The sequence below is a fragment of the Esox lucius genome, chromosome 25 (genome assembly GCF_011004845.1).
Source record: "Esox lucius isolate fEsoLuc1 chromosome 25, fEsoLuc1.pri, whole genome shotgun sequence".
Taxonomy (NCBI): Eukaryota; Metazoa; Chordata; class Actinopteri; order Esociformes; family Esocidae; genus Esox; species Esox lucius.
Window position 1 is genome coordinate 6,985,582 of NC_047593.1, and position 72,089 is coordinate 7,057,670.

The 72,089-nt window shown below is 42.2% G+C and overlaps 4 protein-coding genes across 6 annotated transcripts in view; all 4 read left to right on the plus strand.

The window, feature by feature from the left end:
- Positions 1 to 9,433: 9,433 nt before the first annotated feature.
- Positions 9,434 to 15,534, plus strand: LOC117594122 (butyrophilin subfamily 3 member A2-like; the record flags this gene model as incomplete). The annotated part of the gene is made up of 7 exons (XM_034291120.1): positions 9,434 to 9,483; positions 9,615 to 9,712; positions 9,980 to 10,333; positions 14,366 to 14,530; positions 14,795 to 14,926; positions 15,246 to 15,362; positions 15,500 to 15,534. Coding segments are annotated over exons 1-7 (912 nt in total), but the record flags the coding sequence as incomplete, so codon positions are not given.
- A 1-nt stretch (position 15,535) lies between these two features.
- On the plus strand, positions 15,536 to 30,214 carry LOC105029799. Its single transcript, XM_034291122.1, has 18 exons — positions 15,536 to 15,541; positions 15,647 to 15,676; positions 15,834 to 15,854; positions 15,954 to 16,001; positions 19,356 to 19,436; positions 19,912 to 19,962; positions 21,614 to 21,679; positions 21,883 to 21,912; positions 22,296 to 22,368; positions 22,578 to 22,645; positions 23,596 to 23,655; positions 23,909 to 23,983; positions 24,317 to 24,397; positions 24,598 to 24,663; positions 25,563 to 25,622; positions 26,462 to 26,760; positions 27,291 to 27,403; positions 29,347 to 30,214. Exons 7-16 carry the CDS (start codon positions 21,649 to 21,651, stop codon positions 26,644 to 26,646), a joined length of 729 nt encoding a protein of 242 aa, XP_034147013.1. The 5' UTR covers positions 15,536 to 15,541; positions 15,647 to 15,676; positions 15,834 to 15,854; positions 15,954 to 16,001; positions 19,356 to 19,436; positions 19,912 to 19,962; positions 21,614 to 21,648; the 3' UTR covers positions 26,647 to 26,760; positions 27,291 to 27,403; positions 29,347 to 30,214.
- An 8,968-nt stretch (positions 30,215 to 39,182) lies between these two features.
- LOC105029791 (myelin-oligodendrocyte glycoprotein-like) lies at positions 39,183 to 49,142 on the plus strand. 3 transcript variants are annotated; one of them, XM_020043652.3, is made up of 9 exons: positions 39,183 to 39,367; positions 40,325 to 40,384; positions 40,641 to 40,994; positions 42,021 to 42,125; positions 42,251 to 42,292; positions 42,378 to 42,407; positions 46,834 to 46,899; positions 47,824 to 47,850; positions 47,970 to 49,142. In XM_020043652.3, exons 1-9 carry the CDS (start codon positions 39,358 to 39,360, stop codon positions 48,215 to 48,217), a joined length of 942 nt encoding a protein of 313 aa, XP_019899211.2. In that variant the 5' UTR covers positions 39,183 to 39,357; the 3' UTR covers positions 48,218 to 49,142. The 3 variants fall into 3 exon arrangements, with proteins under 3 accessions (XP_019899211.2, XP_010901620.2, XP_019899212.2); XM_010903318.4 differs by lacking the exon at positions 42,378 to 42,407; XM_020043653.3 differs by lacking the exons at positions 42,021 to 42,125; positions 42,251 to 42,292; positions 42,378 to 42,407.
- A 16,541-nt stretch (positions 49,143 to 65,683) lies between these two features.
- Positions 65,684 to 72,089, plus strand: part of LOC105029801 (butyrophilin subfamily 3 member A1-like) — a 9,030-nt gene continuing 2,624 nt past the window's right edge. Inside the window, exons 1-5 of the mRNA XM_034290895.1 lie at positions 65,684 to 65,836; positions 68,505 to 68,567; positions 68,742 to 69,089; positions 71,011 to 71,139; positions 71,280 to 71,411. Coding sequence (XP_034146786.1) covers positions 65,800 to 65,836; positions 68,505 to 68,567; positions 68,742 to 69,089; positions 71,011 to 71,139; positions 71,280 to 71,411 — 709 coding nt within the window. The 5' untranslated portion in view covers positions 65,684 to 65,799. The remainder of the gene's footprint in view (positions 65,837 to 68,504; positions 68,568 to 68,741; positions 69,090 to 71,010; positions 71,140 to 71,279; positions 71,412 to 72,089) is intronic.

The following is a 72,089-nucleotide window of genomic DNA, read 5'->3' on the forward strand; positions in this document are numbered from 1 at the left end:
CATGTATGTGTCCTGCTGTATTGCTTTAATATTCTCTGCTGGCTGGTCTATGTTTTTATCATGTATGCCCGGTGGTCATGCTCTGTTGTCCTTCATAATTCAGTGGTATCTCCCTATTGGCTTGGTTTTAATATAGTTTAGCAGTGTCTCTCTATGTGCATGGATTTAATGTAGTTTAATGGTCCCTCTCTGTGTGGTTGACTGTAATGTAGTTTTGTGATGTCTCTATTTGCTTGATTTTAATGTAGTTTAGTCATGTCTCTCTATGTGGTTGGTTGTAATGTAGTTTAGTGGAGCCTCCCTATGTGGTTAGTTGTTATGTATCTTTGATTCTACTGTGAATGTGTCTTCTGTCTGTGTTGTCTCCCCCTGCAGCGACTTCGTTTCCTGCTCCTCATTACTTCATAGCCTGACAGACTATCACTGTTATAACTAATTTAGTGTGGTGCGCTCCCGGGCAGAGGTCAGGGAGCACAGGTGTGGGGTGGCCCTAAAAATAGACAAGGCCGTTCCGCTGCACCACAATGCACCTCCTCCTCCTAGTCGAGAGGCGACAGGCATGGCACTTCTGGGTCACCCCAGGTAGCTCATGCCCATTCACCCCTTGCCTCTCCCCTCTCTTTATCCACCGTTCCTGTTGAGTTCCCCGGACATTCAGCAAGCGTTGTGCAGCGATCCTGGGCCACCTCAGTGTCCCGCCGAGCGTCAGTTCGTCCCGCTGGATGTTCGTGACCGTCTCATCTACTGGGCCCACACGTCCCCTTCCACGGGTCACCCGGGCATAGACCGTACTGTGCGCTGCCTTACCGATAAGTACTGGTGGCCTGGTATGGCCAAGGATGTGAGAGTGTATGTGTCCTCCTGTTCGGAATGCGCCCAGTGTAAGGCACCTAGACACCTTCCGGCAGGTAAGTTTCTCCCTTTTCCTGTTCCACAACGACCATGGTCTCACTTGTCTGTTGATTTTTCTCCCGCCCTCACTAGGCAACACCACGATCCTGGTTATTGTGGATCGGTTTTCAAAGGCCTGCCGGTTCCTTCCCCTCCCCGGTCTCCCGACGGCTCTGCAGACCGCAGAGGCTCTATTCACCCATGTTTTCCGGCACTACGGGGTGCCGGAGGACATTGTTTCTGACCGGGGCCCTCAGTTCACGTCTCGGGTCTGGAAGGCCTTTATGGGCCGATTGGAGGTCTCGGTCAGCCTCACCTCCGGGTTCCACCCCGAAGCCAATGGGAAGGTGGAGCGTGTGAACCAAGACCTGGGGAGGTTCCTGCGGTCTTACTGCCAAGACCGGTCGGGGGAGTAGTCGGAGTTCCTGCCCTGGGCAGAGTATTCCCAGAATTCACTCCATCACTCCTCCACTTCCTGCCACGGTCTTGGTACCGTGGCAGAGCCAGTCCGAGACCGGGGCTCCAGCGGTGGACGACTGGTTCCGGTGCGCCGAGGACACCTGGTCCTTAGCGCATCGGCACATCTGGCACGCCGGGGACCGCCAGAAGTCCACTGCTGACCGCCGGCGTAGCGATGCCCTGGTCTACGCTGTGGGCGACCGGGTCTGGCTCTCGACCCGGAACCTCCCTCTTCGCCTGCCCTGCCGGAAGCTGGGCCCGCGGTTTGTGGAGCAGTTCAAAGCCATGGGGAGAGTGAACGAGGTAACCTATAGATTACAACTTCCCCCTGATTACAGGATTAATGCCTCGTTCCATGTGTCTCTCCTCAGGCCGGTGGTGGCTGGTCCCCTCCAGCAACCTGAGGTGCGGGAGGTCCCTCCGCCCCCTCTGGACATCGAGGGGGGCCCGGCGTACTCTGTCCGTTCCATCCTCGATTCGAGGCGGTGGGGGGTCTGCAGTACCTGGTGGAGTGGGAGGGGTACGGCCCGTAGGAGCATTGCTGGGTGCCGGCGGTGGATGTTCTTTGTCCGGAGCTCCTCGCCGACTTCCATCGTACTGCGCGGCGTCCTCAGGGTCAGCCTCCGTGCCGGCGGGGGCACGCTGCCGGAGCCGCGCGTCGGGGGGAATTTCTGTAACAAGGACATGCGTGGAAGACGCGTGCGTCATCGCCGGCCTTCTAGTCACGCCGCTCTTCCTCCCACGGCACTGTCATGTCTTGTTATTGCACACACCTGGTGTCCATTCCCTCATTAGGTTGCCTATATTAGTTCCTGTGTTTCTGGGTGTCTTTGTGTGGTATTGTTCTATGTTGGATGTAGTGTAGAGTGCTTTACAGAACACGTAATCCGTTTGTCTGTGCTTTGACGCTTCTCTTATTTTGGGGATTTTGTTCAGATTGTGTTCAGTTATGTCCCCTTTAGATTTTTGGAAAATTACTTTGAATTACTTGGATAAAGTAATACTCGAAAACTCCTGCATTTGGCTCCCTTTCCTGCACACCAGCACACTGTGACATAAATATTAGAAATCATGACCACTTTTTTTTCTCTTCCTCTGTATCAGTGGTTGATGAGTGTCAATATCTGGTTGCAGGCAAGTAATGCTTACTGTGATGTTAATTCCATTGATAGGAACTATTAAAGGAGTAAGTAAATAGACAAACTTCTCTTGGCACAATAAACAGTTTATTTGCAAATAGAGAGACGTGTCAAACGCTTACAGAATAATCCTCATCCACATGAACAGTCAGTATTTATTACGGTTAAAAGGGGTGTTGTAAGATACTGCCCAGCTGTCTTATGTCACATGGGTTTTACATTGCCTTAGTTCTATCAATACCTAGGTTTTAACCAAGGGCCAGGCTGTCCTCCCCCACATTAAATAAAGGCCCTTGTGGGTAACATTTTCAACTCTGAAAGGACACACAGCATCAGGACACAGAACAGATAATCTGATGGTTTAAACAGATAGACAGATTGATGGATAACCCAATCTGACACCATTCAATGATGACCATAAACAAAGACCAGAGTTACATACCTGATAATAGAAAAGCAGACACTTCTCAAATGTACATTAGTTCAAAAATTTCCATAACAATCCATTCTCTTGATGCAGGATCAACCCTCTGTATCAATCCTTAAACAATTTACTCAGTAGCAACAAAACAGTACTCTTTAACACCATGACCTTGTTGATATAATTACCCTAATATTAAGAGAATGGAACATATCTATGGCCGGATCCTCATTTACGTGTTTCTGGACCATTATCTGCATTGTAACTCCAAGACCACACATTTTCATTACACATAACTATAACATAGTACAGCAAAAGCTTTTATGATGAAAACAATGCCAAAGTAGGTAATTTCAGTTGACTAATATATGCAGACAGTGTGGGGTTAGTTGCATCGACACATGGGTGTGTAAACACCAATCAATGAATACATCCTTCAATTTGTTACTGGTACAAAGTCCTTTTATGCCAATTGCTTGATTCACTGAAAAGTCCTCTCGTGGTTCTAATGAGAAGTACTAACAAAGTCATCACAAATGTTCAAACGTCAGACAATCAATTATGAACCATTTCTTGGCAGACTGATGTAACAGACTGTAAAAGTCAGACGTGGGGAGAACAAGTATTTGAAACACTGCCGATTTTGCAGGTTTACAAAGCATGTAGAGGTCTGTCATTTTTATCATAGGTACACTTCAACTTTGAGAGACGGAATCTAAAACAAAAATCCAGAAAATCACATTGCATGATTTTTTTATAATGAATTTGCATTTTATTGCATGACATAAGTATTTGATCACCTACCAACCAGTAAGAATTCCGGCTCTCACAGACCTGTTAGTTTTTCTTTAAGAAGCCCTCCTGTTCTCCATTTATTACCTGTATTAACTGCACCTGTTTGAACTCGTTAACTGTATAAAAGACACCTCTCAACAATGGCCAAGACCAGAGAGCTGTGTATGGATATCATGGATAAGATTGTAGACCTGCACAAGACTGGGATGGGCTACAGAACAATAGGCAAGCAGCCGGTCTGGGGCACCATGCAAGATCTCACCTCGTGGGGCATCAATGATCATCAATGACGATGAACAAATGTCTGACGACCCAATGGATCATTTAGCCACTCCCCCAGCAACTGGTTTTTAACCAATCAAAGTTATCTTTGTACCCCCTTCCACGGACCCCACAAAATGGCTTCCATTTTTGTGTTTTTATTTCATGCTTTTTCATCATTTGTGATGTTTTACCTTGAATAATTGTTGTATGAAAAATATTATGTAAGCATTGATGTGGTTTTACAAATGGTTTTATTTTTGAATAATAAAGTTGACATACACATGATTTGCTTTTCTATTTCTTCAACAACCATGGCACAAATTAAACGATTCACAAGACTGAGCATGTTGTATGCAATTAAACATTTGCTTATCACGCTTTCTCTGGTTCATCTTAGCTACAAACGTAGAGACTAGGGCATAATTTTCTTGTAAATCATCAACATAAAAAGACATAGCATCTTTATAACTCAGACCTTTTGTCATTATATAGAGAAAGAACACACAATGTTGTCCACACGTGGTTGAAACCATGTCCTCGTACTTGTTTTGATCTGTATTCCACATTCTCACAGGTTTGCAGAAAGGCACTGATTGACTTGGGAAAATGTGTAAAATCTGGGGGGTTTCCAAAACTGTCATAAAACCTTCCAATGCCATCGTCCGTTATGTAAATAGCCAGCCAATGCTCCCTGGGGTGATTGCTTTGATGTGTATTAACAATCATCATTGATGCAACATCTCGGACTAGTCCGCTAGGTATTTGGTTGCTTGCCAGCACACCATAGAAATGGGTCTTAGATGAAAATTGGTTCACCACACTGGTCAACTCTGCTGTATTCATTTCCATACCGTTTTCCTAATAGTAGTCAACCACGTCGTCGGTTTGACACATTGATAATGGAGTCAAAGATTTAATAAACAACCAATTTAAATTGTGTGGGGTTGTGGTTGTCTGAACCTCATCTCAAGTCATACAATCCCTGACTTGATCAAGAATAGGTGCTGACCACATTCCTCATCTGGCGCGCATTTGAATGCATAAAGGGCATAGCCGTGTAAGAAGTCAGACCTGTCACTAGCCAAGGCTTGGTCCTTTAGGTGTTTTCCTGAAGCTAAGGCCAATTGGTAAAATTCACACACTGCTGACCCCGTTGTGTAATTTGGTTGGAATGGTTTGCTAGGAAATTGGTGACCATCTACATACATAGCCATAAACACCAAATTATAATGTTTGAAATTAAATAGATTTTTTGTGTAACTTCCTGTAAAACTGTGATTGTCCACCAATCCGATGACAATACATTTTGGCAGAGGGCCTAAAAATAGGTTTTCCTGGGTGCAAACTCGACCCCCAGCCGGTAAACTAAATGTCTTCATATACACTCTTTCAATTGGGTACTTGGCAATGGTTGAGAGTAGCTCTTGAGCGTGTCCAAGTTTTATGGCTGGCGAAACAGACATTTTCTGCTAATATATGCAAACGATAACGCACATCCCCTGACCCCATAAGACAGAATCCGTCTTTACCGCGGACCAACCAACTTTGTTCAACTACGTTTAACATGAGTTTCTCTTGAAAGAAGATATCGCTATGAACAGGGCCAATAATTTCAAATGTTTTACTATCCGCTGAATGGGCAGCCCTTTTCGTGAGTCCATCGTTCTCGCCTGCAGGGTCCGTAACATCCATGTGACCTGCAGCATCCTTGTAAAACAAACCAGCTGAAAACTGTGTCTTTTATGTATCATATCCATAATTCAGAATGCTCTCTATAACGGCTCTGTAGAGGAATGTGTTGCTACTCTGACTAATTAAACGATCACCCAATAAAATATCCACTTTTGAAAATGGGGTTTCTATCGGGTAGTTGATAACCCCAACACGGGCTCCGGCATCAATATTAGTCCCGTCCGGTTTAGTGACTTTTACACGTAGGTACAACAAAGTATTGTTTAGATCAACGTAGTCTTCGCCATTCCTGGCAATAAAGAACTCCAGAGGGGCTGCGTCTGATATTGCTGATGGGGTCAGTATTTCAATGTATGTATTTCTCTCAATAGATGTCTGTGTGAAGGGAACTGTGAATAAATCCAAGTCCATTCACCAGACATATGGTGTAGGAGTGCCATCTTTCTAAAATATATTCTTAATCAACTTTGCGGTGTTCCCTTGGAGTGTCTTCTTTTAACCGTGGCTCTTGTTTTTGTCTCATTCTTGCGTTTTTTACTCTTTGGTTGGCTCCTCCTACCAGGTGGTCTCTTTCTAACACCTCAAGTCATAACCATCCATCCTGAACCGTCCTGTTGTTTTGTTCACTGTTGACAACATCGCCAACTATATTCCTAGCCGTATTCTTCAGATGTGGTTTTGCTATTGAGAACCCGTGCTTCAACAAAGGTATTGCCATCCGGAAAAGCCCTCGGAAAAGCCCCCCTAGACCAGCCCCATACATTGCAGCGCTACCATGATACCCTGGTAAACCGTTACCGGCCTGTGTTGTGTAGTACTCAACATACCTTTGAGGATCATCGTAGAGTTTCTGTGGCTGCAGCTTATAATCTAATAGATTGTTTAACGGGTCTGAAGTGTAATTTTGCAATCACCTACCCCACTACGAATGAAACCAGCTGGTTTTGATCACATTTTACTTCAATACTGATCTCATCAAACTGGCTCTTACTAAGAGGTACGTAGTGTGGCTTGTCGTACGTCACTATGACAACTTCATTCTTTTTCCCTGCAATATGTACAGTTCGCAGCAGTGGGACATGACTGTCACCAACATGTTGATAATCAATTATTATCAACATAAGCAAAGAAATATAGATATATTTAAGGACATTGATCATACAAAGCCATTTATTATCACATAGTTGTTTGGTTTCTTTATAAATCATAATGATAACAGAAGTCACCCAAATGACCCTGATAAAAATGTTACATACCTTTGAATGTTTGGCCTGGTTACAAACACAAAAGGTGACACACACAGGTGAAAATTGCAATTAAAGGTGAATTTCCCACACCTGCAACTTTTTTAATTGCTATTAGTGTCTGTGTATAAATAGTCAATGAGTTTGTTAGCTCTAACATTGATGTTTATTATGCCAATGCGACAAAAAAGCCTGGTTACAATATGCCTGACCACACCTCAGCTTCTGGCACACTGTAATTTGGAGTGACAAGACCAAAATAGAGCTTCATGGTCGCAACCATAAGCGTTATGTTTTGAGAGGTGTCAACGTGTCCTATATTGAACAGAATACCATTCCCACTGTGAAGCCTTGCATGGGACACTTTTGGACTTTCCAATATGACAATGACCGTAAGCACAAGGTCAAGTTGACCCTCCAATGGTTACAGCAGAAAAAGGTGAAGGTTCTGGAGTGGCCATCACAGTCTCCTGACCTTAATATCATCGAGCCACTCTGGGGAGATATCAAACGTGCAGTTCATGTAAGACGACCAAAGACTTTGCATGGCCTGGAGACATTTTGCCAAGATGAATGGGCAGCTATACCACCTGCAAGAATTCGGGGATTCACAGACAACTATTACAATAGACTGAATGCTGTATTTGATGCTAAAGGGGGCAATATACAGTATTAAGAACTAAGGGTATGCAGACTCTTGAACAGGGGTCAGTTCATTCTTTCCTTTGTTTCCTTTTGTTAGAACCTACATTTGAATGTGAATCCCATAAGAAATAAAAGACGTGTTTTGCCTGCTCACTCATGTTTTCTTTACAAATGGTACATACATTACCAATTCTCCATGGGTATGCAAACTTTTGAGCACAACTGTATATACACTCACCTAAAGGATTATTAGGAACACCTGTCCAATTTCTCATTAATACAATTATCTAATCAACCAATCACATGGCAGTTGCTTCAATGCATTTAGAGGTGTGGTCCAGGTCAAGACAATCTCCTGATCTCCAAACTGAATGTCAGAATGGGAAAGTTTAAGCAATTTTGAGCATGGCATGGTTGTTGGTGGCAGACCGGCCGGTCTGAGTATTTCACAATCTGCTCAGTTATTGGGGTTTTCATGCACAACCATTTCTAGGGTTTACAAAGAATGGTGTGAAAAGGGAAAAACATCCAGTATGCGGCAGTCCTGTGGGCAAAAATGCCTTGTTGATGCTAGAGGTCAGAGGAGAATGGGCGACTGATTCAAGCTGATAGAAAAGCAACTGACTGAAATAACCACTCGTTACAACCGAGGTATGCAGCAAAGCATTTGTGAAGCCACAACACGCACAACCTTGAGGCAGATGGGCTACAACAGCAGAAGACCCCACCGGGAACCACTCATCTCCACTACAAATAGGAAAAAGAGGCTACAATTTGCACAAGCTCACCAAAATTGGACAGTTGAAGACTGGAAGAATGTTGCCTGGTCTGATGAGTCTCGATTTCTGTTGAGACATTCAGATGGTAGAGTCAGAATTTGGCGTAAACAGAATGAGAACATGGATCCATCATGCCTTGTTACCACTGTGCAGGCTGGTGGTGGTGGTGTAATAGTGTGGGGGATGTTTTCTTGGCACACTTTAGGCCCCTTAGTGCCAATTGGGCATCGTTTAAATGCCACGGCCTACCTGAGCATTGTTTCTGACCAAGTCCATCCCTTTATGACCACCATGTACCCATCCTCTGATGGCTACTTCCAGCAGGACAATGCACCATGTCACAAAGCTTGAATAATTTCAAATGGGTTTCTTGAACATGACAATGAGTTCACTGTATTGAAATGGCCCCCACAGTCACCAGATCTCAACCCAATAGAGCATCTTTGGGATGTGGTGGAACGGGAGCTTCGTGCCCTGGATGTGCATCCCACAAATCTCCATCAACTGCAAGATGCTATCCTATCAATATGGGCCAACATTTCTAAAGAATGCTTTCAGCACCTTGTTGAATCAATGCCACGTAGAATTAAGGCAGTTCTGAAGGCGAAAGGGGGTCAAACACAGTATTAGTATGGTGTTCCTAATAATCACAGGGAAATTATATATATATTCTGGACTGCATGTCAACATCTCAATAGAATTATTGACAGAGACAATTTATTCCTGAAAATAGATAGATCATTGTCTATTTTTGTCCAAGTCCATTTCCTATCTAATCCTTGTCTTGTTATCAACAGTTCTAAGATCCAGGAAGTTCAAAGATCAATCTAGGTGCAAAGTCCTAGTTTCACTTGCGATAAATAGGTCCATTGCATCTATCAAATGTTATATTGACCCTTAAGGAATTGTTATATTTGTTGTTTTTATTGCAGTCAAAAGAGTTTTTTTTCAAAATATTTTTCATTTTGTAAACATGCTTATTTTGTGTAGGCATGTATTTTCTTTTCTTCTCCTGAATCTGTGAAAATGACTCCTGATTGGAAACTTTTCAGTTGTAGTAAAAGTGTAAAACCAATGTCTAAGCTTTTCAAAGTTCATATTTCACCTGTTAATGTGTTTCATTAGGTTAACAGGTGACATAACATGGATTGTAGGTAACTACCCTAATTTAAATAATCAGATCTTAGAGAAAAAGCATTTTTACAGCAAATTGACTTAACTGTCAATTCAGTTCATTATATCTGTACAGCCAAAATTCATACATGCACTCCCTCATATTTTACAGGCTTAGAAATACCATGGTGATGTTGATCTTTTATGCGGGGCTGTGTATTACTCTCCTGTCAGTGGCTGTCCTCACTGTTCCCATCCCAGCTCAACCAGGTGAGAATGTTAACACTAAATAAATTACAACAATAGTGTTCCTCCACATTTTACCTTTATAAAGTGAAATTACACACTAGGCAACAGTTTTCCAGACCCAGATTTAGGCTAGTCTGGGACACTGGAGGCAGACACTTAATGAGGGCGTGGGGGACTTAACTTAATTTTTTTGTCCTAGACTGGGCTTAACCTGTGTCTGTGAAACGGGCCATTATAAATATGTTGCTCTCTCTTCCTCTGTATTTTTCTACATCTTTCCTTCCATAGTCCCGGAGACATTCAACCTAACTGTCCCTGATGGCCCGATCTCGTCCCAGTCAGGTTCCTCCGTCTCTCTACTCTGTCAAGTCTCACCTATATTCAACATCAAACCATTTGAGGTGCAGTGGTATCGGTCTGATGACGTTAACAAACCCACCTTGTTGTACAAGGATCACAAGATCCAGGAGGCCCTCATGGACCCGCGGTTCAGGGGCAGAGTGTCTCTAACTGGGGAACTGGAGAGGGGGGACGCGTCCCTGAGACTGGAGAGGGTCACTCTGGAAGATAGTGGGGAGTTTGTGTGCTACATTAACAGTAAAAAGTGGTATGAAAAGGCCCGTGTGGTACTGGCAGTGAGTGGTAAGTGGCCTCCAATAATAGTTTAGTGAAGTACAACAGTTTTTCCAAAATAAAAGCATAATGCAATGATGTGTAAATAATTGTATCCCTATATTGAATAAACAATAGTACAAAGACAATATATCAAATGTTGGACAAATATATGCCCATTTTAAATTTGATGCCAGCAACATGTTTAAAAGAAGTTTTAATGTGTACTATATTCTAATGAATATTAGGTTTAAATTATTTGCATATTATTGCATTCTATTTTGATTTTGATTTATGCAGCTTCCCAAATTTTTTGTGAACACTTGTACTTCACGAAACAATTTTTTTTAATTTACATTTTACACCGTGCAAAGTTTTTTGTTAACATTGTTGTAACTGTTATCTCAAAGTCTTTGTATGGCGGGTGATTATCACAGAATTCAAAAGTCTCTGTTACATTTGCAATACAACTATCATTATTTCTGGACGTCCTGTCAGGTTAAATGACAATAATGCACCAATGACAATGGGGCTTGAAAATATGGTTGCTCAAAAAAAGTGATCCATTGGGTTAAATTGCCTCTGGGTAGGGATTAGTTGATACTAGTGAAGGGGTATGTTGAGCCATCAGGGGGTAAATTCACCAATCCTATTTTGACCAATCACTGCTAAAAAGTACAAGTACAGTACAACGAAATACAGTTTGCATCTAACCAGAAGTGCAAATAAAATAGGGCAGAAAATGTACAAGTATTATGTATATGTACAGTTGGGCAAAAAAGTATTTAGTCAGCCACCAATTGTGCAAGTTCAACCACTTAAAAAGATGAGAGAGGCCTGTAATTTTCATCATAGGCACACTTCAACTATGAGAGAAATTTTAGAAAAAAATTGCAGGATTTATAATAAATTTATTGGTAAATGATGGTGGCAATGACAGAGGTCAAACGTTCTCTTTAAGTCTTCACAAGGTTTTCCTCCATGCAGATCTCCTCTAGAGCAGTGACGTTTTGTGGCTGTCGCTGAGCAACACAGAATTTCAACTCCCTCTAAAGATTTTCTATGGGGTTGAGATCTGGTGACTGGCTAGGCCACTCCAAGACCTTGAAATGTTTCTTACGAAGCAACTCCTTCGTTCCCCGGGTGGTGTGTTTGGGATCATTGTCATGCTGAAAGACCCAGCCACGTTTCATCTTCAATGCCCTTGCTGATGGAAGGAGGTTTTCACACAAAATCTCACGATACATGGCCCCATTCATTTTTTCCTTTACACGTCCCGGTCCCTTTGCAGAAAAACTGCCCCAAAGCATGATGTTTCCACCCCCATGCAACACAGTAGTTATGGTGTTCTTTGGATGCAACTCAGCATTCTTTCTCCTCCCAACGTGACGAGTTGAGTTTTTACCAAAAAGTTATATTTTGGTTTCATCTGACCATATGATATTCTCCCAATCCTCTTTTGGATCTTTCAAATGCTCTCTAGCAAACCTCAGACGGGCCTGGACATGTACTGGCTAAAGCAGGGGGACACACCTGGCACTGCAGGATTTGAGTCCATGGTGGCGTAGTGTGTTACTGATGGTAGCCATTGTAACTTTGGTCCCAGCTCTCTGCAGGGCATTCACTAGGTCCCCTCGTGTGGTTCTGGGATTTTTGCTCACTGTTCTTATAATAATTTTGACCTCACAGGGTGAGATCTTGCGTGGAGCCCCGGATCGAGGGAGATTATCAGTGGTCTTGTATGTCTTCCATTTTCTTATAATTGCTCCCAAAGTTGATTTCTTCACACCAAGCTGCTTACCTATTGCAGATTCAGTCTTCCCAGCCTGGTGCAGGTCTACAATTTTGTTTCTGTCCTTTGACAGCTCTTTGGTCTTGGCCGTAGTGGAGTTTGCAGTGTGACTGTTTGAGGTTGTGGACAGGTGTCTTTTATACTGATAACAAGTTCAAACAGGTGCCATTAATACAGGTAACGAGTGGAGGACAGAGGAGCCTCTTAAAGAAGAAGTTACAGGTCTGTGAGAGCCAGAAATATTGAGTTTACCAATAAATTCATAAAAAATCCTACAATTAGATTTTCTGGAATTTTTGTTGAAGTGTACCTATGATGAAAATTATAGACCTCTCTAATTTTTTTAAGTGGGTGAACTTGCACAATTGGTGGCTGACTAAATACTTTTTTGCCCCACTGTATCTCCAAGTGGAATGTATAGATGTGTAATTAATGCAAATGCATTACATATTGTGATGTTGCGAGTGTAACAAGTGTGTAATTGTGAGGCAAGAAACAAAATGGACGATAGAAATCAATTAGCCTTGCTTTATAGTCTTGTTTGAAATGAGTAAACAAAATGCACCAACATGGCCATGGCACACAAATAATAATCTGTGAGGTGGGGTGAGTGAACAACAGAATATAAACACAAGTAAACAGTGATTGGAAACAGGTGCATCCTCGGGTTGCGCCGCTGCCATCACTCTCCTGTCAATGGTTGGTACACCGTGAGGAAGGGGAGCCGCTGTTACACATGGCATTTCTAAATGTGCAATGGAAGTATTAAGTATAATGTACAGTATGTACATGTGGAATAAATAGTTGTACAGGTACAAGTGACAATTCTCAGTTGCTTTCTGAATTTGCAATCGAGGCATCGAGAAAATCGAGAAATGTAGGGATGGCAGCAATGTAGTTCCCGAGGTTGACATGTGCATGTAACAATTGAAAATACAAGTACAGTGGCAGTTCTAAATGTGCAATTAAGGTGCAAGTCAGCATGTGCAAATGAAATACAGGAAAAGCAGCAATGACACGTACCTGTAGACAATTCAAAACGTCCTTATCCGACTTGTAAGGCAGTGACGGAGTCCAGTGTTACAAAGGGTGGACATGATGTTAATGATGGGTCACATAGTTCAGCAGGGTTACAGTAGATGGGAAGAAACTGTTCCTGAGCCTGTTGGTGTTAGAACAAAGAGACCTGTAACGCTTGCCTGATGGTACGAGGGCAAACAGTTTGTGGCATGGACGTGAAGTGTCCTTGGTGATGCCGCACATCCTGCACAGACAACACTTGCAACGGAGGTCTACGATGGCTGGGAGCTGGGTACCCGTGATGTGGTGGGTGGTTTTCACCACCTGTTGCAGGGCCTTCCGGTTGGCTACACGGCAACCACCAAACCTCACTGTGGCACAGTTAGTCAAAATGCTCTCGATTGTCCAGCAGTAGAAGTTCACAAGGATCTTGGAAGACAGGCCTTCTTCAGCCTCCTGAAAAAGTACAGGTGCTGCCATGCGTTTTCGACCAGGGCTGAGGTGTTGACCAGGAGAGGTCCTCGGAGATGTGCCACACGCTCCACCTCAGTGTCCTTGATGGGAACTGGGGCATGACTGTAGCCTTTAGATTTCTTGTAATCCAGAATGAGATCGTTGGTTTTCTTTGCATTGAGGGCCAGGTTGATAAAATTTATTTATAAAGCCCTTTTTACAACAGCAGTTGTCACAAAGTGCTTTACAGAGACACCGGCCTTAAACCCCAAGGAGTAAACAACAGTATTTTTGAATTTCAGTGGCTAGGAAAAACTTCAGCGCACCATGCCGCCAGGCACTTGACCTCCTCCCTGTAGGCTGACTCGTCATTGTCACTGATCAGGCCTACCACTGTGGTGTCGTCTGCGAACTTGACGATGGTGTTGGAACTGTGTACAGGAACGCAGTCGTGGGTGAAGAGAGAGTACAGGAGGGGGCCCAGCACACAGCCTTGTGAAAAAAAGTGCCTAGCTTAGCAATAAAGGTCTAATCTTTTGCAAAACAATGTATGTCTTTATACAGTGGAAATTCACTAAAAGGTATAATATATTTTTTTATATCTGGATACATTTGCTTTGATTTCACAGTAATTAACCCTGACACGAAAAAGTTACTTTGACAATCAAAAACATTTACCCCACTCCCCGACGGTTTGTTTCACCTAAATGTTCTAATAGTAATAGTTAGTCAAATCAAATGTATGTAATTAATTGGTGTCCTAATGAGGGATTGGTTTCACCTGCACTTTCCAATAGTAATAGGAAGTCAACCAGTAATCTCTGTAGCTGAAGCAAGAGGAGGAGGAGGTCAGGGGAATGTTACCTGTTCTTCAGAGGGCTGGACACCACAACCTAAAATCACCTGGAGAAACAAAGAGGGGACAGAGATCACTAATGGACAAGAAGTACAAAACACCACTGGTAATCACATCTAACGTCTCACTACTGATAAAGGATACCTATTGTATGAACATGCATACACAGGAGATTGTATTTTAATCAAAAATATTAGATCAATTTTAATAATTACATTATTTTCCCTACATTTCTTTTTAAAGATTTCATGCAATACTTTATTTGGCTTTTTGTATCCAAAAATTAATGGAAATAGGAAAAATCTGCCAAATCTCCTTATGAGTGGTTGTCTTTGAGGATTCCTATGCACCTTCTCTCTCTCTGTATCAGATTCTCAGGGGTTGGTGAGTGTCAGTAGTTGGTTGCTGTATTCTCCCTCTGGATCTGATTGGCTCTCCTGTATTGTCTCTCTGTCTGATGAGTGGAAGACAGAGGGCAGGATTCTGCCAGTTTTACCTGGTGGTGAGTGTGATGGTTTTTCTACCAATTGAATTTCAGTGATTTCACAACTACAGCTCTGGAAATAATTAAGAGACCACTGCACCTTTTTCTTTCCTTTCCAAAAAAGTAAAAGAGGAAGGTTTTGAGTGAGGAACAGAAGGGTTCACTTCCGTGAAGGGTTCACCTAATTGAACACTTCCGTTCCTCACTCAAAACTTTCCTTTTCAACTTTTCAAAAAGGTGCAGTGGTCTCTTAATGTTTTCCACAGATGTATGTTGTAGTCATGTGTCTTATAAAAGCATTAGTGTCATGTGACCAATGTTTACTGTCTGTTTGCAGGACATTCCAAAGAAGGATTCACTGTGAATCAGGTGCTGTTGGTAATCATGTCAGTATTGTCTCTGGTCATCATCATCTGTGCTCTGGGGTTCATGTGGTTCATGTTCAAACGAAAAGGTATTTGGAACTCACAAACTGTATTTTATGATGAATCATAACATCAATATAATGTAGTATGAAAAATAATAACCTTTTAGAGAAATTGGTCCAAAAAATATATATAGTTTAAAACATGTTCAACTAATATATTTTAGGGTTCAAGTGCTGTTCATTAAAAAAAATCAGAAAACACAAAGGTAATCTATTCATTCTGATCTATGTGATAAAATAATTACAAGAGAATTGACATGAGTTAAAACATTACAGAGTGCATGACTATTTTGTTGTGATTTTTATTTCAGATCAAATAGAACTAGGACAGAATCTAACAGGTAATTGTTTATTTTGATCAAATATGAGATATATATAATTTACTTATTATTTCATTGTCTCTAAGCATGATATGACCAAACAGTATTCAAGTTTAAGAGGTTCTCCTTATTCCTCAAGACTCCTTTTATACTAGTATTCATCTATTTCATTCAACAGAGGCAAAAAGACTAATAGAAGGTAATGTTTGCACTAATTACAAAAGGCAATCTTAACACCTTACTTTGATGATAATAATGCTTCAGTAATACATAATATATTCAAATCTAATTCCCACAGACATCACAGAGCAGACTACAACCAAACAGACAGTAACTGTTATAGAAGATAATCTGGAATGTAGTCATAGTTGGAAAACATACATACATCTTCTTCCGCTTCATCCGGGGCCGGGTCGCGGGGGCAGCAGTCTAAGCAGGGATGCCCTGACTTCCCTCTCCCCAGACACTTCCTCCAGCTCTTCCGGGGGGACACCGAGGCGTTCCCAGGCCAGCCGGGAGACATAGTCCCTCCAGCGTGTCCTAGGTCTTCCCCGGGGTCTCCTCCCGGTGGGACGGGACCGGAACACCTTCCCAGGAAGGCGTTCCGGAGGCATCCGAAACAGATGCCCAAGCCACCTCAGCTGACCCCTCTCGATGTGGAGGAGCAGCGGCTCTACTCTGAGCTCCTCCCGGGTGACCGAGCTTCTCACCCTATCTCTAAGGGAACGCCCAGCCACCCTGCGGAGAAAGCTCATTTCGGCCGCCTGTATCCGGGATCTTGTCCTTTCGGTCATGACCCAAAGCTCATGACCATATGGTGAGAGTAGGAACGTAGATTGACCGGTAAATCGAGAGCTTCGCCTTGCGGCTCAGCTCTTTCTTCACAACGACAGACCGATACATCGACCGCATTACTGCAGAAGCTGCACCGATCCGTCTGTCAATCTCCCGTTCCATCCTTCCCTCACTCGTGAACAAGACCCCTAGATACTTAAACTCGTCCACTTGAGGCAGGCACTCTCCACCAACCTGAAGTGAGCAGGCCACCCTTTTCCGACTGAGGACCATGGCCTCGGATTTGGAGGTACTGATTCTCATCCCCACCGCTTCACACTCGGCTGCAAACCGTCCCAGCGCAGGCTGAAGGTCCTGGTTTGAAGAAGCCAACATGACAACATCATCCGCAAAGAGCAGAGACGAAATCGTGTGGTCACCGAACCTGACACCCTCCGGCCCCTGGCTGCGCCTAGAAATTCTGTCCATAAAAATTATGAACAGAACCGGTGACAAAGGGCAGCCCTGCCGGAGTCCAACATGCACTGGGAACAAGTCTGACTTACTGCCGGCAATGCGGACCAAGCTCCTGCATCGGTCGTACAGGGACCTGACAGCCCTTAGCAAAGGACCCAGGACCCCATATTCCAGAAGCACTCTCCACAGGATGCCGCGAGGGACACAGTCGAATGCCTTCTCCAAATCCACAAAACACATGTGGATTGGTTGGGCAAACTCCCATGAACCCTCCAACACCCCGTAGAGGGTATAGAGCTGGTCCAGTGTTCCACGGCCCGGACGAAAACCAGACTGTTCCTCCTGAATCCGAGGTTCTACTATCGGCCGTATTCTTCTCTCCAGAACCCTGGCATAGACTTTCCCGGGGAGGCTGAGAAGTGTGATCCCCCTGTAGTTGGAACACACCCTCCGGTCCCCCTTCTTAAAAAGAGGGACCACCACCCCGGTCTGCCATCCCAAAGGCACTGTCCCCGACCGCCACGCGATGTTGCACAGGCGTGTCAACCAAGACAGCCCCACAACATCCAGAGACTTGAGGTACTCAGGGCAGATCTCATCCACCCCCGGTGCCTTGCCACAGAGGAGTTTCTTGACCACCTCAGTGACTTCAGCCCGGGTGATGGACGAGTCCACCTCTGAGCCCTCATCCTCTGCTTCCTCAATGGAAGATGTGACGGCGGGATTGAGGAGATCCTCGAAGTACTCCTTCCACCGCCCGACGACATCCCCAGTTGAGGTCAACAGCTGCCCACCTCTACTGTAAACAGCGTTGGTAGGGCACTGTTTCCCTCTCCTGAGGCGCCGGACGGTTTGCCAGAATCTCTTCGAGGCCAGCCGATAGTCCTTCTCCATGGCCTCACCGAACTCCTCCCAGGCCCGAGTTTTTGCCTCCACAACCACCCGGGCTGCAGTCCGCTTGGCCAGTCGGTACCCGTCAGCTGCCTCAGGAGTCCCACAAGCCAACCATGCCTGATAGGACTCCTTCTTCAGCTTGACGGCATCCCTTACTTCCGGTGTCCACCACCGGGTTCGGGGATTGCCGCCTCGACAGGCACCGGAGACCTTACGTCCACAGCTCCGAACGGCCGCTTCGACAATGGCGGTGGAGAACATGGTCCACTCGGACTCAATATATCCAGCCTCCCTCGGGATCCAGTCGAAGCTCTGTCGGAGGTGGGAGTTAAAGATCTCTCTGACAGGAGACTCGGCCAGACGTTCCCAGCAGACCCTTACAGTACGCTTGGGCCTGCCGAGTCTGTCCAGCTTCCTCCCCCGCCATCGGATCCAACTCACCACCAGGTGGTGATCAGTTGACAGCTCCGCCCCTCTCTTCACCCGAGTGTCCAAGACATACGGCCGCAGGTCAGATGAAACGACAACAAAGTCGATCATCGACCTGCGGCCTAGGGTGTCCTGGTGCCATGTGCACTGATGGACACCTTTATGCTTGAACATGGTGTTCGTTATGGACAAACTGTGACTAGCACAGAAGTCCAATAACTGAACACCACTCGGGTTCAGATCAGGGGGGCCGTTCCTCCCAATCACACCCCTCCAGGTGTCACTGTCGTTGCCCACGTGGGCGTTGAAGTCCCCCAGTAGAACGATAGAGTCCCCATTTGGAGCACTTTCCAGCACCCCTCCCAGAGACTCCAAGAAGGTCAGGTACTCTGCACTGCCGTTCGGCCCATAGGCACAAACAACAGTGAGAGCCCTATCCCCGACCTGAAGGCGCAGGGAAACGACCCTCTCGTTCACCGGGGTAAACTCCAACACATGGCGGCAGAGCTGGGGAGCTATAAGCAAACCCACACCAGCCCGCCGCCTCTCACCATGGGCAACTCCAGAGTGGTGAAGAGTCCATCCTCTCTCAAGGAGTGTGGTTCCAGAGCCCAAGCCGTGTGTAGAGGTGATTCCGACTACCTCCAGTCGGAACCTCTCGACCTCACGCACTATCTCAGGCTCCTTCCCCGCCAGCGAGGTGACGTTCCACGTCCCTAGAGCTAGTTTCCGTGTCCAGGGATCGAGTTGCCTAGGCCCCTGCCTTCGACTGCCGCCCGATCCTCTACGCACCGACCCCTTATGGTCCCTCCTGTGGGTGGTGGGCCCACGGGAAGGCGGCCCCACGTCGCTCCTTCGGGCTATGCCCGGCCGGGCCCCATGGGGAAAGGCCCGGCCACCAGGCGCTCGCGTGCGAGCCCCAACCCCGGGCCTGGCTCCAGGGTGGGGCCCTGGCTGCGCCATACCGGGCGCCATACCGGGCAACTGACTTATGTGATGAATATACACAAATGTTGACATAAGATATGGCACTGCATAACACAATTAATTAACATTTGTAATGATTATTTCCATCTATTTCAGAATTTCATATTTTACAAGAACTTTAACCTTTTCTGTTCAACAGAGACAAAAAGTTTAACAGAAGAAATCACAGTGCAGATATATACTAAACAGACAGCATCTGGTAGAGAAGTTGATCTGGAAGGTAAATTTAGAAGGAAAATGTACCTAACCTTTTTATTTAGTTTTATTTACAGCTATTTAGCTTAATTTAAATAAACAGGATTAATTATTATAACAATGCATTCTAAAGGCGTTCATTTGATAAGCATACTTCAGTAAAAAATAAAATAATAATCCCAATCAATTGTATATAATGACATAATTGTGATCTGTTAGACCCAGAAAATAAAATGCAGACACAGGCCAATCAAATGACAGCTGATAATAAATTTGATCTGGAAGGTAAGGTGATTAATGGAAAAAATTTACTAATCCTTAGAACATTATTATTTACAGGTAGTGCATTTAACTTTGTGATACCTAAAACGGATGGTAATGTTCAATAAAAAAATAAGGAAACTTTGAATACTTACTTTAAAAATTCCTAATTAATTAATCAATGAATTGCAATATATTTATACATACAGTATGTGATGTTTTATGTCCAAAAAATACAGTACAGACATTTACTGAAAAAACAGCATCTGGTGAAGAAGCTAATCTGAAAGGTAAAGTGAAATAGGGAAAACATGTACAACCTCATTTCCAAATAAGTTGAGACGATGGAAATAAAAACAGAATGCAATGATGTGCATATCATTTAAATTGTATTCAATGGATAATAGTACAAAGACAACGTGCCAGCAACACGTTTCAAAAACGCTGGGACAGGGGCAAAGAAAAGTGGAAAAGTTGTGTAACACCAAAAAAGTACCTGGTGGAACAACTAATTAAGTTAACAGGTCAGGTCAGTAACATGATTGGGTATAAAAAAAGCATCCCAGAGATGAAGAGTCATATAGAAATAAAGATGTGGAGGGGTTCACCACTACGTGGAAGACTGCAGGCAAATAGCGCAACAATTTAAGAATGTTTCTCAATGTAAAATTGCAAATAATTTGGGGATCTCATCATCTATGGTACATAATATCATTAAAAGATTCTGAGAATCCGGTGAAACCTCAAATGGACAAGATTAAAAACCAATATTGGATGGCCATGATTTTTGGGCCCTCAGGTGGCACTGCATTAAAAACAGACACAATTCTGTAGTGGGAATCACTGCATGGGCTCAGGAACACATCCGAAAACCATAGTCAGTGAACACAGTACTGTACATCACTGCATCCACAAATGCAATTCAAAACTCTATCATGCAAAGACGAAACTAGATAAAAACAAGATCCAGAAACACTGACGCATTCTCTGGGCCCGAGCTCATTTAAGATGGACTGAGTCGAAGTAGAAAACTGTCCTGTGGTCTAAGTTTTGTGAATCATGGAAGATGCATCATCTGGGCTAAAAATAAAAGGGACCAACTGGCTTGTTATTGGTGCACAGTTCAAAAGCTAACATCCGTGATGGAATGGTTGTGCATTAGTGCACATGGCATGGGTGACTTGCGCATCTGTGAAGAGACCATTAATGCTGAACAATATATGCAGGTTTTGGAGAACTATATGTGGCCATCCAGACAACAGCTTTTTTCAGGGAAGGCCTTGCTTATTTCAGCATGACAATGCCAAATCACATTCTGCACAAATCACAACAGCATGTCTTCATAGTAAAAGAGTCCGGGTGCTAAAGTGGCCTGCCTGCAGTCCAGACCTGTCACCCATTGAAAACATTTGGCACATTATGAAATAATAGATACGACAATGTCACCCAATGAAAACATTTCAATTTCTTAACTAACGAATTTGCTCTCATCAGTTTACAAAACGCTTATAAATTGTGCTTAAAATAAGAGGAGATGCAACATAATAAAAAACGTGGCCCTGACCAACATTTTTGAAATATGTTGCTGGCATATTCAAAATGGGCATATCTTTTTTCAAAAACAAGAACTTTTCTTTCTTTCTTTGTACTATTTTCAATGAAATATAAGGATGCAATGAATTCCACATTTAGGCATTCTATTTCTATTTGCATTTTTTGCAGCGTCACAACTTTTTTGCAAACGGGTTTGTAATTTTATTTGAAAGATTATAATTTACAGGTAAATTACAGTATTTAAACTAATGTTTAATACATGCACAGCATAGCAATGTTGAATATAATTACATATAAAGCTTTCATTTGATTATAATTTTTCAGTAAAATAAACATATATTCCTGACAGTCAAATTGCTAAATAATGACATTATTGCCATCTTTTAGGACCAGAAGACACTGTGAAGACACCTGTCATTCAGATGACACCTGACAGTAAAGTTGATCTTGAGGGTAATATAGTAAATGGAAAACATATTCTTATCCTTACAAGATTATCAGATAGATGTATTGTTATTAACCTAATGTGTGTGATACATATATCAAATAATAACAATAAGGCATTTTGAAATCTTTACTTTGAAAATCAAACGTAATTAAAATGTAATATGTATTACAGAAAATTGCAGTATATCTATACTTAACTGATGTTTTAGGTCCAGGGCAGATATCTACTGAACAGACTGGTGAGGAAGTTCATCAAGAAGGCTAAGTGAAACCGGAAACACAAACTGTATTTAATGATGAATCATATTATCAATATAGTATGAAAATAAAACAAAGAAAAAACAATAGATTGACATTATATAACACAATTAATTTAATTTTGTAATGATTCTTTTACAGTTAATTTCAGTTGAATTACAGGAAGAACAGAAAATGGAAGTTATACATTGCATTTTGATCTCTCAGTGAAATGCTAACACATGAAAAATACAACAAACCTATTTTCGAGAAAGCAATCAAATTTATTTCATGAAGCCTTTTAACATCCGCACATGGTATTGTATAGCCCTATACCTAAATTTCACATTTTAAAATAATTGATTTTCCTTTTTGTATTCAACAGAGACAAAAAGCCTAAGAGAAGAAAACACAGTGAAGATATATACTGAACAGACAGCATCTGGTAGAGAAATTGATCTGGAAGGTAAAGTTAGATGGAAAACATACCTTCCCTTAGGAAATGTAATTTACAGCTATTTAGCCTAAATTAAAATAAACAGGATGAACATTTTAAATATTATAAAAATCCATTCTCATAACATTAATGTGAAAGTCATACTTAGGTAAATATATATATATATATATAGACAATCAATTGTATATAATGACATACTTGTGATCTCTTAGGCCCAGAAAACAAAGTGCAGACACCAGACAATCAGATGATAGCTGATAATAAAGTTGATCTGGAAGGTAAAGTGATTGATGGAAAACATTTACTTATGCTTAGAAAATGTCTATTTATTGTTAATCCAATTGCAATGCATATGGCACAGACAAAGACCCACTCAGTGGTGTGGAAGGGATGCCCAATTAAATAGGATGGCCAATTAGAGGCAATGCAAGACAGCTGCCTCTTACTGTGGTCAACCAAAAACCAAAGTGCGGAAATCCCTAGAGTCATCGCTTCTGCCAGGCCCTGACTATCACCCTGACCAACATAGAGATGGCTAGGGGCATCCCTATTGTCACGACCTGACATAATGTTAATCCATGGAACCCACATAATACGTATAATACATTACGAATTGGCTAAAACGTAACATATCTTACAACGTATAATTTGTTACGAATGCAATTAAAACTTATAATATGATACTGTTAGAAATCGGCGGTTTCGTATAGTGGTCAAATAATGTAGAACTCATATCAAATCGAGGGAGAAGTACGCTCACGTTTATTGGAAAATTGCAGCACAGATGTCATTCGGTGAACGTTCCATTATCTTCTCATTGTAATGTTGGTTACAAACTGATATATACATTGAAGACGTTTCTAACTAGGAAAGACCATGTTTTTAGAAGTCAACCCCCCATGCCACATGGCCATTGTAAACATTCCTCTGGTCATTCAAGCACAACCTACAGAGAGATTATCTAAAAAAAGATATTTATGTTGTTCTCATTATTTAGACACATTTACTTCCAATGAAACATACATTCATATTGTAATTGTTAATGCTCAGATTCCACAATACGAACACCAGACAAATGTATCATATTTTACAAATGGTATGAAAACATATCATTCATTACAAATTTGCATTTTTAACACCTGAATTTGATAATCATACTACAGTAAAATATACAAATTCTTGACAATTCTTGCAATATAATGACCTAAATGTGATCTTTTTGGCGCAGACAATAAAGTGCAGACACTGGTCAATAAGACAACAGCTAATAATATAGAAGATGTGAAAGGTAAAGTGATGGATGGAAACTTTTTACTTATCCTATGCAAATTATCATGTACATGTAATGTATTTAACCAAATTTGTGGGATACACAAACAAGACAGAAATTTACATAATAATAATAATAATAATAACATAATGTACATAATAATAATAGTAGTAACATAATGTACATAATAATAATACCTCTTTTTGAAAATCATACTTCATTAAAATGAAATATTCATGAAAATAAATTGCAATATATTCATTTATATCAGATTTTGTATGTGCAGTAAATGCAGTAGAGACATATACTGAACAGACAGCATCTGGTGAAGAAGTTAATGTGGAAGGTAAAGTGACATTCTTAAGACAATACTTCCTCTGTTTCATTTTAATATTCATCCCTATTGTGATTTCACATTACATAACACAATTTAATTTTGTAATGATTAGTTTTCAGTTAATTTCAGCTAAATTTCAGGAAGAACAGAAAATAGAAGTTATACAGTACATTTTGGTCTCTCAGTAAAATGTTAACACATGAAAATTACTACAAACATATTTTCAAGAAAGCAATCAAATTTGTTTCATGAAGCCTCTTAACATCAGCACTTGGTTTTGTATGGCCCTGTAGCTCAATTTCACTTTTTAAAAGAATGTATTTTCCTTTTTCCATTTAACAGAGACAAAAAGCTTAAGAGAAGAAAACACAGTGCGGATATATACTGAACAGACAGCATCTGGTAGAGAAGTTGATCTAGAAGGTAAAGTGAGATGGAAAAGCACCTTCCCTTTGGAAATGTAATTTATAGCTATTTAGCCTAATTTAAATAAACAGGATGAAAATGTTAAATATTATAAAATCCATTCTAATAACATTATTTTGGAATTCATACTAAAGTTTAAAAAATAAAAAGAAAATTGACAATCTGTTGTATATAATGACATACTTGTGATCTCTTAGGCCCGGAAAACAAAATGCAGACACCAGACAATCAGTTGACAGCTGATAAAAAAGTTGATCTGGAAGGTAAAGTGATTGTTGGAAAACATTTACTTATGCTTAGAAAATTATTATTTATGGGTAATCAAATTTAATATACCTAAAAAGGATGGTAATTTTCAATAATAACAATAATAATTACTTCAAAACAACAAAGGTGCACGAATGGCATGAATATGGCACAAACAAAGACCCACTCAGGGGTGTGGATGGGATGCCCAATTAGAGGCAATGCAAGGCAGCAGCCTCAAATTGGGGACAACCAAAAACCAAAGTGCGGAAATCCCTAGAGTCATCCCTTCTGCCAGGCCCAGACTATCACCCCGACCCGCATAGAGATGGCTAGGGGCATCCCTATAGTCACGACCTGACATAATGTTAATCCATGGCACCCACATAATATGTTTAATACATTAGGAATTGGCTAAAATGTAACATATCTTATAACATATAATATGATACGAACACCAGACAAACGTATCATATTTTACGAACGGTATGAAAACATATCATTCATTACACATTTGCATTTTTAACTCCTGAATTTAATAATCATACTACAGTAAAATATAAATATTCTTGACAATCAATTGCAATATAATGACCTAAATGTGATCTTTTTGGCCCAGACAATAAAGTGCAGACACTGGTCAATAAGACAAAAGCTTATAATATAGAAGATGTGAAAGATAAAGTGATGGATGGAAAACATTTACTTATACTATGCAAATTATCATGTACATATAATGTATTTAACCAAATATGTGGTATACACAAACAAGACAGGAATGTACATAATAATAATAACATAATGTATGTAATAATAATATGAATTCCTTTTTTTTGAAAATTATACTTAATTAAAATCAAATATTCATGAAAATAATTTGCTATTCATTCATTTATATCTGATTTTGTATGTGTAGTAAATGCAGTAGAGAAATCTACTGAACAGACAGCATCTGGTCAAGAAGTTAATATGGAAGGTAAAGTGACATTCTTAAGATAATACTTTGTCTGTTTCATTTTAATATTCATCCCTTTTGTAATTTCACAATCTCGTAAAGGATATATAGCCTCAAGGTGAAGCTCTCGATTTACCGGTCAATCTACGTTCCTACTTTCACCTATGGTCATGAGCTTCGGGTCATGACAGAAAGGACAAGATCCCGGATACAGGCGGCCGAAATGAGCTTTCTCCGCAGGGTGGCTGGGGCGATCCCTTAGAGATAGGGTGAAAAACTTGGTCACCCGGGAAGAGTTCAGAGTAGAGCCGCTGCTCCCCCACATCGAGAGGGGTCAGCTGAGGTGGCTTGGGCATCTGTTTCGAATGCCTCCGGAACGCTTTCCTGGGAGGAGACCCCGGGGAAGACCTAGGACACGCTGGAGGGACTATGTCTCTCGGCTGTCCTGGGAACGCCTTGGTGTCTCCCCGGAAGAGCAGGAGGAAGTGTCTGGGGAGAGGGAAGTCTGGGCATCTTTGCTTAGACTGCTGCCCCCGTGACCCAGCCCCGGATAAGCGGAAGAATATGATGAAAAAATTATGATGTAAAGGATATATTTGTTTAACGGAAAGGATATTTTTATATAGTAGCCTAGCCCAGCCTTGACAGCCTGCCTTTAAATAGTTGCGTACCTTATATCCACTCAAATTGTCTGCAGAGCCGATCACCACCACACTACACACAACCATGGGTGCACGAGGTGCGTTTCCTGTGTTTCCAATACCTGTCATATCTCCACTTGGCCTCCAACCTGTCACATCATTAACCAATGCTCTTCTGTGTTGCTGCTATAGACAATGACAAAGAGAATCTGTTAACAGGTGACACTATGGACCTTGGAGGAGAGAGCATCTGGGACATCTGGGACAAGACCAAGCACTACAATGATGAGACCTTTCAAGAGGAATACATGGACCAGGAGGATGGGATCCCCACTTCACTGTTAACCCTGGAAGATGCTTTTAGGAGAATAAAGAGATGGAGACAGAGCCTGGCACCACGGTAACCAACCTGAAGACAGTTCCAGTCGCCCCCGATGCCCTGCTGTCTGTCCAGGAACTGGACATGTGTGAGGAGGTGATGGTCACTGTCACCTGTCCGGATATCACAGCCAACACAGGTAAGTTACACCTGTGATATCACTGGAGCTTTATGATCCACTCCTCTGTTACAGCATTATTACATACTGTCGGTCATTGCACTTTTAATTACATTGTGTAACGTGCAGAATTATTCCTTTTTGTTTGTGCTTCTATAGATGGTGTTAAATATTTTAGCTCTAGGTATTTTGAGGGGTCACGACAACTGTTCAATGTGAGCTGACCAACAGAGGCCATCTTTATCAAATGTAGATGCCTTTCACCTAATGTCTGTCAATTTGTGTCACAAGATGGATTTGATCTACTCCAGTTCAATAAATATTAACAGGGTACATTGATTCTGGGACTAGACTTGCATTACTTGTCTCACATAACATAAGGTCCATATTTACATGAATCAACTCATAAACCAGATTACAGCATTCACCCACCAATACAAACCGTATACTTGAACATGCTTGGCCACCTGTCTTCCCCAAAGGGGTGGTGACCAACAAGGACAGGCTGACCACTGAACCCATTAACCGGAACTTTATTCTGGACCCCACAGACCTTGGAGGAAAACCTAATAACCCACGCACACGCAAGTTTACAGAAGATGAAACCACACCAAAGCCAATTTACAAGAAGGCTAAGATAGAGGTTGAACCAGAGGATTCTGAGGTATGTCAAGGACAGAGATTTTAAATTCCAAATGGAGAAATTAGATTACAATTGAAATTGACAATGTCCAAGAACACATTGTTTTAAAATATTGATTTAAAACAATGTATTTGTTTTAGCCTGTCTAAGAAATATCACCAATCACAGCCCAGATGCGGTTCAGGTGTGCAGCAGGTGGTTTGTGGAAGGTGATGCCCAGTGCTCTTTAGATTGGAATGTCACTCTTATTTAGTCTTCTGAATCAATGATTAATATGCAATGTGGGATTTTCAGCTGGAAAAAGATTTCTGAAGACCTCATTACATTTGACACCTTAGTGAATTCTGTCATTTAGAAGATCACTTTAAAATGAAGAACTACCAATCATTTACTTTACCACAATTGTTTCAGTTAATAACCAGTGGATGCATTTAAGCAGTGGCACTGAATTGGGGTCACAGTTTAATCATCAATGCTGTTTTCAATAAAAAAAATGCTGTCATTTTGTTTCAATTTGTCCCACTTTTCAAACTTTCACCAGGAGTGCGTGGACCAGGAGGATGGCATCCCCATTTCACTGTCAAGCCAGGAAAATGCTGTTCACCAGGGGAATAAAGAGAAGAAGTCAGAGCCCGACACCACGGTAACTGACCCGAAGACAACTCCTGATGTCCCCATTGCCCCGTTGTCTGACGTAGAGCTGGACAAGTCTGAGAAGGAGGAGGTGTCCACTGTCATCTGTCCCGATAACGCAGCCAACACCAGTAAGTTACACCTGTGATATTACTGGAGCTTTATAGTAGATAAGAGCTCCAGTAGATAGCAGCTATCTTTATAGTGGATATAGCTTTACTGGTCTGTTACAGCATTATTACATACAGTAGGTCATTGCATTTATAATTACATTGTGTAATGTACAGTACTATTCACAGTGTTTTGGTTCTGTAGACAATGTAAAATATTTTTTAGGTATTTTGAGGGGTCAAGACAACTGTTCGCTTTGAACTGACCAACAGATGTGGGCTGGATTCTATTGAGGCCATCTTTTTAAAATGTAGATGCCTTTCACCTAATGTCTGTCAATTTGTGTCACAAGTTGGATTTGATCTACTCCAGTTCAATACATATTAACAGGGTACATTGATTCTGGGACTAGACTTGCATTACTTGTCTCACATAACATAAGGTCCATATTTACATGAATCAACTCATAAACCAGATTATAGCATTCACCCACCAATACAAACCGTATACTTGAACATGCTTGGCCACCTGTCTTCCCCAAGGGGGTGTTGACCAACAAGGACAGGCAGACCCCCGAACCCATTAACCGGAACTTTATTCTGGACCCCACAGACCTTGGAGGAAAACCTAACAACTCACGCACACGCAAGTTTACAGAAGATGAAACCACACAGTCAAATAACAACAAGGCTACAAAAGAGTTAAAACCAGAGGATTCTGAGGTATGTCAAGGACAGAGATTTTAAATTCCAAATGGAGAAATTAGATTACAATTGAAATTGACAATGTCCAAGAACACATTGTTTTAAAATATTGATTTAAAACAATGTATTTGTTTTAGCCTGTCTAAGAAATATCACCAATCTCAGCCAAGATGCGGTTCAGGTGTGCAGCAGGTGGTTTGTGGAAGGTGATGCCCAGTGCTCTTTAGATTAGAATGTCACTCTTATTTAGTCTTCTGAATCAATGATTAATATGCAATGTGGGATTTTCAGCTGGAAAAAGATTTCTGAAGACCTCATTACATTTGACACCTTAGTGAATTCTGTCATTTAGAAGATCACTTCAAAATGAAGACCTAGCTAACATTTACTTTACCACAACTATTTCAATAAGTTAATAACAACTGGATGCATTTAAGCAGTGACACTGAATTTTTATCTACTTGCTTATCTTACTTTGTTCCCATTTTCAACCTTCTCTTACCTCTTTCTCACCAGAATGCACGCTGATTGAAGGAGAAACAAATCACTGAGCGGGCAGCGTTCCTTGAGTGAGAGAACACGGCGTTACGGCAGGAAGTGTCTGAGCTACGGCAAGACTGCCTGCAGCATGAACGTTTTGGCTCACTATGCTGCCAGATACATAGAGCTGTAAGGGACCAAACACTGGCAACCCCCGGATATAGCACAGATTCTATTAGACAGTACCAACATTTTGGTCAGGTCACCAAGTAGCTTCATTCTTAGTTTATTCTGGTCATGAGTCAGTCATAAAAAGCCACTATTGCACTAGTCACATTGCCTTCATACCAAACCATGAATAGGTGATATGAATTGACAAATGTATGACTTTATAGGAGAAGTTATCCATGACATCACATTAAATGTTAGAGTTGATGATTAAATGTTAACCCTCCCCACTTTACCTCTTGTTAAATTGTCATAGCAGTTCAGACAGGAAACCCGGGTGGTCAACGGTCAGCGACATATTAGCTGATGCCTGGGATCCTCAGGTTACTCACTCAGGCTGGTCTTACTAGAATGAGGGTACAAACCTACCCACCACCCCTGGCTCCAGCTGTTTGGTTCTGTTTTCCTTTTCATGAGGGGACCGGTACTGGTTATCTTGCTCATTGCCTGTGGGGATTGCTATGATATTATGGTTTTAATATCATTATTAGTAGTATCATATAGGATCATGTGTTTGGCAGTGAGCTAACCCAGAGGAGCAGAACCAAGCATCAAAACCGGTATAAATTATTGTTGTGCATGTTCTAATAAATGGTTACATTTAAATGTGGTGTTTTCTGTCTGAACTCCATTTTGTCCTTCTGATAAATCATTTTGTTTTTTTAAGTCCATTACTGGATGACCAGTATACTTATTGATCTAGTGATTTATTTTGTTATGGGTAAAATAAATAAATCTAATAACTATATACCGGTGCCATATATACTTTGGAATCTATGACCCCTGCTTATTGTTTATTTTAGTTTTTAACTTGTTCTGGTGAATTTACGTCTTCTGTTAAAATGCATTACAGTTACTTTCATACACAATTAGCAGTCAAAGGCAAGATTGTGTTAATATTTTGAAGGATGGTTGGTGGGTTGAGGTTAAATTATATTTTTGTTAGTACAGAATAAAAATAAAAAATTATTATGATTTACAATCTAACCATTACTTGTCTGTTAATAGTTCTGGTTTGCAATAACTATGCTTCCTAGTTTTCCATTTGTCAGTGATAGTTACAAATCTATTTGGTGATGGATTTTCCATTACTACATAGCTAATAAGTTCAAAAGCCTAGATGACTTGGTGACTTTTTAAAGCATGGTGACTTTGTTACATATGATGGAACTCGATGTGGGGTGAACTTCCCCTGGTAATGAGCTACGGTACTAGAGAACTAGGTTTCAGACAACCGGTGACCAATGGACACCATAGATAATCTATTACAACACCTGGCTGCTGCCACTCTTGCCCAGCATTGCCAAACGCAGGCCCTATTGGAGTAATACAAACAAGGAAATCAATTTTTTCTGGGAGGAGATCTGGACTTTGGCCAGCCCGAAACGCCAGCGTCAGGAAGGAGGCCCACCAAACTAGCAACTACATCGCAAAAAAGATGGAGGATGACGATCAAGAGACCTACTAACAAGCCTTTGAAAGCACAGCAATTAGAGAGTAGTGGCCCAAAGAGCAGTGAGCATGACATATATCTGCTATTTTAATTGGTCCTGCACAAAAAGCTGAATCTGAATCTAGATAATGCAGCTGCAGTTAAATATCTGAGACTAAAAACTGAACAGATACTCTCGGCCCACAGGTTAGGGCCCAAAAGTAACATGAATGGGTTTTCCAGGAGTCCCCAGAGGTGAGTCTGTTTCCGCTGCCTTGAGGTTGACGACCTGTCCCGACAATGTCTCCAGCTAGATGTCATTCTGGGGTTTAAGGATTTTGGTGCAGACTGACTCATTAACTGAGAACCAGAATGGCATATATGCTTCAGTAGACCTCTTGACCATGTCTCAAGTTTTCTAAATTAAAATTGTAACCATAGATTTACAAAGATAAAATGGGCTGCGTAGTGTAAAGTCCAATGACAAGATGGTGACCAGTTTTATTATTTTTTTTACATTTTAGAAAAAGGTAATTTTAAGGAAAGTGCAACACATTTTGTGGGGCAGGGACAATTCTTAAAACAGTTTAGTCTTTGTTTATTATAGTATTACACCATTCCTCTCCACAGTAGCATCTAGGACTGACCCCATTTTAAGGCATTGACCCAGAGGACAGAACAGTTTTAATTACAATTTAGATAACACTTCTAGCAAGTATTCTCTTGTAGCCACGTCCATGGAGGTTGGCTACAGTGGCAAAGGCTTTAAACTTCTTTATAACATTACGTACAATGGAAACAGGAACATCAAGGACTGTGGAAATTGACTTTTTGTCTTGAGATTATTCATGCTTGTGTCTGACCTCCTCAGAGTATTCTCTGCTTCTCTGTCTTTTCTTTATGCCCTTTGCGGTACACACAGTGACTCAAACTGGTTGAATGAGTGACTGTCATATTGTAGGTACCTGCGATTCACTACAGGGGAATTAAATTCTACAGTAAAATAAATCACGTTGAGATTAACCTTCTTGAAATAACATTATCTCTAGCTGTTTTTATGATCTGCCAATATTATTGTTGTTAGGTCTTGGCTGGGGTGCCTCTATTCATCTCTATGTGCCCGGGGGCCATAGCCAGGACCTGACCGCAGAAGTGCCTCTAGGCATCTATGCGCACAGCTTGTTGATTGTCCCCAGTTAGAGACGGCTGCCTGGCGTTGCCTCTAATTGGGGACCCTATTTATGTTGCCCTTTTGGATCTTTCAGCTTGTGGATCATTGTTTCTGTGTTTTGCTTCAGATTGCAGACAGCCGTACCTTTTGATGTTTTTGTTCATGTAGGGAAGTAATAAAAGGATGTTTCCTTACTCTCGCTTTGCCCCTTGTGTCCTGCACACCCTAAACCGTGATGGAATGATCCACCAGCCTAGGACACAGTGGAGCTGGACCATAGAGGAACGCCTCAGATGCAAAAAGCTGGTCTCTGAGGAGGAGTACCTCCATGGTCTTGTCCTGGATCCAGCTCTCAGTCCAGGGCGTCGGTGATGCCGGCGGGCACCACGTCGGCATCCCCACACACAAGTCCAGAAGACCCCCCAGATGTTTTTGCGGGGGGTTGTGGTCATCAGAGGGGTGGGATAAAGAGCCCTGCCACAACATTCGCGGGGTCTCATCGGGGAGCCCCTGCAGCTCCGGGAGCAGGAGACTGTGGAGGAAGCGATGGGTTTGCCGGGCCTCCCGTTCCTGCCTCCCAGTCCGGTACCTTCAGTGGGTCAAACCCCAAGACACATTCGATACCACATCAGGTGTCCCCTGTGTACACGACCTTGGACCAGGGATAGAAGGAACGGAAAGAACAAATAATAGTGTTGTCTTTCTGATTAGAATTAATAATACATTGAAGGTTGTGATGGCAATTTCATCGATAAGAACTCTTAAAGGAGGAAGTACAGAGACAAAATTCTCTTGGCATAATTACGTTTTATTTGCAAATAGAGAGACGCGTCAAACGCTTACAAACACAATCATCTGAGGAGTCTCTAACTTAATACATGAACAGTTCGTATTTATAGAGGAAAAAGGTGTGTGGTAAGTTGCTAGCCATCTGTCTTGTGTCACATAGGTTTTACCTAAAGGTAGGGCTGTCCCCCCACCTTATCCTTCCTGCCATAATGTTTACTGTTGTGTTTACCTAAAGGGCCAACTGATCTTACTTCCCCCCAAGGACCACATTCCTAAGGTACAGAGAACTGACATCCTTCTTTGTCTAGGCAGGAGGACATGGCCCAAATACCTAATAATCCTCTGATATTATACAGACATGTGTGTCACAATCAAAGTAAATATTTACATACCAGCCAATAGAAAGACAGACATTTCTCAGATGTACCTTAGTTCAAAATTTCCATAACAAGGTTTGGTGGACCACTGTCTTTTTTTTGTCTGTCACGCTTCACAGATTGTCAGATCTCACAATGCCTGGAAAATAGTGATATGTCTCAGGAGAATTCGCCACATGCATATGATATAGGAGGTAGTAGTGTGAGTGCAAAAACTAGACAGCCTTAACGCCATCTTTAGTCAATCAGTTACAGATTACCGTGTGAAAGTGAAAGGACAAAGACGTTAGTGTAATGAACACCCGGACCAGAGTTGTGTGGGTCCAATTGCAGAAGTGCAATTGTAGATTTATTGTTACGTCGCACAAGGGAGTAGGCAAGCACACAAACGATGAAGACAGGCAGAGAGTCGGAAACCAGAATATCAGTCCTTGAAGGCGAAGGCACAGGCAGGGATGAGCAGAGACGCGAATCCGAGAAACAGGCAAGAAGGTCAGGAAGCCGGGTGATCAATCAGCGGAGGCTACAGTACAGGACGGGAGAGACGGTAAGGATATCCAGGGGCAGGCAGGGAGGTCGGTGTTCCGGGAAGGCAGTCCGTACAGGTAACCACACAGGTAGGGTAGGCAGGGAGAGACACGACGGGGCGGACGAACAGGTCAAGACGCAGGATTCTGGAAACGAGGAGAGAGGACGGGACAAGAGGGCAGAGAACACAACAGGCTGGGAATCAACTACTAAGGAGCGCGCGATAGAATGCTTGGCAGGTCCACTGGGAACAATACCTCACGCTGGAGGGGAGGAAGAGCACAGGTTAAATAGAGGGGTTAACAGGGCACAGGTGTTCAATATTCAGGTGATTGGGATCTGGGGTGTTGGGTGCGTTCATGCGTGCTGGGAAGTGAACCGGTGGCAGGTGCGGAGCGTGGCAGGGAGGAGTCGGACCGGAAGTGACGGGAAGACGTCACAGAACCCCCCTCCCTACGGCCGAGACCGCCACGGCGGACGACCCCGCGGACGGGGAGCAGGACGATCCGGGCGCGCAGCGTGGAACCGCGCAGTGAGGTCCGCGGCCAGGACGTCGCGAGCGGGCACCCAGGCCCTCTCCTCCGGGCCATAACCTTCCCAATCAACCAAGTACTGCAGGAGCCCACCTCGGCGGCGGGAATCCAGGATGTCCCGCACTGCATACGCCGGTCCCCCATCCACGTCCAAAGGAGGCGGAGCAGGATGCAGGGCGACCGGTGGATGTAGGGGACTGCAATGAACCGGCTTGAGGAGAGATACGTGAAACGTAGGGGAGATCCTGTACTGGCGGGGCAATTGCAGACGGTAGGTAACAGGGTTTATGCGTTGTATAATCTTGAAAGGACCGATGTACTTGGGGGATAGCTTACGGCATGGGAGACGCAGGCGGATGTCCCGAGTTGACAGCCAAACCCGCTGGCCGGGGTGGTAGAGGGGAGACGGGCGCCGGCGGCGATCACCGTATGTCTTCTGCGCACTTGACGCCTGTTGGAGATGCCGGTGCGCCGTCTCCCAGACTCTTGCCCTGCGTCTGAACCACTCGTCCACTGCGGGGACCGGACCGGGTTCTGTATCCCAGGGGAAAAGAGGGGGTTGATAACCGAAGACACATTGAAAAGGAGTGAGCCTGAGGGAGGAGTGAATGAGGGAGTTTTGTGCGTATTCCACCCATGGGAGGAACCGGCTCCAGTCGTGTGGCTGTTTATGACACTGTTGTCGCAGATACTTTCCTATATCCTGGTTTAGTCTTTCCGTCTGACCGTTGGTCTCAGGATGGTACCCGGAGGATAGGCTTACCGATACCCAGAGTCGGTCGCAGAAAGCCCTCCATACACGGGAGATGAATTGGGGTCCCCGGTCCGACACGATGTCCTCGGGAATCCCGAACTGCCGGAACACCTGTTGGAAAATAAGGTCCGCCAATTCTGTGGCATTGGGCAGGTTAGCTAGGGGTATCAGACGGCACATCTTAGAAAACCGGTCAACTACGGTTAGAATCGTGGTATACCCGTTGGAGTCCGGTAGGTCCATTATAAAATCCATAGCGATATGTGACCAGGGGCGGTGAGGAGTAGGTAGAGGCTGTAGCAGCCCCTCGGGTAAGTGACGGGGACTTTTCGATTGCGCGCAGACAGGGCAGGACAGGACATAGTCGCGCACATCGTCGGATTGAGACGCCCACCAATACCGCTTACCCAGGATTATAGAGGTACGGGTGATGCCCGGAAGCCCAGTCCCCAACGAAGTGTGGCACCATTGCAATAATTGGGGACGAACCGCCGCAGGAACATAAATCTTCCCTGGTGGGCAGGTAGGAGGGGCCGGATCCGTCAACAGGGCCTCCTCGATGGTGTCCTGGATGTCCCAGCGTATTGGTCCGACACGGCAGGTGGAGGGCAGAATTGTTTCGGGCGACGGAGGGCAGGTCGGTTGCTCGAACAATCGGGAGAGGGAGTCAGCCTTGGCATTCTTTTTCCCCGGTACGTAGGAGACTGAAAAACGAAAGCGGTTGAAGAAAAGAGACCATCGAGCTTGCCAGGGATTTAAACGTTTAGCCGACTGTAAATATTCCAGGTTGCGGTGGTCCGTGAGTACCAGGAAGGGGTGAAGGGCTCCCTCCAACCAGTGTCTCCATTCTTCCAGTGCCAGTTTAATCGCGAGGAGCTCTCGATTCCCGACATCGTAATTCCGTTGAGCGGGGGTGAGTTTCTTAGAGTAGAAGGCGCAGGGGCGCAACTTGGGAGGCGTGCCAACGCGCTGTGACAGGATCGCCCCTACTCCCGTTTCCGAGGCGTCCACTTCCACTATGAATGGGAGTTGGGAATCAGGCTGGTGGAGTATGGGAGCACTGGTGAATAGGTCCTTCAGTTTATCAAAGGCTGCTTTGGCAGCGTCTGTCCAACACAACGTCCGGGTTTTCTGGCTGGTCAGAGCGGTCAATGGGGCAGCGATGGTGCTGAAGTTCCTGATGAACCGTCGGTAATAGTTCGCAAAACCCAGGAATCGTTGCATCTCCTTGACGGTTTTTGGGGGTGGCCACTGACGCACTGCCGATACCTTGCTCTCGTCCATCTGGACACAGCCTGGCGACAGCAACGATCCAAGGAAGGCCACTTGGGAAACGTGGAACACACTCTTTTCTAGTTTTACATACAGTCTGTGTTGCTGCAACCGTTGTAGTACTTGTCGGACGTGCCCAATGTGCTCTGTTAGGTTTCCGGAATAGATCAGGATGTCATCAAGGTATATTATGACAAACCGGTCAATCATGTCCCGGAATATGTCGTTCATGAATGCCTGGAAGACGGCGGGTGCATTGGTAAGGCCGAAGGGCATGACTCGGTATTCGTAGTGGCCGCGTTGGGTGATGAAGGCGGTTTTCCATTCATCACCTTTTCGTATGCGCACGAGATGATACGCGCTCCGCAAATCCAACTTGGTGAAGATAGAGGCCTGTCCGATTTGTTCCAACGCTGCCGAGATGAGAGGTAAGGGATAGCGGTTCTTGATGGTTACAGCGTTCAGTCCTCTGTAATCTATGCAGGGGCGTAAGCCGCCGTCCTTCTTTCCAATGAAGAAGCTAGAAGCAGCAGGGGACGTCGACGGGCGGATAGCTCCTTGTCGCAGAGACTCGTCGATGTAGGTGTTCATGGCCTCTGTTTCCGGGACAGACAGAGGATACACGCGTCCCCGTGGAAGCGGGGCTCCCTCGATCAGCTCTATGGCGTAGTCCCACGGGCGGTGTGGTGGTAACTCTGAGGCTTTTTCCTTGCTGAAGACCTGTCTGAACTGGGAGTACGCGGGCGGGGGTTCCGGAGTGGTTGATGTCATGGCGCTTTCCACTGAGGTGGCTCTGCAGGGAACACTCAAACAGCGAGATAGGCAGGTCATATTCCAGGCCGTCAACTCTCCTTTACTCCAGGAAATGTCTGGGTCGTGTAGGCAGAGCCAGGGGTGCCCCAGCACCACCGGCTCATGGGGGGAGGAAACCACTAGCAACTGGATGCGTTCTGTGTGCAATGCCCCCACCTGCATGTCCAGTGGTTCCGTTTGATGGCGAACGTAGCCGGATCCAAGTGGTCCCCCATCCAGGGATTTCACGCGCAACGGCGGTTCTATTGGGTACAATTTGATCCCCAGTTGTTCTGCCGTTTCCAAGTCTATGAAACTCCCTGCGGCTCCTGAGTCGACCAAGCCCTCCAGGCAGAACGGATTGCCCCTGACAGTGAGACACACAGGTAGATGCAACTGCTTATGGGTGACGTTGAGGAGGTGGGAGCTTCCTACCTGATGGTGCGCGGAGGTCTCTCTCTCTCCGGGGCGAGGCGGCCTGATAGGGCACCGGGAGGCGAAGTGTCCTCTTTCGCCACAGTACAGGCATAGACCCTCGGAACGGCGACGATGGTGCTCCGCGGCGGACAGACGGGAACGACCTAGCTGCATGGGTTCGTGCTCTGGTGGTGTCGCTGGGGGTGTCGACACCGTGGATGTCGAAGGGGCCGGTCTGGGTCGTAGGGTGGTAGTCCTCCTTCGGTCCAACAGTAAGTAGTCTATGGCAATGGACACATTGATGTACTTACTGAGGGAGGCGAGGTCACCCCTGCAGGCCAGCTCTGCCTGCAGCTCCCGATTCAGTCCCCTCCGGTAGACCGTGAGCAAGGCAGCCTCGCTCCACCCACTCCCTGCAGCCAAGGTGCGGAAATCCAGGGCGTAGGCGGCCGCAGTGCGTGTCCCTTGCCGGATCTCGACCAGCTGATCCCCTACGTTACGTCCCGTGACGGGGTGGTCGAACACTTCCCTGAATAGGGCAAGGAACTGAGCCTCCGAGCCTAGTTCGGGGCTATTTGCGGACCACAAGGCTGTGGCCCAGTCTAGGGCTTTGTCAGTTAGCAAGGAGATGACGAAGTCTACCTTGTTCTGGTCACGGCCGAACTGGCTCGGGTGGTAAGCGATGTACTTCAAACACTGCATTAGGAACCCCTTGCACTTTCCCGGAGACCCGTCGTATTTGCTTGGCAGGGATATGTTAGGAGCGGGGGCGGAGACGGCAACCATACCGGATGGAGCAGGCATGGGTACTGGATGTCGAAGTAGCCGCATCATCTCCTCGATCCTCTCCTCTTGCTGCGACAGTTGCGCATGCAGCTCTGCTGGATCCATCGGTAAGGTGAGGTATTCTGTAATGAACACCCGGACCAGAGTTGTGTGGGTCCAATTGCAGAAGTGCAATGGTAGATTTATTGTTACGTCGCACAAGGGAGTAGGCAAGCACACAAACGATGAAGACAGGCAGAGAGTCGGAAACCAGAATATCAGTCCTTGAAGGCGAAGGCACAGGCAGGGATGAGCAGAGACGCGAATCCGAGAAACAGGCAAGAAGGTCAGGAAGCCGGGTGATCAATCAGCGGAGGCTACAGTACAGGACGGGAGAGACGGTAAGGATATCCAGGGGCAGGCAGGGAGGTCGGTGTTCCGGGAAGGCAGTCCGTACAGGTAACCACACAGGTAGGGTAGGCAGGGAGAGACACGACGGGGCGGACGAACAGGTCAAGACGCAGGATTCTGGAAACGAGGAGAGAGGACGGGACAAGAGGGCAGAGAACACAACAGGCTGGGAATCAACTACTAAGGAGCGCGCGATAGAATGCTTGGCAGGTCCACTGGGAACAATACCTCACACTGGAGGGGAGGAAGAGCACAGGTTAAATAAAGGGGTTAACAGGGCACAGGTGTTCAATATTCAGGTGATTGGGATCTGGAGTGTTGGGTGCGTTCATGCGTGCTGGGAAGTGAACTGGTGGCAGGTGCGGAGCGTGGCAGGGAGGAGTCGGACCGGGAGTGACGGGAAGACCTCACAGTTAGGGAGTGCTGGCAGTTGTTAACCTTTTTTCTTTTGTACTGTATTTGCTTTGCCACAGGACGATGTATTTGAAATGCACAAGAAAAATATGTGGATTTGAAATATATCAGTGTTATGAAACCAGAGTATCATCAGAGGAACAACAGTTGTGATATTTAAGGAAATGCACTCAGGTAAGCTTTAACAGTTCGTTAACTTATTGTGTGACTTATGTTACATCTACCACCTCTCAATTACAATGGATTATCTAGAATGAATCAAAGGGATACACATTGATCAACTGGTGTTAATTTCAAGTTATGCTACTCCTATTTATCGCACCTTCACTTGTTTTGTCAAAAGTTATATTGCCCCTTAAAGATTTGTTTCATATGTTGTTTTTCTTATCGTCATATTGAGAACAATGTGTTTAATTTTAATCTCAATATATTTTTCATTTTGTAAAAACATGCCTATTTCGTTTAGGCAGGTTTTCACTTGTGTATGCAATCTTTAAAAATGACTCCTGAATGTATACTTTTCAGTTGTAGTATATCAATGAAACGAATGACTCAGCATTCCAAAGTTCAGCTTTCATCTGTTGATGTCATATTAAATTACCAGTTGACTTGAAAATAACATGGATTGGACGAGTAAACTAACCTAATTTACATAATCCTATCTGAGACAAGGCAGGACCTATAACAAGGCTTGGGACACAAGGGCAGTACAAAAACAATAGGGTTTAATACAAGGGTTCCTTTAAACAAGACTGACAGTCACACAGGAATTCACAGGTATGGAATAACACCCAACTAAAGAAACAAACAGGCGGGTGTTTATAGACAGGATTATTAAGGCAAGTGTCAACAGGTGCTTCAAATGATTAATGTAGAAGAGAAGGGACTTTTGGTGGCAGGGCAGGAGAGGGCCAGTGGTTAGATATGCCGGTGACGCCAAACGCCAGGTGGAAGTTATAGAACCTTACTGAACTCTCAGTTCAGGTGAATATATCTTTACAGCGAAAACAGAAACATCCACTCAGCAATCTCATGCTTTTGATTTTATTGATTGAGGGTTTTATGTTGCACTGTTTTAACATGCTGAGTCTTAAAAATACCATGTTGCGATGTGGTCGATCTTTCATGCAGGGCTGAGTCTTACTCTCCTGTCAGTGGCAATCCTGACTGTTCCCATCCCAGCTCAACCTGGTGAGAATGTTAACACTAAATAAATTATAATAATAGTGTTTCTCCATTTTACCTGCACAATGTGAAATTACTCACTAGACAACAGTTTTCTGGACACTGATTAAGCTGATTAGTCTACGAATAAAATCTCAAGCCTAACATTGTTTTCCATTGTGCTTAATTTTTTTTTCTAGACTAGGCTTAATCTGTGTCTGTGAAATTGGCCATTATGAATAAGTATGTTACTCTCTCTTCCTCTTGGCCTCTCCTTCTACAGTCCCGGAGACATTCACCTTAACTGTCCCTGATGGCCTGATCTCATCCCAGTCAGGCTCCTCCGTCTCTCTACTCTGTCAAGTCTCACCTATATTCAACATCAAACCATTTGAGGTGCAGTGGTATCGGTCGGATGACGTTAACAAACCCACCTTGTTGTACATGGATCACAAGATCCAGGAGGCCCTCATGGACCCGCGGTTCAGGGGCAGAGTATCTCTAACTGGGGGACTGGAGAGGGGGAACGCGTCCCTGAGACTGGAGAGGGTCACTCTGGAAGATAGTGGGGAGTTTGTGTGCTACATTGCCAGTAACAAGTGGTATGAAAAGGCCCATGTGGTACTGGCAGTGAGTGGTAAGTGATCTCCAGTAATAATTTAATTGTGAGGTATTTATCACCTCAAAGTCTTTTCTGTGGGTGATTATTGTTACGAACCCTGTGTCTAGCAGTCTAGGGTGGATGGGACAGAGACCCCTAACATAAAACTCTTGCAAATTAATCTAGTGTAAAAGCACAGTGAGAACAAATGACACAGACAACCAAAGCAACCTTCAAACATAAAACGTTTATTATAAACACACAGTAAAGGGGTTAGGCAAAAGGGGCTGAGCTGGACCTAAGAAATGAAATAATATAGTCCAAACACCACTAAACTGAACTTGCCTGCTTAAAAAATCGCTTAGCTGACTACTAACCAATACGAAAAATACAGTGGGTAGAATCGCTCAGTTCTAACTTTTTCTACAGGTTGTGAATGCAAATCGCTAAAAAAAATAACGTTTCCCAGATACACAGGGAAGCAGCAAACAATTAACTAGACAACAAACGTGTGAGATGTGCTAAACTGAATGTTGCCGGTTTGGAACACAGGTCAAACATTTTGTAAAATGATTGTCATTATTTATACGTTTTCATAGCGTTCGTAAAAATCATACGTTTGTCTGGCGTTCGTGTGTTATTTTACGTTTTAATAATTTCGTAATGTATCATCCATATTGGTGGCGCATTGTAATGTAACCTAACGTAACGTCACATATCATATGAAATCGGGTGCCATGGATTTCCGTTAAATAGTCTATGTAGTGTCCTGATACCACGTTACCTGGGGAAACGGCAGAAGGGGAAAAATACCAACTCACATACAGGGTACCTGCATGCGTAACAATTATCACAGAATTCAAAAAAGGTCTCTGTTACATTTGCCAAGAAGTCTGAGGCTCAATTTAATAACTTGAAAGTTCTACCATATTTACATGGTAGTGAGTGTCATGTATTTTTACTAATTGAATTTCAGTGATTTCACTATTATTATATATGTTGTAGTTGTGTCTTATAAGATGCATTAGCGACATGTGACCCATGTTTACTGTCTGCTTGCAGGAGATTCCAAAGGTTTCACTGTGACTCAGGTCCTGTTGGTTGTCCTGCCAGTATTTCTGGTCATCATCATCTGTGCTCTGTGTTTCATTGTGTTCAAACGAAAAGGTATATGGAACTCAAACTGTAATTTATGATGAATCATACCTTCAATATTGAATGATAAATAATAGCCTTATAGAGAAATTGGTCCAAAGGTATTGTTTATAACATGTTCAAATAATATATTTTAGGGTTCAAGTGCTCTTCATTACATACATCCAGGAAACACACAGGTAATCCATTTAATCTGATCTATGTGATAAATAAACAGATTAGCATGAGTTAAGATTTATCATTTTGGCGTAATGTTCATTTCAGATCAAAATGAGCTTGGGCAGAATTTGGCAGGTACCTTTTGAGAAATCCTTCCTCCTTATGAAGCTTTTTAGTAACAAAATGCTATAAGTATACATTAACATTATCTAATATATTAATGAGTTTACAGATCATGATTTTATTGTGCCTGTGTTAATAAACATATTAATAAATGCATAGTGAACGGATGAAGGATACTTTAATAAACATTAACTCGATATTAATCAAATATTATTTGATTAATCTACAGGTCACGAAATATTTTTGCATGTGTAAAAAACATTAATAAATGCATATTTAACACATATACATGGATATTAGTCAGTGATAATAAAATATGAACAGATTTAATCATCCAAAAAAAAAAATCATGCTTTGAGTTGCTTTTCTCTGCTGCTTTAATTTGCTTTTCCCAAGTTGTGTCCATCACAAAAAATAAAAACTACAATTATCGAACAGAAACAGTTCATGTTTGTAGTGAACGTTGAGCCATTGTCAGTGCGACCTTTCTCTACGGCACACAGGAAGACAAATAGTTAACAGGCGAATTATAGAATAACTCTCTTCCCTTGAGCAATACCCACCCTACTTAAGGATTTTACCACAAAGATCTCAAAACTATTTAATGAATCCTTCCTTACAATGAAATAATTGTTGATGAGCACCTGCAACTGCTATTAAGATGTTAATTAACCAACAAAAGCTACTGAACCAATACATAATTATATATAAGTAATGGTTCAGAGCTTCACAATTCCCCCAGTCCTGTATGCCAATAGTAAAATGTTCCGGCGATCAAGATATAGTCAGTCGTCGAAACTTCACACAATTTAAAAGTTACACCGTCCATTCTTTTTGGTCGAAATCAACGTACTGTTCCACACAATCACCACAGTGCTGGCCACAGGCACCATGCGCTTTGCGCGAAAACAGTCTGTGACACAAACAAGTCGCATAACCTTGTTAACCTTGCGCTGTTTAATATTTTGTCTCTCACTACCAAAGCATTACTGGTGAATGACTTTATCACTGACAACAAACTGGACATAAAGTGCCTCACGGAGACCTGGCAGCAGCCAAATGAGTTTTACAAACTTAATCAATCAGTCCCTACTGGTTACACATACATCAGCCAGCTACGCACTTCTGGGTGTGGATGTGGTGTCTCTATACTGTTTCATGAGGAGCTCAAAGTTAAATCTGTCAGTTTACCTCAACACACCTAATTTGTATCTATATAGTCGCAGTTAAACTCATTGTCTCTCAACCTCTGATCATTTTAACCATTTATACAATAAACCTCAGAAACCCCCCAAAAAACTGTTTTTTAATGTTCTTCATTGCTGACTTCTGTCTGTATCATGTCTCCCAATATGTCCTGAATATTCACACTGAGGAAATTGTCTGTAACACTGCTGCAGATTTTATGTCCCATCCTGAGGGCCTCGATATCACACAGAATGTTACTAACCCCACTCATAACCAAGTTCAAATGTGTTTTATTTTGATTTATTTTGTTCCACTGGTGTCTGTCTCTCCAATATCCCTATTCCTGACCACACACCTGTTCTGTTTGACATATCTGTCCCCCTTTCCATGCAGCATGTCAATCCTACATCTCATTTAGAAATGTAAAGAATATAAACCATACTGATCTGACAAGCCTGACTGAAACATACCCCAGTCCTGTTTCCCTGTCCCCTCTGAACTCACCACCTATTACAATGTCTGCCTGTCCTCCATTAAAAGGACCAGTCTATACCACCTGCCTCCCCGACTTCATACCAGCCACTGAAAACTCTTAAAGAACTGGTCTACAATTCAAAATCATCTACCTGCCCACTTGACCCCATGCCCATCAGCATGTTAAAGCATGCTTTCCTACCATCTCACCCCTACTCACTCGCCTACTGAACTCACACATCAACATACCACAGGTATTGCACAGCCCTCCCTGAATATTGCTGCTGTCACGCTGATCTTGAAAAAACCTAATGCCGACCATGATGACCTAACCAACTACCAACCCATCTCCAACCTGACCTTTCTCTCCAAAAACTTGTAGATGGGGGTGGCGATTCAACTAAATAAATTCCAATAACATCCATGAACCATTCCAGTCTGCGCTCCAAACACAGCACTGAAACAGCTCTTGTAAAAATCACCAACAACCTCCTCCACACAGCTGACTCTGGCCTACTATCCATCCTCGTCCTCCTAGACCTGAGTGCAGCATTTGATACCATTTTCCATCCAATCCTCCTGGAACGTGTTGCTCTCTGCTGGTTCTCCTCCTACCTCACTGTCAACAATATGACCATATAAAAAATTATAGATCACAGTGTGCAGCTGTCACTCAAGGTGTCCCCCAGGGGTCAGTGCTCAGACCACTCCTCATCATTATACACCTCCTACCCCCGGGGAGGATCATTATACACCTCCTACCCCCGGGGAGGATCATTATACACCTCCTACCCCCAGGGATGATCATTATATACCTCCTACCCCCGGGGATGATCATTATATACCTCCTACCCCCGGGGATGATCATTATATACCTCCTACCCCTGGGGATGATCATTATACACCTCCTACCCCTGGGGATGATCATTATACACCTCCTACCCCTGGGGATGATCATTATATACCTCCTACCACTGGGGATGATCATTATATACCTCCTACCCCTGGGGATGATCATTATACACCTCCTACCCCTGGGGATGATCATTATATACCTCCTACCACTGGAGATGATCATTATACACCTCCTACCCCTGGGGATGATCATTATACACCTCCTACCCCTGGGGTTGATCATTATATACCTCCTACCCCTGGGGATGATCATTATACACCTCCTACCCCTGGGGATGATCATTATACACCTCCTACCCCTGGGGTTGATCATTATATACCTCCTACCACTGGGGATGATCATTATACACCTCCTACCCCTGGGGATGATCATTATACACCTCCTACCCCTGGGGATGATCATTATACACCTCCTACCCCTGGGGTTGATCATTATATACCTCCTACTACTGGGGATGATCATTATACACCTCCTACCCCTGGGGATAATCATTATATACTTCCTACCCCCAGGGATGATGATTATATACCTCCTACCCCCAGGGATGATCATTATACACCTCCTACCCCTGGGGATGATCATTTTATACCTCCTACCACTGGAGATGATCATTATACACCTCCCACCCCTGGGGATGATCATGTGACAACACGGCAGTTACTTCCACTGCTATGCTGATGACACCCAGCTCTACCTCTCCACCAAACCCGCGTCCTCCCTCCTTCCCACCTCCTTCCCATCTCCCTCCCATCTCCCTCCCACCTCCTTCCCACCTCCTTCCCACCTCCCTCCCACCTCCTTCCCATCTCCCTCCCATCTCCCTCCCATCTCCTTCCCATTTCCCTCCCACCTCCCTCCCACCTCCTCCCCATCTCCCTCCCATCTCCTCCCCTCCCCATGCACCGAACAACACAGCGTCGTCCTGTACAATGACATTTTTATGACATGGTACCCAACAAACTAGGTAGTTAAAGTTAAGAGGAAGATTATATGAGCAAAAATATATCTAGACAGAAAATAATATTAAAATAAAGCAGCAATATACATAAACACAGTACACTAGCAGCAAAGTTTAAAAAAGAGTACTGTAAACTAGGTTGTATTATGATAGAGCAGCAATCTGGGTAGTATTATTGAACATTTAGATAAGGAAAGTATGGCAGTAATAAACATAACAGTGTTAACTAGCAGCAATTAATTGAGCTATTGAAATATTAGATACATATGAGTGCAATAAGCTTATGAATGGTGGCATAGCACACTACAACTACATAGTGATTAAAATCTAGAGGATAATGTGATCAAATACATAACACTGTACATAGCAGCAGTTTAACAAAAGTACTGTAGATTATCAGCAATATTGGTAGTGTTATTAAATATTGTAGAAATGGTAAGTATCGCAGTAATATACATTGAAAAAGAAAATGTAAACTAGCATCGTTTTTAAATATTTTAATGTCCATTAAAGTACCTGAAAGGGCATCAGAGCATCTGAATGATTACCTGATTAATCAGGTAATCATTCAGTTCATTTCAATTAATGTATATTCATGTTAATTAATGTAACCTTTAACAGACAACTATGCATTTATTAATATTTAGTCAGTTTATTAATTAATCCTTACTGTAAAGTGTTACCAGCATTTTTTTATCACCTGGGTTTGTATCTTCCTGTTCCTTGTTTCACATTTTACAATAACGTTTACCTTTTCCATTCAACAGAGATACAAAGCTTAACAGAAAGTAATATTCTGTAAAATTAATAATTTAATGTTAAAGTCTTACTGGGAAAATCATACTTCCTTAACACCAAATATGTAAAACCATAAACTGCAATATATTTATGTGGTTCATTAGGGGCAGAAAACACAGTGCAGATGTCTACTAAACAGACAGCATCTGATGAAGAAGATAATCTGAAAGGTAAAGTGAAAGAAGGATAACATGCATTCATCTTTAGAAAATGTATGTGTAATAAGGGGGATAAAGGTAAACCCCTTTGAATGTTACTGAGTGGACCGGTTGAAAGATTTCTGCAGAGAGTCTATGACCGTATGACGGGATCATTTAATATCTAATAATATTGTTTGTAAACATACGCAGTCATAAATGACAATATGTTAGAAGTGCTAATCCTTTGCCACAAGCAAACATTTAAAAGATTGTATGTATCACTGCCTACATTATCCTCAATGCTCCTCATCAGTCAAGTACAGAAAACAAGGGATGGTGTAGCAACCCGTAACTCATTGACGATCAGTCTGGTCACTTTGATTTACGCATGTGTTTGTGCCTATATCAGTTATTATAAGTGCCCATAAGATGTAGGTCATTTTTAACCAAGTCTGATTGCTTTGACTTACTCATGTGTGTGTAATTACCAGTAGCCCTACGAGCTTGAGTATGAAGATGAACGAGGAATGCCATAGTGATCTACAGTATATTCCAGATTTTATTGACATCCTGTTTTAGCACAGCTAAATATCCTGCTTTCTGTTGCCCTGGATACACTTCCTGCACCTCTGTACTGGCAGTTTGTTCAACTCTTCCCTGTACAAACTCCTAACTGCTGTTATCAGATCTCTCCAGAGGTTTTCACTGAGATTTCGAACTTTACTGATTGCTGGTCACTTCAGAACAGTCCAGTGATTTGTCTTGAATCATTCCTGCTTTTATATATCCATTATGGGGGAAAATAGTCATTTATCCTTAGAATAAGATCTACATCTTTTATTTGTTTTATTTAAGTAATTCATGAAAGAAAAACTACTTGCAACAGTATATTTGCAAAGTTAAATCATTTGAAATGCACTTAAATTAAAATGTACTCAATATCCCTGTATGCAGATTGGCTCCTGGGGAAAAGATTCAGAGGTAAAACATTTTATTTGAGTGTTTATTTCTATTGTTACTATCAATTGAACTGTACTGTCTAAAACACTAATTCATCCAGAGTTTGCGTGTATTAATGAAATAATATTCTCTTCATTCAGCGGAACACATCACTATGGATAAAGAGACTGCTTCTACAGCCATTAGTGTGACGCATCACGGAAAGAGGGTAAATTATATCAAAGCAAAAGATACAGTTGACCATCAGTCTTACCATGTATTGGGTAATAAGGGGTTTGACTCAGGGCAACACTATTGGAAGGTCAAGGTCAATGAATATGCTAATAAAGAAAAACTAGCATGGTATTTAGGTGTGACCAGAGAAAATGCCAAATGTCCTTTAACATGAAATTGGGTTCTGGATTTTATTTTATGAAAAAGGAGAGTTAGGTCTACATGTTTATGTTGGCGGTGTAAAAACACAAACAAGACAAACAACACCAACAACTGTGTGTGTGTTTCTAGATTGTGACAAACACACACTGTCTTTTTGTGATGCTGATTCTGGGTCCCTTCTTTACACTTTTAATGATGTGAAAACAACAGACACATTGTATCCTGTATTCAGCCCTGGAAAAAGAGATCCACATCCATTAAAAAGTATTGACACCAGAAAATAGGCTGTGCGTTCAACATCGTAGCTTGATGTCTGCTGGAAAAGGATAATGTGAAAATAAAATAAAGGCCGGTGGAGTACATTGTAACTTATTACTCTGGTACAAGAAATGCAGGGGAAAATCTTGTCAAATGAGACATGCTTTCCAGAAATACATCAGAGTTCTGTTTAACACAAGTTTATGGCTAAATACAGTAATCAACACATGGGTGTTGTTCAACAAGTTTGTTTTATGCTTTCTATGTTTCCAGACACCAAAAGTAATTAAATGTTTGTCTTTTTTTTCTTTATTCTTGTTTTAATTAAATATAAAATTGTAATTGTAAAATGACTATAATGTGCTAATAAACTATCATTGTTGTGTTGCTAAATGAAGTATTAGTTTGTGTTGAAATTTGGTCCCGTTTCACACTCCTGTCTCTATGTGCTTATGCAGCTGCTACCAGAGAGCAGGGTTCAATTCCCGACTCCACCCTTTACTCCATGTCTTCCTGTGATTCCCACTTTAAATAAATAAGCCTTGAAAAATAATAAGTAAAAATAGTGAGTATCTACTCTTCTTATAAAAAGCAATGGATCAAAGTGATGCCTATCAAGATTTGTGTTGCTGTCGGGTGCAAACCTTGCATTTATAGTTGATATAGTTGCATATTGTGATTCCCATTGTTTTTTTTTTTACATCTCTATGAAGGTTTTAGAAATGTTTGACCAATTAAAATCATTCAAAATATTCTGTCTACTTTAGTTGGTGTTTCTGGGCTAATGCTAGCCACATGCACTTATCAAAATCTATCTTTTCTGAATTGGTGTTCATTCTTCAGTGATTAGTTTGGTCAAGCACATTAGGTGCATACAATGAAAATTACAATGACAGTGAAAATTTGCTTTTACTAGGCTCTATGGGCCAGCAATTCAAGTCTCTGGGCAAGGATTGATATTGGTGGTTTTTCTATGACATTTACCTAGATTTGAATCCAGTGTTTTTACTGTATCAATATGACTCCTCTGAAAAGAACATATGAATTCTTCTCCAAATTCTGATTACAAAATTTCTCTATCCCATCGTTCCCATAAGCAGATCGAAGGAATGCAAAGATCACACTGACTGAAGGAATGCTAAGAGCAAGAACAATGTTGTATTTGTTCTGCACAGATAAGTGTTGAAAAGAGTGGAACGTCAGAAAATATACCACCACTGGTCGATCAGTTACCCATACACATGTAAAAGTAAAAGCACAAAGGGTGTTTTGTCAGCAATAACCTTTGTTCCTGCTATTGTATCACTTTGCCACTTTTTAGTATTTTTCAAATGCACTGATGCATGATTATCAAATTATATGCTATCCTGTTTATTTATTGCATATAGTTGATTAAATACTGCAGATTACCTATACATAATAATGTTATAATGATATATACTCTACATGTTTTTCCTCTTTCATTTCACCTTCCACAATAATTTATTCACCAGATGCTATTTATTCAGAATTATTCAGAAACAGACGCTTATTTCAAAGTGGCCAAGTCACATGATCTAAGCAAAATAAGTGTCAGTTACGTCATACTGTTTCGATCATGTACCGATTTCCAAGTCCCTGAAACAAAAGACAATGAAAATGGCCAGATTTCGAGGGTTGTTTGAAGTAGGAGAGGGACCGACATTATCAGAAAGATTCAGTTAATTTGCTGAAATGGGAAAAAATATCTACTGTGTGGGAACATTTTCAAGTTGAACGTAACCTAGTGAAATGTACGATTTGTGAGCAACAACTGGGCTAGAACTTGCATTCACAACTTTCCTACCCACATTAACCTATAAGCATATACATTTCCCCTTAAATATCGAAGTCCACCAATACAAAATCAGTATTTTATGCGGCCAATATTGGCACACAGAGGAAAATGTTATACACAAATTACATTTATTAAAATTGTCATATACGTTATATACGTCATGCATAAAGACATCCGTAACATCCTTGCCATTTTCATATTGTTGCAACGTCAATTTTTGTTAACTGATATTAACTTATGTCTATGAAAACACCACTCGGATGAAAACGCTCCAATACGATGCGCATTCCCAGATTTATGTGGCAGGCAGATGTTGCCAGCTTAAGATGTTGAGTGTTGTGAATCCTTTTTCGATGCAATTGTTTCAGTTGTCTCGTAGCTTCGGGAAGCTTTCTCCCATCACTAAGATATACTAGGGCGAACCTATATAGGGACTAAATAAGCGTTCAACGAGACAGGTTATACACGACTAAACTGAACAAAGAAACAGAAAAACTAGAACAGAACACAGAACATAGAAACGGAATAACCGGCGTGGCACAGGCACTACACTCTGTTTTCTGCACCTAAACATCACTTATGAATAAATGGCAATTTATTGTCATAAATATTAGCTTTTAATGAAGCACAAATATCTACTGTCTGATTGGCTTTTTTTCATTATATGCAGCGGATTTTCAATAAACTTAATTATCTGTTACTGAATTATGATTATAAAATTAATGATAATACATTCTATGGGTAAATAAGTTCCAGATTAACTTCTTCACCAGATGCTGTCTGTTTAGTGTGTATCTGCGCTGAGTTTTCTGAATCTAATCGATCAGATATTTTATGTAATTGCAATATAATTGTTGCAAATTTCATTTTAAAGAAGTTTGTCCTTTTTTTCCAAAAGTCGAAAATGAAACCACCACTGGTCAATCAGTTATCCATGACCATCTGAAGGTTAAAGCACAAAGGGAAGTGGTGACAGGATTAACCTTCATTCTAGCTATTGTCTTCTCTTTGCCACTGTATGGTAAATGTAAAATGCAAGAGATGTATGTCAGAATGTCATAAAGCCATTGCATCAACAGGGAATTGTGAAACCAGAGAACAGTTGACCATTGAAGGAGAGGAACTTTGCATTCAGGTAGGACTTCAAACAACTTATTGTTGCATATAGTAACTTTTCACTTGCTTTTGTCATTTGTGTTTATTATAAATGTTATATTTCCCTTTTAGGATTTGTTATATTTGTTGTTTTTATTACAGTCAAAGTACTGAATAGTCATTTTAGGTTACTTATTAGGTTACCTATATTAAAAATAAACTGTAAGGTAAGACCTGCACTTTAAAAAGAAATTGAGGTGTTTCAACAAATAATTATATAATACATTTTTCCACAGCTTTTTCTGTTAACATAACTTTTTGGGTGTAAGTATTTAACATTTTAAGTTTGCCGAAAGCGTCCAATCACACAATTACTTACTTGATCAGGTTGACACATGTTCATTTAACTAGAAATTACTAAACATATGTATTTATTACCAAACACAATATTAAGAACTAAAGGTATGCAGACTACTGAACAGGGGTCAGTGAACATAAATATTTGTTGCCATGTTTTGTTTTATGATTGTGCCGTTCTGTTATGACCTACAGTTGAATGTGAATGCCATAAGAAATCAAAGACACGTTTTGCCTGCTCACTCATGTTTTCTTTAAATTACTCTAATCTGCTGATAAAGCATTGTTTTTTAGTAGTTGAATAAAGTGATCGTTTGTGTGGACCTTTGGTCCAGAAGCAAAACTCCTCCATGTGCTTATGTGTATCCCAACTCAGACCAAGGTTCACCTTCTTTCTTGACCCTTCACCCTATGATTCCCAGTTTCAATTAATAAGCCTTGAAAAAAAGAGAGTGAGTATCCACTCTCCATAAAACAAGTAATTGATCAAAGGCTTGCTGTTAGTAAATACACTTTGTGACAACTGATAATGGATGATGGATTGATCAAAGTAATATGTTTTATGTCGCTGTCAGGCGCAACCTTTTTAGTTTTCAAATACGTTTTTTTATAATTTTTGTTGGTGTTGGGGTGCTAGCCTGACATGTCCCATATCATATAGTACTTGCGTGGTAAATGTGCATTGCAACTGCAATAGGAGGTGGGACTTTTAGGTTGAGCTATTTTGATTGGACTGCATTGATTAGACAAGTGACAGCCAACTAACAAAGCAGTTCATATGTGAGCTGTCAATCAAGTAGTGAGATTCTGTGTTACTTCTAAATTGCAACACAGCAGCCATGGCATTGCTTTTGAAATTGTACTCTGATGAGCCAAATCATTATGGCCACCTGCCTAATATGCTGTTGGTCCTACGCGTGCTGCAGAAAAACCAGCAGCAACCCGACGAGGCATGGACCCTACAAGACCCCTGAAGGTGTCTGGCACCAAGACCTTAGTAGCAGATCCTTCAAGTCCTGTAAATTGTGAGGTCGAGCCACCGTGGATCGGACAATTGCATACTTATTGTAGGCTCTTTCGACAGTGGACAGGGGTCCTTATGGGCACTCTGACCGCTCTGCGGCTACGCAGCCCCATACACCGCAGGGTGTGATGCACTGTGTGTTGTGACACATTCCTCCCATAATCAACATTTAAGGGACAGTTATACCTTCTGTTTGTTCAGACTTGATGGGACAGCCTTTGTTGCCTTCACGCTTCAATGAGCCTTGGGTGCCCAACACCCTGTCGCTGGTTTGTGGTTTTTCCTTCTTGGACTGCCGTAACTAGGTACTCCCCACTGCTGACCAGGAGCCCCCCACAAACGTTGCCTTTTTTTAGACACGCTCTGAACCAGTCGTCTGGCCATAACAATTTGGCCCTTGTCGAAGTTTCTCAGCTCTTTACTCCTGCCCATTTCTCCTGCATTCAACGCACTGACTACGAGAACTGATTGCTCACTTACCATCGAATCTATCCAGACATTGACATGTGCCCTAGTTAGGAGATGAACAACATTATTCGCTTCAACTGTGAGTGGTTATAATGTTTGTCTCATTAGTGTATGTATTTGTCATGATTCACACCAAGGCAGGGGTTTTGAATCCAGTAGCGGAGCATGGTTTATTCCAAAGGGCAAGGCACAAAACGTAGTCGTGGGGCAGGCAAAAGGTCAATCCTCTAAGGCAAAAGTACAAATACGCTAGACAGGAAGAATGGTCAAGAGGCAAAGCAGATAATCAAACACAGGTAGTCTAGTGCGGAATTAGAAAGAGGCTTGTCTCAGAAAAGATCTTTCAACCATACTTCACGTAAAGTAAAGCGCAGCACTGGTAAAAATAGAGAACGGAATCAACAACATGTGTGCAGGAAAACAGGTGAACTAATAAGAACCACAATACGGGTGACATTCAAAACCAAAGGGAAAAGAAAAAACAAACAGGACAGGTGACATTCAAAAACAACCAACCAACACTGAACCGCACAACACCTCACAGTATTCATAGTTTCACAATAAATATATTTTTATTTATTTATATCTAATTAGTCTGATTGTTAATCAGAAATAAACGATTATGCTGCTTCTGCTTCCACAAGGTCATTGATGTTGTTTAAGGACTCACGTGGAGAAACAAAGAAAGAAAAGACATCAAAAATCAACATTTTCCTAACACTTAATTTTTTGTAATAAAAATATTGATATCAATTGTAAATATTTTAAATCACAACCAATTTTCCTCTGTTGCTGTATCAGTTCCTCGGTGCTTGATGAGTGGCAATATCTGGTTGCAGGCAAGGAATGCTCACTCCCATTTTTTACAGTTTCCTGTTGAACCTTGGACTATGCCTCAGGGCTACCTGGCATGATAACTCTGTTTCTTTCCAAAGTCCTCATGGTTGTGTCGCAGATCTATTTGCAGCCTGATGATTCCTACTGTACAGCAACTACTCATATCCCACCTGGTCCTTCATGTCCTTGTCCACCTGGTTGTCCAGCTTATCTGGATTCAGCCTAAAGACTCTGGACACAGCCCACCTGTATTTATTGACCAGCTGGTCATCTCATCTTTTAAAGACATTGACGTGGCCCAAAGTTAATGTACTCTTAGAACATTCACTGGTCACAGTCAGAAGAGGACAGAATCTCTGTTGGTTTCGACCATACACTCACACCACTCCCAGCAAAAGTGGATTTTTATTGGAATATTGGCTTTAGTGGTCTTGTTGGTCCGGCGGTCTAAACTATTGCTTCCAGCACACACTTGTATGCTGTTGGATGGATTTGAATACAGTGTTTGTAGAGTATCAACACAACCTTCCTTCTGTGAGAAGTGCCTATGAATTCCTCTCCATTGTCTGATAACAACTAGTAAACGGAAGTAGGACTTCTGTAACCCATCTTTCCCATAACCAGAAATCTTAAACCCACTCAACGCTGAAATGTCACAACAAACATGCCACGCTTTCAGCTTTCAGTGGTATGACTAGTTATTTGAGCTCCAATACACTCTTGTAGGCAGACAAATGTCATTTAGGAAATAATGGAAACGATACATTTATTAAAGATAAACATGTATTACTATTTTGATGCCTGAGGCTTATTTTATCCTATGTTTGTTCAAGCATAGGTTGTAATGATTGGACTGATATATTGTGTGCTGCATTTGACATCTTTAGCCACTTAAAGTAAAAACACCTACAGTATATCTATCTCCCTTGTAAAGTTGACGGATGGAGAGGCAGGACACAAGCGCATGGAGAATGGAAAACATTTAGTAAATGAAATACAATTGACAGGAACAAAAACAAAGCAAAACAGGGAACAGCTTTACATGGGGTAAAACCAATACAAAAATCGACAGGATGAAATGGGGAAGTGGGACATTAAATAGGGTCTGTCATGAGGGAAAACAGGTGCGGCAATAATGAACAAAGACGAGTATCTGAGATGAAGTGAGGGAGTGAGGGCGTTGGATTCTCTGACATGGCTGGCTGCCGTGCTAGAACGTGACATCCTTGTTGAAATTTAAGATGCAGGTGGTTGACATCAACACCCGTCTTCAAATAATGAGACTCATCCACTGATGCAAAGGGGGAAATTGCTGAGAGCTTAACAGCCTGCTGTTCCACCACATAGACCACCAATGCCATTCTAATCGGACGATTATTCAGTATCTTCTTGTCAGTATTGATTTAAAGGGTTCTGCACTGATGTGTATTGTGATCCTAGCAACGCCTCTGCCACGAAAAATGTAGTCTTTTTCACTACACGCTGCAGAAATAGGTTTCAGAAGAGAAACCACCACTGTTTGGTCAATCAGTTACCCATGATCATGTAAAAGTGAAAGCACAAGGAGAGTAGTGGCAGCAATAACCTTCGTTCTAACGACTGTATTCGCTTTAACAGCATTTTGTATATTTCCAATGCAGGGGATATTGTGATGGTAATTCCATGTATCAACACTCGGAGTAAGGGACACAGAGACAAAGTTCTCTTTGTACATTATTTTATTAATTATTATGCACAGAGACTATTATGAGAGACGCGTCAACCGCTTACACAAATATAATCGTCTGAGGAGTCTCTAACTCCATATAGCTCATTCAACCATATATATCACATAGGAAAAAGGGGTGTGGTAAGATGCTGCCATCTGTCTCATGTCAATCAAACACCTTTCCCTTTGTTCTATCTCACACGTCAAATGCTATCTTCCCCCACCTTATCCTTCCTGCCATAATGTTTACTGTAGTGTTTACCCAAAGGGGCCAACTGACCTTACTCCCCCCAAGGACCACATTCCTGAGGAACAAAAGACTGATACCCTTCTTCTAGGCAGGAGGACATGGCCCAAATACCTGTCAATCCTCTGATATTATACAGATATGTGTGTCACAATCAAAGTAAAGATCTACATATCAGCCACTGGAAAGAAAGACATTTCGCAAATGCACCTTAGTTCAAAATTTCCATAACAGATATACACTGAACAAAAGTATAAACTTTTGGTTTTGCCCCCATTTATCATGAGTGGAACTCAAAGATCTAAGACTTTCTCTATGTGGACAAAAGGCCTATTTCTCTCAAATATTGTTCACAAATCTGTCTGTGTTAGTGAGCACTTCTCCTTTGCCGAGATAATCTATCCACCTCACAGGTGTGGCATAGAGCGCGGCGCTGGGCGGTGAGAGAGGAGAGGGCCTTCCACCACCGGCCGGAGGAGGGACACATGGAAAGAAGGGAGAATACGCATGTTAACAGGCAGTTCCAATTCGTACGTCACCTCATTGACTCTCCTCAGGACTTTATATGGCCCCACAAACTGCGGGCCCAGCTTCCAGCAGGGCAGGCGGAGGGGCAGGTTCCGGGTCGAGAGCCAGACCCGATCGCCAGGGTGTTACACGGGCGTTGCCCCGCGGTGGCGGTCAGCCTGATGTTTGTGGCAGCGGCCGGCATGCTGGAGGCGCACGCGGGCTGCGTTCCACGTCTCCTTCGCATGCCGGAACCACTGATCCACCGCGGGGGCTTCGGTCTGGCTCGGATGCCACGGTGCCAGGGTCGGCTGGTTCCCTAACACACACTGAAAGGGGTAGAGGTTAGTGGAGGAGTGGCACAGTGAGTTTCGGGGTGTACTCTGCCCAGGGCAGGAACCGGGACCGCTCCCCCAGCCGACCGTGGCAGAAAGACCACAGGAACCTGCCCACCTCCTGGTTGACACGTTCCACGGGATGGAACCCGGAGGTGAGACTGACCGTGACCCCCAGTCTCTCCATGAAAGCCCTCCACATGCGGGAGGTAAACTGGGGGCCCTGGTCATAAACAATATCCACCGGGACGCCGTAATGCCGGAAGACATGAGTAAACAGAGCCTCTGTGGTCTGCAGGGCTGTGGGAATATCGGGGAGAGGTAGAAAGTGGCAAGCCTTCGAGAACTGGCCCACAACGACCAAGATCGTAGTATTGCCCCCCAAAGGGGAGAGATCGGTGACAAAATCTGTGGATAGGTGCGACCAAGGTCGTTGTGGAACCGGAAGGTGCATTAACGTCCCTGCAGGGAGGTGTCTCAGCACATTTCTCAGCACATTGAGAAAAGGGTGTTTAGCCCCCTCGAGCCAGTGGCTCCATGTTGTAAGGGCCTTGATGACAGCCAACAGCTCGCAATCACCGACGTCGTAATTCCATTCGGCGGGCGTTAGCTTTTTTGAGAAGAAGGCGCAGGGGCGGAGCTTGGCAGGTGTGCCGGATCGTTGTGACTGCACCGCCCCCGCCCCCACCCCCAACTCAGACGCGTCCACCTCCACAACGAAGGGTAACGACGGGTTGGGGTGAGCCAGCACAGGCGCCAAGGAGAACAGGACCTTAAACGAGTTGAAAGCCCTGTACGCCTCGGGAGTCCAAAGTAGCCTGGCCGCCCCCCTTTTTAGGCTTACCCTCTCGAACGGGCTGGCGGCGAGGGTGCAGCGGGTGCGCTGGAAGGTGGTTCCGAGGTGTGCAGGGTCTGGTCCAGGCGTCTGACCTGGTCCACAGCTGTGCCAAGCCGCTCTACCATCTCCCCGTGTCACACAGTTGACACTTCCCGTGAGTTCGGGACAGCCTGCTGGCCCCATTCGATCGTTAGGAGTGTTATTCTATCACGGATCTGTCGACAAAACAGGAGCCAAACGCAGGGAGGTAGCTTGCTTTCTTTTATTTAGGTGAAGCAAGCACAGTAGGGTGCCAAACAGGCAGGCACAGAATACACTGAACAACAGTATAGCGTCCAGTAAAAAGGAAAGAACATAGATGTCGACAGAGCGTCTCTAAAACAAACAATAACCCACAAAACCCCCCTAACAATCAGACAAACATATAACTAAAATAATAAAACAAAAGGAGGAACAGGTGCCCTGGTAGCAGAGGAAAGGGAGGGGGGGCTTCAGAAGGCCGGTGACGCCAACCGCCGGAGCCAAAGCGCACCAGGAGGGGGAACCCCAGGGGAGGGAGTCGTGACAATTATAAATGTTCTGTTTCCTTTTTAGGATTTGTTGCATTTGCTGTTTTTATTAAGTAATTGTCATTTTTGGGTTACCAGTTGGCTTGAAAATAAAATGGATCATAGGTAACTGACCTAATTTACATAACAGTTAATGTTGGATCTATACTTAAAAAATTGTTAAGGTGTTTCAACAAATTATAATTTAGCAACTATTTCCACAGCTTTCTATGTTAACATACATTTTTGCGTCTAAGTATCCAATATTTAAAGTTTGCTTTAGCGTCCAATCACACAATTAAATGTTTGATCAACTTACCACATGTTAATTAATTAATCAGTCAAATGTATTTATAAAGCCCTTTTTACATCAGCAGTTGTCACAAAGTGCTTTTACAAAAACACCCAGCCTTATAAACCCCAAGGAGCAAACAACAGTAGTGCTGAATTTAATTTAACTAGACATTACTAAACAATTGTATATTGAGAACACTACAATCCAGAATTAGATATTATTAAAAAGTATTTGTTTGGTAAATTAAAAGCTTCAAACACCTGCAAGCAGAAAATTAACCTCTAACAGAAACAATCTAATTCTAAACCTGTATTGCAATATGCTTCAAAATACTTTCACATTAAGGCCAAACTGGCATATCGACAAAACTGCTGTATGTGAAATCATCCATAACAGTTCACATTCAGTGCTCTGAGAGAGTAATGGCAAGCGCACCAATTTAGACTTTCAGGCCTTATGTTTTCAAAAGCGCATTCAATTATATGTGACACTTACAAACATTTTAAAGATGAGCATAAATGGTATTAATAAACTGCTATAGTCGGACAAATGATACCATCACAGTCTTTGTTCACCAGCACATACTGTACTTCAACACCTGGTACAACACTGGCACTAATGGGTAGTTTTATCGAAATGTGTTGAAATATTGTCTGAGTGACTTTTACAGATGTGTTAGGGATTAGATAATTGCTGGTTTTGTATTGGGCTAATTAGGTTTTCTGAAATATTCTTCAGACAGACTCTCATTGATCTTGTGTTAGTGTCTTTCTGTCTCTATTTGCAAATATTATATAATAAACTGTAATTATGTTTAAGAGCATTTTGATCTCTGTCATACCTTCCTTAGTAAGAGTTCTATTAGATAGAATTGCCATAACAGTAGCCAAACAAAAATACTGTAACTGAAAACAATACCCTATTTTAGCCAAGCCTTCAATATCAATTTCAAGTGTGCCTTGTGCTTTTGAGTTAGCCATTCATTTCTTTATTAGTTATGGATCAATGTCAAACTTAAAAGTGAGAGACTTTTTAAACCCATTCTCAACTCTGTTCATATATGTGATTAATTTAATGCATTTAGTGGGTAGTGTAACAGTGTTGTCTTTCTTTTATACACAAGTGTTTCTGTGGGTGCTGATACTGGCTGCCATCAGAGTTCCCCCTGCATCTCAAATACCAGGTGAGAATACTCACACCATGGATAAACACCATAGTTGTCATTGGACCAATAGAATTTGATTCTCGGCCTCAACATTCCGCTGGTGGATGAGACCAAATTACACATTTGTAACAGTGAACAACATTGTTCCTTTGTTCAGCCCAGGACGTTGTGATCCACATTATATTGAAATATGTCAACGAAAAATGGGCAGGTGAAAACTAGTCAAATTATGTTTTTAAGATATGAACAACACAGCCAGAAATCTATTCAACACTGAACAAGTCGAAAGTGCCTGGTTAAATATAACATTAATATATTTTTATGTATGTATAGTGCTGCAGCATGTAGCCCCTAAATATTGCCTATCATCTGTTGCATCACTCACTACAGAGTTCTAAACTGACACTGGAAGCAGCATCATCAGCACAAGAACTGTGCGCCGGGAGCTTCACAAAATGGGTTTTGTTGTGGAAATTCTTGAACTGATGTATACTTGGTCCTATACATGTATAAATGGGTTACTAGTTAAAGGTACTGAGTCCCCATGTTTGGATGAGAAAAGGAATGTAGGAGAGGGGGATCTGGTATTTGCCTAGGGGGCATCATTGACTGGTATCGGCAGATTAAAGGGTTACTCGTAAATCTGCTCATCTGTATAACTCATCAGGGCATCTATTGTCTGTCCAGATTCTGTTAGAGCTCTTTAGAGTTCAAGAGGTTACCTGTGTGGGGGAGGGCTGCTTGCCCCTAGGTATTGATAGAACAATGGGAATGTTTTTTATTGACAAGACAGATGGGCAGCATCTTACCACAACCCCTTTTAACTGTAATAAATACGAACTGTTCATGTATCTACTTTAGAGACTCCTTGGATGATTATTTTTGTAAGCTTTTGACGCGTCTCTCTATTTGCAAATAAACTGTTAATTGTGCAAGATAATTTTGTCTCTGTCCTTACTTCTTTAAAAGTTCTGCTCGATGAAATTGCCATCACAGTTTCCATGGTTGAGCAGCTGTACGCAAGCCTCAAATCAGCATACACAATGCCATGCATCGGCTGGAGTGGTGTAAAGCATGCTGCTATTGGACTGTGGATCAGTGGAAATGGAGTGATGAATCATGATTAACTGTTTGGCAGTCTGATAGATGAATCTGGGGGTGGGGGATGCCAGGAGAATGCTACTTACCAGAATGCATAGTGCCAACTGGAAAGTTTGGTGAAAGAGGGATAGTGGTCTGTGTTTCAGGGTTTGGGCTAGGCCCCTTACTTCCTGTGAAGGGCATCGTAATGCTACAGGATACAAAGACAATTAGTCCTGCTCCAGCATGTCCTGCGCACAAAGCAGGGTCCATTAAGACATGGTTTGACAAGGTTCTTGTGGAGGAACTCGAGTGGCCTGCACAGAGCCCTGACCTCAACTCCGTTGAACACCTTTGGGATGAATTGGAACCACAATTGCCAGCCAGGCCTTCTCGACCAACTTCAGTGCCTGACCTCACAAATGTTCGTTAGGCTGAATGGCCTCAAATTCCAGCAGAGACACTCAAAAATCTTGAGGAAATCTTTTCCAGAAGAATGGCAGCTGCAAAGTTGGGGCCAACTCCATTTTAATGCCCATGGTGTTGGAATGGGTTGTCCAACAAGGCCATATAGGTGTGATGGTCCGGGGTCCACATACTTTTGCCTATTAGGTGTATATGTGTAACTTATTAGCTAAGTGGCTTGCTTTGTACATAGATGGATGTATAGCTTACCTGTCGAAATGAAATAAGGCAGCTCCATTTTCAGGTCCGTGTATTCCACCATCAATTAAAAGCAATGCCTACATTTAATTCAAAACAGAATATTCTACATGATCCAAAGGGGACCTAGAAGAAAACAATAGCTGCCATCACTCACCTCAGCTATAGCAAAATCTATGTTTTTCCTTGGTTTTATTGATTGTAATTTGCAGATATAGCAAGTATTAAACTGCATGAAATTGACAGTAACATAAAAAATAATTGTGAGAATATCATAAGTACACTTTGTTATAAGTTACATTTGTTTAGATAACAACAGAGTACTGTTTTGTATACGTTCACAGGAAATCACGTTCACAGGAAGTCACATTCTGTCAAAGCTTGCGACTGTAATTAGCAATTGGGCTTGAGCTATTCTGTTGGGGATTCTGGGTAGCCACACCTCCTGTGTAAATATCAGTGTTCGCCACTATATCTGTGAGACGATTATAACAGCCAAAGAGACTACACTTACTGCAATACCATTCAATAAACTACTGAATTCTCTCCCTTGTCTCCCGGATACATTATTAATAAAAGTAACCACTATGTTGTCTAGAGATAAATGTCAATGTCAATATGAATAAAATGTCCCTCATAATAAGACAGCATATAATCATATCTCCAGTGATCTACCTACACAGCCTGGTCTCAGGGGATTACGCAGACTATTTTACATAAATCTTTGACAGCCGGATTCGTAAGATATATTACTTTAGGTAATGTAACGTTAAAATAAGAAGCTTTGTAATAGCGTTCGTAAGAAATGTTACATTTTAGCCAATTCGTAATGTATTATATGTTTTGGTATCGCATTGTAATGTAACCTAACATTATGTAACATGTCATACGAAAATAGGTGCCATGGATTTACGTAAAATAGTCTACGTAGTCCCCTGAGACCACATTGCAGTGCAGCACAACTCCTCTAATCTTGTCAGAGCTGTGGACAAACTAAACTGTAACCCATTGGGAAGAGTCCTCACAGTAATGTACATATTGCGTACTGACAGCTGCCATAGCCAGGTCCCTGATCACCTCCTGATAACAGACTCTGATGACATGGCTTTGGTAAGTGTCCTCGAAGTAATGAGACTGAGCACACACAGTTTTTTTTCAATGAGTAGTTCAATCTAAAATATTCTATTTTTAACATTTAATAATAATAATAATACATTTTATTTATAAAGCACTTTTCTTAGACTCAAAGTCACTTTACAATGCAGGTAGATTATAAAAACAGAACAAAAAACAAAACAAACAAAACAAGACAAGATTCAGGCACAGATGAGAAGGGAGGGGGGCGTGGGGCTACGGATAGACAGAGGTGAAGAGATGGGTCTTGAGGTGGGACTGGAAGATGGTGAGGGACTCAGAGGTGCGGATCTCTTGGGGGAGGGAGTTCCAGAGCCTGGGAGCTGCCCTGGAGAAGGCTCTGTCCCCAAAACTGCGGAGGTTGGATTTATGGATGGAGAGGAGACCAGCTGAGGAGGATCTGAGGGACCGTGAGGGTTGGTACGGGGAGAGGTCAGTGAGGTCAGTAAATTCAGACAGGAAATGCCACATCTTGGTTTAGCCATTTATTAGAGATACAATGCACATCCATACAAATTTTTCTCTACTTTTCTCTACTACCCAGGCTACGTATCATGCAAAGCTTCTGTAGCCAAGACTTATGTGTGATTCCAAAAGCCTAATATGGTTTTAGTATCGAGGACTTCAGGATGTGCGGCTGCCTCATGTCTGTTTGTACCTGGATCTGAAGGAGCCTTGTCACATTTCTCCACCTGTCATGGTTGTGATTAGGGATAGGACAAATGAACGCAAAGCTCTGAAGCACCGTTTAGTTTTCTAAGCTCCACTGTTTCAATGCAGTGTACCAGAAGCTTGTTTCAAAGTACAACACCACGTGACCAATGACGTCCGAAGCTTCGGACGTCACAAAATCTCCTTCGAGTTCCAACCGGGCCCAACAGGTGTCGTTTTTGAAATGGCTGTTTTGAAACTGCCTGCATAAAAAGTTAATAAAATCCAGTCACTTCGAGGGTTGTGATTATGAGTTTGAGACACGCATGCAAATTGAAATTAGAGAGAGTAAGTTTGTCAAGAGAGTCATAAAATAGAGCTAGTTATTTGATATTAGTCTTAGAACAGCTATTTGAGAGTCTTACAAAAGAGTAGGTAATTTGAGATGTAGACAAGATAATTATTCTTGCTTAGTCTTGCTTAGCTAGGTTCTTGGAAAAGGTAATAGGGCTGTATATTAGAGAGCAATGGAGGATATGTGTGTATGACAGTGTTCAGTTCATCAACAAAAATAGTGATGAAAATATTCGTTAAGTACCTATTTTTCAATGGCCGTTAACGAGAGGATAGCCTTACTGACTGAATAGAAACAGAAAAAAATGAATATCATTTTCATTTTGGTTGACAAAATTATCTTTGCACATCACAGACTAGTGCATATCAGTAGAGACAGCACCACTGGTCAGCTGAAGTGCATGCAGTGTCAAGCAAAGACACCAGTGAAGTGCTGCTGCTGTGATGTGCCTTTGTGCTTTGTCCCCAAACGTGACCGCTACAATGACTGGCATGTTGGAAAAATCTGTGGAAGCTCAGATAGCTTGTAAATATTTTCTGTAAAAATGTATGTAAATAGTTTTGGTGTGTATTTCTAATATGAACTGCTTTTTCACCATAGCACTTGTTTTGACTCTTATATGCACAAAGTTTAGTTTCAAGAAGGGCAAAAAGCACTCTAATGTGTTTACACTTCAGTTTCTCTGTGTCAGCAATACTAATGATGGATCTGGATATGGGATATGATAGCTCTAAGTATCACCTTTCACTACAGCACACAATTATGACTTTACATAAAAGCGTTTAAAAGTAGTAGACCTTTTATTCTAGGTATGTGGCCATGGTTACCAAGGGTCTTTTTGGAGTATCCAAAAGGCACTTTTGGAAAACGCCTGGATGTACCCTAAGAAAAACATCAATATTTTGTGGTATTGTTATAAATTTGAGCTTGGACTAGATAAGGCTTCATGCTGTGGTCCCATTGTGTTTTCCAGCTAGCTCCCAATAACGGTTATCTGCAGGCATCTGTATGTAATACAAAATTCAGGCAGAAAGAACAACCTTCTATTTTATTGTGTTCAAACTTCTATTACTTAAAACCAGTAGCACTTACAGGGATTTTTACAGCTGGAGAAAAAACTTCAGTGTCACCTTTTCAAAAGAGACCAAAACTTTGTAATCCAAATTGTTCAAGAACAGCTTTGAATTTACTTTGGGTGTGCCTTGATTAGGTGTTGTAGGCTAATTTTAAAGGATTCTTAACAGGTTAACTACCATATTTGGAAAGGAGGATTTTGGAAAGAGAGCTTCTCAGTCTTTTTATTCATGATGAGCTTTCAGGTGCCATCTAAAGACTTCTGAAAGGGTATCATCCCCATATACTCGCACACAAAGACCGTGGTGTGGTGCCTGGAGATGTGGCCTATACCCTAATTTAATAACTATGAAAACCTTTTGGAATTTTCTGTTCTCCCCTCGTTGTGACTAAAACTATAAGATGTTATAGTATAATCAATGAGGTCCAAAGCTTCGCTTGTCCAACTTTTCAAACCGGAATGCAACACCCCACGGTGCACAAATAACCAAAGACCAAATGAACACATCTTATACTGTTCGCAACTGTGTTACTCCAGAATGCTGTTCACATGGTCATGGGTGCGATTCTTCCTGTTGCGGGTAATACGATTTTGCTGGACACAAAATGTCAGACTTTCTTCCTCCCGAAAGTCTTGTTTTATTGAGGTTACCCTTTTCAATGGTCTTCATTATTCATTCATACCATTACTTTGAATACACCGCTCTGGGCTAAATACAATGTCTAAATAAAACATGTCATATTACATTTGTCCAGCAGATGTCCCTGCTGTGCACTGTGTTGGAAAGCATTGAGCAATGAAGCTTTTTTTTTTCTAAACAAGCCTCAATGTTTCAAAAAGCCTCGGTATCCCATCCCTAGTTGTGGGGCAAGACAGACAGCACAGTGTTGAAGGTTTTCTCGACATTTAGTTAAAGATTAAAGTTTTTGGTCACTGAATAAACCAAATGCAATAAAACTTGCCAAGGGGGTACTAAGGGGGTCAAAGTGCTCATTTATATATTCAGTCTTTATTATATTCAGTCTAATGGCTACTGGAGGACATATTTTACATTTAATATACAGTGCAAACGCAGTGATAAATCATTCTTTCTCAAGGCTTTAAGAATTTCAGAAGATAACGAGGGTTTTCATCACTCAATGGCCGGACATCAAAAGACTGAAACTAGGCACTCAGGTATATATGTATATTACTATATGATTACTGTCTCTCCAATACAAATACTTTCTTTCCAATCATTGTCTTACAGTAATCCTAAAATGAATGATTGTTTTTTTTGTATTGTTAGTTTGACAACAAATACATAACTCCTTGCTGCATGATTGATATATTTAATTCAAATCTGATCCACCAGGTATTTCAGGAAAATAGATGAACAAATTCAGTGTTTCCGGAACATATCATAGCATAGTTTTAACCAGATGGAGTTCTGTTTTTTTTGTTCCTGAACTGCAGGTTCTTGTTTACATCGTTAAGTAAAGCCCAGATTGATTGATCCAGGAACTCATGAGCGCCCACCACATTTGAAAAGGTCCTCATGATGATGGCAGAAAACGTGATGGACATGATAGTCAAATAATCAAAATAGATCACCATATTTTAGTTCCTGTTCCTTCTTACGTCGACCGTGTAGTTTTCTACAGTTATTTACAGTGCAGCAACAAGCCATAGTGATGGAACACAATCTGATGGATAGATTCTGCGTTTTACTGACTTTCAACTCAATCCAGCAGTTTCTGTTCAGCGCGTACGTTGCTATGGTTTCTGATCAGGTTAAACTTTAAGCTCTCTTTTCTAGAGCCAAAAACTCAGTTCGCTCATGTTTTGATTTGACAGTAATTACTAAATTGCTAATCCAACTTTCTGGATAATGGACAAATTAAAGGAAAAACCTGAATGAATGAGTAGAGGAACACAACAGTTGCAGTATTTTCCATACAGATGTATTGTGGCCAGTGCATCATTAGAGCTGGAACCTGCAGGAACCTCTTACATTTTGTTCAGTTTTTTTCCAGTTTTTATTTGTCTTCTCCATCACTGTGTGACCTTTGCACTGTAAGCTGTTTATTGTCCGTTATTTGCTCTACCAAAGTGCTTCATTCGCAATTAACATCCCATCATGTGCCTAGGCGTGTGTAAGAATGCTGACCAGGCTCAGTTGACCTTGATTTGGGTTCATGCTGTGATGGTGCGAGTGCAATGTGTGAGTAAAAAAAAGGGACAAAACTCGAGCAAAAACGGTTCAATACTTTATCTGGAGCAGAAAAACACACCTCACGTTCGGACCAGAAACCAAAATCCTTACAGCACTGTGACTAGCTGAACCAATATATACCAAACTAATGTGTGCGCAGCTGCCATCACTCTCGGGTCGGTGGTTAGCACACCGATAAGGTGGAGCCCCCGGAGAGGAAGAGGAGCCGCGGTGCCACGCGGAGCAGACAACACACACGCTGGAAAGAGGAAAAGCATCTGAGTGACATGAAAGGGTTCATTATTGGGTCTCTCTCCGGTGACATTTTCCCCATCCACAGGGATGAAGGGGTCATTTGAATGGTTTGATGAGTATGAACAAGGTGGGAATCAAATGCCACAGCCTTCGCAAAATACATGGGCCGCGGATTAGGTTGGAAATGTATTTCACAATGAATATTTCTTTATCCTTAAAGCGTAAGGCTAAAATCTTTTTTTCGCCTGCACTTTCTTTAAACTTATTTAGAAATGCATTAGTGTTGTAATGAAGTGCTAATTATTCTTACATTTACTAATCATATTAAATTTTTGTAAAGACAGTAAATCTTTATTATTACAATAATTAAGATGGAGTGTTACCCAACCGTTCATCCAAGCCAGACTATCTGGGCAAATGTATTTAATAATAGCTTTTTACTTCTTTTTGTCTGTTTTTGGAAGGTAGCATGAGTACATATTTTTATGACACTGTTGCAAGGTGTGCAAGTTCAAAAGTCAGAGATAAAGGGATAGTTCATCCTAGATTCATATTTGGGTGAAATAACAGCTGTTCTTGAAAGCCCATGGAGGCATTTTTTGCAACAACTCTGTCCCAGCCTGGAATTTGCATTATTTACATTGTCCAAATTCATGAATTGAAACCCGAGCAACAAAAGCTGCATTGCTAGCAGAAACCTACTCCGAAACACTTCCAACAAAGACTAGAGGTGTTGTTTATCTCAAAGAACCCATTAATGATATATTCCTCAAAATGTTTTCATTGTCACTATGTAAATCTAATATAACGGAACTAATACTTCCTTTGTTTACCAATCGGTTTTGCTCACAATGGTATCAATTGGAATTTTTTCAAGTTTTGACATAACTGTTAACAACCCTGAACAACCACTTAGCATTTTCTAGCTATCGATGACGTAATTGCTGAATATCCAGTTATTTCATCAGTATGCAGTCAAATAAAATTGATGTGGGTGTGATCGATTACTGAATTTAGTTTGTATTTTTAGTTTCTTTCCACTTGCAATGCAGCACTTGTTTCATGGGATGCACAGTTTCAGTTTCAATTCATGGGCGATTCTAATAATCCTAAATCCAGTGTGGGACAGAGGTGAATGATAAAAAAAAATTACTCAAGCTAAGCGCTATTTCACCCAAATATGAATCCAAGACAAACTATTCCTTTAAATGTGCTTGTTGTCTCTAAGTTAGTTGGCTTACAATGACTGGAACGTCCTATTATTCCAGTCATTGCAAGCCAATTATCTTGGAGACAACAAGACATTGACAGATACTGTACATTGTTTCAGCTTTGAGACATTGTAGTAGAGTGCAGAGTAGTGATTGGCACTGATTCTCACCATCTTTACAACAGTTCTGTCTCTGATGGTGATGTTGTTGGCAGCTCTTACCGTTCCCCTCGCAGCCCAAAGTCCTGGTGAGCGTACTTTATGTTAGCATACTTTATATTAGCGTACTTAATATTAGCGTACTTAATATTAGTGTACTTTATATTAGTGTACTTTATATTGGCGTAGTTAATATTAACATACTTTATATTAGCGTACTTACTATGTTGCCCTCTCTGTTCTTGTCCCTCCATAAACCTCAGAGGTCTTCTCCCTGACCACCCCTGATGGTCCTGTTGGTACCCGATGGAACTCCTCCGTCACTCTGCCTTGTGAACTCTCACCTCTCCTCAATGCGGAGCCACTGGAGGTGCGCTGGTACCGGCCCGATAACTACAACACACATGCCTTCTTATACAAAGACCACAACATCCAGAAGGAGTCTATGGATATCCAGTACCGGGACAGGGCGTCTCTAGCTGGGGGGCTGGAAAGGGGGAACGTGTCCCTGAGACTGGAGAGAATCACTCTGGAAGACAGGGGGGAGTATGTATGCCAGGTTACCAGTAAACAGTGGTATGAAAAGGCCAGTGTCTTCCTCACAGTAAATGGTAAGTCACATAGGACTTTGGGACAGTTCACAGTGCATCAATGGCCAACATATGTAAACTGTGTTTCACCTGTTTCGTCGATGTGGAATGGGTGGCTATTGTGCTGTATGTGACCGATGGGCAGAACACCTGCTCTGCCAATCCTGTAGATGCTAATACGAACTATGTTTTAATCAAAACAATATTTTAACCAAAGTTAAAGCAAAAGATCTACCAAATATATAATCAACATTGTTTTCCACTAAAGACAAGGTAAGGGTAAGACAAATACAGAAGGGTGACAAATTAAAGGACAAATCTGAATAAATGAGTGGAGGAACACAATGAATGCAGATGCTTCCATGCAGGAGTACAGCATGATACAATAACACAATTAACATCCCATCATGCTGTGGCCAGTGCTTCATTTGAGCCGGATCCGGATTTTAGTACCTCTCAGATTTTTCTCAGTTTGTTTCCCAACACTTTTCTCCCAAAGATCTGCTATATGTTCCACTTCATTTTTAGTCTCCATAACTGTGTACCGTAAACATTCTACTAAAAGTGTTAAAAGTTCATAAAGTTGCCTATTCCTCCAGACCCCTTTAGTAGCCTCAGCACCTTCAATGCAAAGATTTTGAAGGTTTTAACTTTGTATTGTACATTAGTTTGCTCTACCAATTTGCTACCTTGGCTGAGTGAGTTGCCAGAGCAAGCTGGTGACCCCCCGCCCCGCCCATCAACATGGCTATGCTTTTTGATACCTCTATGCCCACTGTATCCATACCCCTTACGTGCCCCAGTGTGTTCGGGGGAACACCCCTGTTGACAAATTAAGCACTGAGTGTGGCATGTATCAAAATTCCGAGCAAGACCAGTTGAACTCTAATTTGAAAGTTGGTTTGGAAGGGATTTTTGAAGAGGGCTCATTATTGGGTTTCTTCCAGGATGACAATGTCTCCATCCACAGGTCATGATGGGTCACTGAGTATAAACCTTACGTGAATCATATGCTATGGCTTTCGCAGTTGCCAGATCTCAACCCAAATGAAAACCAATGTTGGATTTTGGCCTGAAGACAGTGTACTTCACCAACACCACAATCCATACATACATACATCATCTTCCGCTTATCCGGGGCCGGGTCGCGGGGGCAGCAGTCTAAGCAGAGATGCCCAGACTTCCCTCTACCTAGACACTTCCTCTAGCTCTTCCGGGGGGACACCAAGGCGTTCCCAGGCCAGCCGGGAGACATAGTCCCTCCAGCGTGTCCTAGGTCTTCCCCGGGGTCTCCTCCCGGTGGGACGGGACCGGAAACGCCTTCCCAGGAAGGCGTTCCGGAGGCATCCAAAACAGACGCCCATGCCACCTCAGCTGACCCCTCTCGATGTGGAGGAGCAGCGGCTCTACTCTGAGCTCCTCCTGGGTGACCGAGCTTCTCACCCTATCTCCCAGCCACCCTGCGGAGAAAGCTCATTTCGGCCGCCTGTATCCGGGATCTTGTCCTTTCGGTCATGACCCAAAGCTCATGACCATAGGTGAGAGTAGGAACACCATAATCAAAACACCAAATGTATATATTTTGGAAAAGTGGGGTTCCATCCCACCAGTAGATTGTTCCAGAGACTCATAGAATATTCATTATGCCAAGGAATGGAAGCTGTTCTGGATTCTGGTGGCTCAACACCTTACTGAAACACTTTATGTAGATGTTTCTTTTAATTATGTCCACTTCTAACTTCAAACGGTTAAACAATGAAGCTGCTCTAAATGTATTGAGACACACATCCAAACACTTTAAAGTGATTTGGACATTACATGCTAATACATGTTAATATGAAGCATATAAAGGCTGGAAAAGGCTATACACACTTTTCATAATCTAAATTGTTGTCTGGCTTATCTGTCTTAGTAACAGGTAATGAACCAGTTCTCTCTGTAGCTGATGGAGGAGGAGGTCAGGTGCATGTTACCTGTTCATCAGAGGGCTGGTCACCACAACCTATACTCACCTGGAAAAACAAACAGGGGACAGAGATCACTAATGGAGTAGAAGTACAAAAGAACATGGGTAATAACATCTAGAGGTGGCTGCTAATGGGGCCTGAGATCAAAACTAAAAAATAATAAAAACATTAGGTAATTGCAGACGATAATTTACAACTCTGTGAGTGTGTCCCCACGTTCAAATGGTTTCTTCCTTCCCTTCAGATTCTCAGGGGCTGGTGAGTGTCAGTAGTTGGCTGCTGTATTCCCCTTCAGACTCAGATTGGATCTCCTGTACAGTCTCTCTTTCGGAGGAGAATTTGGAGGGCAGAATTCTGCCAAGGGTTCCAACACAGGGTGAGCCTCTCAGAAGTCTTTAGATAAGATTAGATTCAACTTTATTGTCATTGAACAGTACAAGTATGTATAACGAAATGCAGTTAGCATCTAACCAGAAGTGCAAATAGAGGAGGGCAGAAAATTTACAAGTATTAAGTATAGTGTACCCTTGGAGAATTGGTAATATATGTACCATTTGTAAAGAAAACATGAGTGAGCAGGCAAAACACGTCTTTTATTATGGGATTCACATTCAACTGTAGGTTTTAACAGAATGGTATAATCATAAAACAAAAAATAGCAACAAAGAAAAAAATGAACTGACACCTGTTCAAAAGTCTGCATACCCTTAGTTCTTAATCCTGTGTATTGCCCCCTTTAGCATCATGACAGCGTGTAGTCTTTTGTAACAGTTTTCTATGAGGCCCCGAATTCTTGCAGGTGGTATAGCTGCCCTTTCGTCTTGGCAGAATTCCTCCAGGTCAAGCAAAGTCTTTGGTCGTCTTGCATAAACCACACATTTGAGATCTTCCCAGAGTGGCTCAATGATATTAAGGTCAGGAGACTATGATGGCCACTCCAGAACCTTCAACCTTTTATGCTGTAACCACTGGAGTGTCAACTTGGCCTTGTGCTTAAGGTCATTGTCGTGCTGGAGAGTTCAAGAGCGTTCCATGCGCAGCTTTCATGCAGAAG

Bases quoted from the DNA above. Each gene is read 5' to 3' on its own strand.
- LOC105029799 (XM_034291122.1), top strand. From the start codon at position 21,649: ATGACACCTGACAGTAAAGTTGATCTTGAGG. The intron at 23,656-23,908 runs GTAAAGTGATGG...CATTTATATCAG, and splicing joins TAATATAGAAGATGTGAAAG to ATTTTGTATGTGCAGTAAAT. The intron at 25,623-26,461 runs GTAAAGTGACAT...ATCTGTTAACAG, and splicing joins TCAAGAAGTTAATATGGAAG to GTGACACTATGGACCTTGGA.
- LOC105029791 (XM_020043652.3), top strand. The intron at 42,293-42,377 runs GTAATCCATTTA...TGTTCATTTCAG, and splicing joins TACATCCAGGAAACACACAG to ATCAAAATGAGCTTGGGCAG. The intron at 47,851-47,969 runs GTAAAACATTTT...CTCTTCATTCAG, and splicing joins CCTGGGGAAAAGATTCAGAG to CGGAACACATCACTATGGAT.